Raw genomic sequence first — 60,948 nt, 5'->3', positions numbered from 1 at the left:
AGGGCTTGTGAAACACTCGTCTGGAGGCGAGTTCAAAGCACACTCTTACCCAATCCAAAACTGCTCGGGAACAGATATGAAAATTGACAAAATCGTAAACAAACATAATGGAGTCCTGATAAGATGGCGTTTATGTTGAGAGTAGCAAGTTGAGAGCACAAATGACATCAATGTGTGTTTGTTCATCGTATATTCCATCATATTTATTATAACATTAACGCTACTTAGAGAAACACATCATTGTAAAAAGATTGTACAAAGATTGAGCAACAAGCACTGCAGTCTGTATTGATCGCCATCCGTTAACCTATCTGGATTCTCTTACCTGTGCAGGGTTTGCGTGCAAAGACAATATCTATAATGTTATACCTCATCACCTTCATTGATTTGTGTAAATATGTGCTTATTCTGAATTTGCTGCAGCAACGAGTTTCAAAACAAGCTGAGACGGGACAAACGGGACAAAGACGGGGGAAAAGTTGTGGACCGATCCAAAAACAACAGGTTGGAACATTCCACAGGTAAACAGGTTCATTCATAACAGGTGATGGTTTCATGACCGGGTATGAAAGGGGCGTCCTCGAAAAGGTTCGGTCTGTCACAAGCAAGGATGGGGCGAGGTTCAACCCTTTGTGAAACACATGATTTATTACTACATGAGCTCAGGAACACTTCGTAAAACAGTCGTCTGTAAACACCAACAATGTAGCCATGAGGAAAATCTTTTTTTTTGCATATTTCCAGTGACTCTTCAAACCTCTTCACAGTCCCTTCCTGAACAAAGACATTGTGAAACACATAACAGAGAACATTACTTACAATGCTTATCTCAGTTTGGGCTTTTTAGGGTGGTATTGCCACAAGTATAGTTTTCTATCTCCCTTAAAAAAGGTGCAATATGTAAGAATTGGCCACCTGTCGAATTCATACTCCAGTAACCGCACACTGCTGATAACTGTCTACTGCTAGCTAATTAGCTCAGTTAGCAGTGCAGCGTCCTATTAGCTGGCTTGAGTCTGCCTTGGACCGGAAGCTCAGAGCGCCAGGGTAGTGCTGGTGGAGGTTTTCAGGCCTTTCAGGTCTTTGACGAAACACCAAACTTCACATTCGGTTGATAATTTCAGATTATTTTTGAATGTTTGAAACTTAACATCTGATATATTGTACCTTTAATGACACTTAATAAACGTGGTCTATTCACATGTAGCATAACACAAAAGTGTTAACAGTGTCCAAGTAATGCTAAATTAAGTCTTTTTAACCTCATTTTAAAGTTGGGTCTTGCTCATAACATTCACCAGTACTTTGACAGACCACAAACTACTAATGACTACTACTTCTATCAATAAGCAGTAATTAGGAGGTTATTGAGGGAAAAACTCTCATTTATTGGCCTAATAGTTGCAGAATGTGGTCATGCAGAAAAGGGCATTAAAAAGAGCCAATAACCTATCAATATGCATCTTAATATGCAACTATTTCCTGATTGAAAGTTTTACCAAAAGAGCAAATTCAGCTGAGGAAGGCAAAACGAATAAAAGCACACAAGCTCAACGAAGACTTCCTTTATGTTGAAAAGCATGCAATATGCTGTGCTGGCAACTCACATCCACTGGAAACATTTCTTTGTTTTTTTCTGCTTTTCACAAATTAGTGGTTCAGAAGTGTTATCGAGCCTTTGTGTGAGTTCCTGCAGCCTCCCTCTCTCAGCCACTCCTTGTGCTGTCAGCATCGCAGGGTGGAGCTGTCTGAGCTGCACATGTTTCAAGCATGCTCTGATGCTCCACTCCCTCTCTGTCTGTTTCCCTTCCCCTGAATGTGTGCACAGCCAAGGCTGAAAAAGAAAGGAGGAGGTCCCATCGCGTGCAACCAGCGATGCTTTATACCAATCACAGGGGTTTCCCCACCCTCTCCGTCTCCCTCCCTCCCTCCCTCGTAGCTCCCTCCCACTGTCTCTAGGCACACCATAGAAAAAAATAAAAAAGTGCAGGGGGAAAAAAAAGTGATAAGCAGCAAGCAGCTTCTGGGTTTTGCTTTCAAGCGCACTCCTGCTGAATCGGTGTGAGTGAGTGTGTATGTGAGTGTGCGTGTGTGTGTGTGGGGCGTTCACTCTCGATCCTGCCACAGTAGAGGCAGCGTCGGCCCCGAACAAAAGGCTAAACGCGGCAGAGCCACAGGAGGAGAAACTCAGGGATAGAAGCAGGCTGAGTGGCCCAGCGTGACTGCACCTCTCAGGGAGGAACTCAACCTGCCTTTCAGCACCTCCTGGCCCCGTCGTGGAGATAGATCCAGGCTGCCTGTCTGTCTCTCTGATCTGAGGAAAACACCCTCTTCCTCACTGTTTTGTCTTTCACTTTGTCTTTCATCCACTCACACCTCCGTCTCTGAGATTCCTACACCTGCCCTTCCACACCTGGGCATCTTTCCTCTTCAGCTGTACTTCAAGATGTCAGACGATGACTGCCGTTCGCCTATCGGCCTGGACTGCTGCAGCTGCTGCCTGGACCTGGCCAACGGCTGCGATGACTCCTTGTCCAGCAGCCCGGCACAGGGCCTCGGTACCAACGGGGGCCTGCCAGTGAGCCCCACCAGCCCCAGTGTCAGTCACTTCCGCCAGCTCCGCAACCAGCTGATGTACCAGAACCTGAACACAGACAAGCTGAACAACATCATGAGGCAGGACTCCCTGGAATCGGTGGTGAGGGACCCCTGCTTCCTGCTCAACGAGGGGATCTGCAACAGCAACAGCAACATTGACCAAACCATGCTGTCTATTCTGCTCTTCTTCCACAGGTATGTGTGTTGTTCGCTTAGCTGATGATAGGTACACGCTTATCTGATAAGGCAACCGCTGAATATAAAGGGTCTTTCATTAGGACATGAAATTTGAACTTGGACTGAAAGGGATTCTTCACCCCTCTTCAGGACATTCAGTACAAAGTCCAGCTTCTCACTTGTGGATCTGCATGTATCAGATTGGGAGGCTATGAGAGCAGCTTAGGAACCATATTTTGCTTAAATGAAACAGATGGCTAATGTTGACTAATCAGGTTTCTTGGATCAGCACTTCCTCTCAAATGGCTGACATAAGTGTTTACAGTCAAGGATTAAGTATAGGGTAGGACAGGGTTGACCAGACTTTAAAAAAAGCACATTATTACTGTCAGTTTGAATGTGGTTGTTGTTGGATAAGCGCAAATAAAACCTTGTGTTATATTACATCTGAAGCAACTGGAATGTGGATTCAAAAACACCCAAGAATGTCCAAATATTTATGCAGCACACAATGTCTATTTACATCCACACCATCCATGTCCTTCACGCAGCATATTTGATGATGGTACATAACGTGGCACCGGCGGTGACACGTCCAATGCGCTGGTTCGTATTAACATCTCAACGTGTTTTCCTTTGGCGAGGCTGTTCAGTTTGGGGACAGTCGCTGATATTTGTAAGAGAAATGTTGAGGACTTGACTTCAGAACGTCAAAACACAGCATGGAGAAAAACAGAGGTAAACAAAATCGAACCCAAAAAGAACTCCTTACAGAAACCCGAGGCTATTCTCCAACAACACTTTGCCGTCATATTGATTCAATTAAAATTATCTTTTATTGCTCGAGGTCAATTAAAACTGGCCTGACACCTTCCCCGTCGCTGCCAAAAGCTGTTTTCCAAACAGTGTCTGGCAGCTCGCCTCGGGCTGTTTGTGTGAAGGAGAAATGTCCTGCTACAAGGCTGCTGCCAGTTGGAGAGTTTGTTTGGCAGCTCCTGTCAAATGACTTCAGCCTCAAATTAACAGTTACCATCTTTCCACTCGGCTACAGGCTCTGACCGTCGTTCGACTCTTGAACCCGAGCCAGCAGTTACTGTACAGTGCTTACTCAGAAGAGGCTGCAATTACTTGTGGGCCGTCTGGTTATCAGAGCGGTAAAATGTAAAGGGTATACAGCTATCTATACACTAAAACAACAGAAGGGCGTTATCATTGTCAGAGCTACCTTTGAATCTCATATACTCTGAAGTCATTTGTGTCAGTAAAACAGAGATATGTGTTACAGGATCACAACATATATGTCAGACATATACGTCAAATGATAACACGTATCCTTTTTGTTTGGTGTCGTACAGAAGGAATCTTCATATCAGAAATAACCTTTGCCCGCACTCTAACCAATTCTTGTCTGAGGGCTGTTTTCTTGAAGTCACAGACTGACTTTTATGCAATACCACTTCTTGATGATGCTGTTTTCAATCTCAAACCCACTCATATAATACAACAACAACTCAGCTCTTGTTTCATTCACATTTTATGGCAAATATTGGATATTTAATTAATGGTTTCTGTGGTTTTCCAGCCCAATACTAGAGGGAAAACACTCAAGTAAAAGAACACTTCGAAATTGCCCTGTGGAATGGGAATAATCCTTATTTTATGAGTGACATTAATTAATAATCTCAGGTAAAACCAGATTCCCGATTAAGTCTGATAAACTATCTGCGATAATCTTTTCCCTGATAAAAAATGTGCCCGAAAGGAACATAGCAACGGTATTTGTTATCATTGATTCCTTTATTTGCAGATGTTATCATATCAGTAATGTTCCCTGGCCAAGAAGCATTATCAGCACTTTATCAAATGTCTCCAGAAGCCAAGCTGCCGCAGTGTATCCAGAGGAGTTAAATTTTAACCTGTCCTAACTCTGCAGTACACTCCAACTATTAAAGTCTGTCGTTATCTCCTGTGGTGATTATCGATACTGCACTAGTACAGACAGTACGGCTGAGGTAAAACTCTTTACTGTGCACTGATGACAGAGATGATTAGACCTCACAGCCACAGACAGTGTTTGGCTGGGAGGGTCTAATAAGGTGTAAATTCTAATCAGTGCCAAACTCTCAGGCAGTCGGAAGAAGTAACAGCTGTTATATTAATTGTTTTTAATACTTCACACACAGCAGTTCACATCCGTCTGAATAAAACATCACATATAGGCTGTTTGGGGAACTTCCACGCTCTAATTTTTCCATCTGTTACATAAGAGCTGTTTAAATGCTCATTAGTTTGACACCTTTACGGGTTGATATTGTTCTTGCTGTGGAGCTGCATTATTCAATAAAGGAACAATCTGTTTTTGATTTATTTATGATAGCGAGGGTGTGTTATTCTATGTAAGACTGACCAAGGGGGTGAAGAAACTTTGGGTTAAGGAGTCCGGCTCCAGCTTGTACTGTACTCCCTTTTGGCAACGAGTGCGAACAAAAATCAGTGAACAAATAGTCCTTCTCAAACAAGTTAAACTTGGATATGCTAAGGTGAGTTATTGTCCACTGCATTCAGTGTTCACAGTATATGAATAATGTCTGCTGAAGGTTTTTTCTGACTTAGTCACAATTCCACAGCTATATTTTTGCAGATACATGCCCGTCTTCTCTAATTCAGTCATTTGAATATCATCAGAAAATGATTCAGTCTAGAAATCTTGATCTCCTTGTCTGTTCACATGAAAAATGTATTGTATCGACAGTGTAGATGATTGAATTACACAGGACTGGCATCTTCGAGGAAGAGCGGAAAATCTGCTTATAAATGCCAATATTTTTTATATGTCTGGCTCAGAGGCGATGTGCTCACCCGTGTCATTGGCCAGTGTGGCCGTGCAACTGTGTGTGTCAGCTCGACTGTTTGCCTGACAAACAGACTCTTTAGCCAGAACACTTTGTTCCCGCACCTCTCCGTCTCAAGAGTGAATCGCAGACCCGGATCATGTGGCTTTCACGGATAAGGCTCTCTCGCAGGATTAAAACATTGATTTCAAATGTCCACCCTTGTGGTTTTTCATGCAGCAACACAAACGCGCTCATTCATTCACACATGTACTTGCAGCCTAATCCTGTCAGTTGAAACAAGAAAGCTGCCTCGCTGAGCTGAGGTTTTTGCAGAAGTTCATACATTTTTCAAGCGCTCGCTTCGAAGGGCCCCGGCTTCTGATGAAAGCCCGGCCAAGGTTTAGACTGTGACCTCACACTGGGTGGTCAATCTGCCGAGCAGCCATCACTCCCATTTGCCACTTGTTAACAGAATAAAATGTTCAGCATGGCCGGAGGATGGCTGCCAGGACATATTTTGGACTGAATATCAGTTTGAGGCAGTGGCCAGCTTGTTATGTAAATGTTTCAAGGGTCACAGAAATGTGCTGAGAGGAGAACTTGAACTCATAAGTCTTGTTTGGTGTTTGAGGCAGAGCCAGAGAGCCCTGAGGGGGGTCGGGATCTGTGATTTCCCCTGGATAAAAACCGAGAGGAGATGTGTTGATTTACTTTGAGGCTTAAAGAGCAACACTTGGCTGGAATGAGAGGGGTACTCTTGCACCTTCACCCCAGGCAGTCAGTCAGTACTTAGCAGCCACTAAACACCATCACATGCCAGGGTGAAGAGCCTGCAGCGATGACACAAACATTTATCATCGGAGTTCAGTTCTGGGACCAGTCAAAATACAAAGTGAAAAAGTGTCAGAGACTTTTTTTCTCTGCAGCAGCCACTGATGTGACCACAGAACAGGGCTGAAGAGGAGTGCGAACACGTCAGCCCACAGAGATCTATTCTAGGTTTACAGACAAAAGAAAATGTTGGTTTAAGTAATGCAGTGGCGCAGACTTCAATGTCCCTGCACAGCCCATTGCTGTAAGTGAGAATAAAGCTTTAAAATTAGCAGAGAAAGTTTGTTGGTAAAGAGTTTTAAAAGGACAAAAAGTTTAGGGAAGAAGTTGCTGGCTGAAAAAACAATTTTTCAGCCTGATCAGAACAGACAAAACATGTCTGTACAGAGGTCAGGTTCACTCACACTGTACACACTGCAAGTTTGTGCTTTGTATGATACTTCAAGTTGTACAAAAAAGACAGAGGAGCTGCAACCTCTGACCTGCTTTGATTTTCTGCTCTGACACAACTATTAGCCTTCTGTTACACTTCGGCAGCCGGGGCCTCATTATGGTGCTAAAAGTTCCTCACTTCGCCATGAGATGATCACTTGCCTTTGGCTTTTCATCCAGTTGACTACTGAACATGACCCAGCCCTCTCACAGTGGGCTGCAGACAAGATCCAGCTGTGTCAGACACCCCACTGAGCTTTAGAGTTGCACTCTGCGATCAAAATATAAACCAGTGATCTACTGTGGAGGTTATCGAAAGTGCCTCTGCCGTGTGCTACGCATCCAGGAATCCATACACCTGTATATCTAACCAAGTATTCTCATAAGGTTAATCCCTTAAATAACAAGCATTGTATTGACATATACTGACAAAAAACAAACAGGGGTACGGGTGTTATGTTTCCCCAGAGAGCAAAACCTGAAGGACAGGGGTCGCAGGTTGGGAAACTAACAAAACACTGCACAAATCACAATAAAGGTTCAGAGCAAATTGGTCCCTTGTTGTCTCAAAGGTGGTGGTGGGAATAAAACACACAGCCACGCACTGATTCTATCAAATAGATAGACGAACAAAAACTCAACTCAGCTTAATAAAAAGTGATTGAAACTGCTTAATATGTGTTGTATAGGATGGCATATCTACTGAAAGACATGTGACACGTTTAGAAACATTGAAACGTCCATGTTTTTCTTTAATTTTTCACCCTTCTTTGAAATCATATCATGAAACATAATTTTGGTTGTGCATATATGGCAAATATATTTCCGTTGCATGAGGGCCAGGCTTGTGAAACCATTCGAGAAGCTTTTTTAAAAACAGGAAAAGGTTATCTCAGTCTGCATCGTTGCGTAATGAGTTTCGTATTTTAGTTTCAGTACAGGACAGTGGATCAATTCTGTGTGCCATTCACATGCTATGTTCTAACAGAAGTAAATACCTTCTTTATCTTGTATATGGCCGTAGACTGACCTGCTGAGTCCATTTACATGCGAGTCACACCTGCAAAAATTATCTCCTACCAGTCAAATTAGAGCTGAGTACCGGGCAGTTCTGCCCGCGCCGTCTCTGAGGACAAGACATTTGCATAGAAGACCTGTTACATAGGTGATACGTCACAGTGATCCTTCATAGTGCAGCCCGGTTCATCCCTGCGTCTAGGTGTTTAAATGCTTTGCTATTGAAACATGTGTCAACAACATGTAGGAGCTTGTAAGAAGAAACTAAAGTGCTGAAATTTAAACTTGTGACACTGTGAGAGGAACAACATCTGCCTATATCCCCCCCTGTGTATTCAGTCTTGCTGTGCAGATAACATTGTGGTGGTATATGGTTGCTCACAAATCAGTCAGGAATGTAAAGATGTGAGGATAAGGTAAACAAAACAGTGTTTCCTCTGTGTTCTCTGCTTATGTAAAATTGACCCCATTTTCCAGACAAATGCTACATAATGAGAAAACATCGCCAGAGCGAAGGGCACGCTCATTACAAACAAGCAGAACCATTACAGCGCCACTGCCTATAAATTAGTACATGTAAGCCGCTACAGGCTGCAACAGGCATCGGGATCAGAGTGAAACAAGCTGCTGCAACTGTGTTGAAATTCAAATTTCACATCCCTTCCACTGCTACAAAGCAATTCCAGGGAGACAGCAGTGTAATCTGAAGTCCTGTGTAGACACAATACATCACGAGGAGGTGAAATATGCCGAGTTTCAAACTAATCTTCTCATTGCTGTTGTCTCTCCCAGTTTTGCCCACATAAAAGGCTTATACATCTCAAATACATCTATGCTGACAGCAGGACCTGTATCCAATTACATTTTTCCTTTTTGATCCAAGCTAAACAGTTTAAAGGGAAAAATACTTTGTGAAGAGAGTTACATAACTTCATGGGCTACAGGTGGCAGGAGAGACGGATGTAAACAAGAAACGGGGATTTGTGGCGAGAAGGCAGCAAAAGGGAAGGATGTCGGGGTGGAAGAACGGATTCATGGCCAGGCAAGTCTCACGAGCCAATCCCTGTTAAAACAAAGGCCACGAAGGCAACATCAGGGGAGGGAGCGCTACAGGGAGAGATAGCAAGCCAAAGAGTCAGGGTAAGACAAACAGCCAGACAGGAGGCCGAGCAAAGACAAAACATAGACAGGACCTGCTAAAAATAGTGTGCTGTTGACACTGGATATAGGTAGACAGCAGACGTCTGTGGTAAAAGTCACAACCTTTTTCTAACGCTAAAGGAAGTAATTCTCTGGAGGCGGGAGGAAGTAAAAAGCACGACAAGCTTGTTTTTTACGCTTGTTTTGACGAGTTTCCTCGGTAACACGCGCTTTGACCCCGTCTGCTGTGAAAAGAGACAGTCAGGGAGCGAGAGGCTACTTCACAATATTAGAAAACACTGTTGGTTTATACTCGGTGTGTTTGCACCACGAATTAGCCCAATGCTTGATTTTATCACAGGTGAACCAATTTACAGAAGGATGTACAGTAATGGCTTTTTAATGGACCTCTTGAGTTACTGCCTTGTTGTGTTGTGACTATGTGAATAGACTGCCCTTGGTGCCGTGCCAGTGGATGCCTGGAGCCACTGTACAATGTTGAATGGTTTCTGTGCAAGTGTGTGTGTGCACATGTGTGTGGTTGGTACTCGTCAGTACGCTACTGCAACTGATGATTATTTTCATTATCGACTATTCTGCTTTAAGGATTCCTATCATGCTTTTCCTGTCTCTTTAAGGGGGCCTTAAAGAGACAGGGGCTAAAACAGAGCGTTTCAGACAGAGGGGGAATACAGAGGGCTGTCTGCTGTCTATAAAGTTTTGATCAGGTTGATGGTGGTCTCAGTTTATTATGCACACGGTTTATCGTGCACACACTCACCTCCCGGACACTCACCATCCACTTCAGCAGACAAAGCTCAGTGTGTCTCAACTGAGAAATCCACAGACACACCCAGTGCCATGGGTTGATGCAACCTCCCGCTTACAGCCCTTTCTTTACCAACAGCGCGGCGGTTCCACGTTCAGTCTCTCCTAGCAACACGATAAACACATCGCGCTCATCAGATTGCTGTTACGCTATCTCTTTCTGTGTTTTAGTCTCTGTGCACGTTGTTTGCTGCAAAAGAGTCTGTATGCAAAAAACCTTGTAGATGTGGTTTGTATGACTCAGAAATTCTACCATTTTTCCTGTTATGAGTTATGTCACTTTGCTGCTACAATAGGCTCACCACATTTAAGACAAGTTACATAACAGTGGGTTTTTTTTCTATCCGCCAGAAAAAGATGTCTTTTTGTGATAAAGTTGGGCAATATTCAATATTTTGTCGTATTTGTATTTGTTTGAGATGATCACACACACCGTCCTAAATACTTGCTAGCATGGCAGTTCCATGGCATTCTTGTTTAAGAAACTTTTGCTTCTCGTGTTTAGAAGTTATTTAGTCTTTAAGTCTTTCAGTAGGAACAGATGGGCCTGAGACTGATAGCACAGACAGGTTGGTGAAGTCTGAACATCTTGAAGGATGGGAATTGTTGACGGTAATGAATATAAGCAGCCGATTCTGTCAGGATCGGTCCAGAGGACTCCATAATGACCCTGATGGCATGTATCTTTTTCATAAATAAGCCCTATAATCTTTTAATCAACCACTCCTCAATGGCAGCTGCAAGATTCAGGACCGAGTGATTCATCTGTCTGTCTGGAAGACAGCAGACACACTGCCTGGCAACACAAATATGTACACACTTACAGCACAGAGGGCGCAAAGGTGACCCACTGCATTATGCCTTTCTTGACACGTCACCACAGCAGAATCCAGCTAAGCTCTTTTGTCCTGAGTGACAGAGAGTGGATGTACCAGAGGTGGATTAGAAATCTCTAAGTAACACATCACCTTTCAGTCCGAGTCGAATCTTCAACATCAGAGCGGGCTGGAAACTCCTTTAAGAAGACTTACCCCATAAATCTTAAACTTTTTTATCACTATCTTATTATGGAAAAAAAGAGGCACGACATCTTTGATAAAAGTGCTTTTTTATACTGCATACAATACACTCATTGATCTCTATTAAAACCCTAATTGATTTGGCATTCAAAACAAGCTTGAAGCAAAACAAATTAACTGAGAGTGAAAATTGCGCGCTGATTGCTTCATGCCTATTTGGTGATTGTTATCGAGGTTATAAATCACAAACATCCAACATCAAACTGTCAAGGAAATACGGGCTCTCTCTGTGATGTGGTCATGGAGGGAAATTTGTCCAGAGTAATGTCGCGGTTTCTGTTGACAACTCTTTGTGCCGGTGCCCATTAGGCTCAGCCTCGCCACATAAGCATGACTTACTCGTGGAAGAATTCCTGAACCGAGTCCACGAAAAATAAGAAGTCAAAATAAATACGAGGCTCTCCGTCCCAGCCCAGAAACACCTGTGAGATGACTTTGGAAATTATGTAATATTTCAGAACAGCGGAAAGAAGGAAGCGTTAATACTTCAAAAGAGGAAAGCAGTACCACCCATCCATTAAAAAACTTCTTTCATGCGTCATATTTGTGAAACTCTCTTTGTCCTTCCCTCTTTTATTCGCCACATCTCTTCCTATCCTTGTTTTTTCCTGCCTCTCTCTTCCTCCTTCTTCTTCTTCTTCTTCTTCTTTATGTCTCCATCTCACTTGTCCTAGCTGGTAGCTGCTGGACTTATATAAGTCTGAGAGAGGGAAGGAGGAGGGGGGGGTTGCAGTGACCATGGCTTGTGCTCACTGCCTTATCTGTTTGGACCATGGCTATGGCGCCTGTTTAGATAATAAGGCAGCCTGTCAACACTTGCCATCAGACTCACTCCCACACACACACACACACACCACCCTGTGCAGGAGAGTGAGTAATAGCATCACAATATATATATATATTATAATTACAATCTTTAAATGGGAATTACACAGCAATGCCGCTTACATAACACTTGATATTAGGGGTTGGTGCACTGTGATTTGCCCTTTTTTATCAGACTCCACGATATGTTGTGCCAAAGCTGCAGTCCGGGCAATGGAAACTACTTGTATTGTCCCCTGTATAGGTCATTGTGTTCATGCAAGGAAGCTGAAGTGATGGAGTTATTAGCTGTACTCTCCCTACCACCCAAGCTGCAGGCTGGAGGGCAGTAAAAATTTCATTTTGTGCTATTTTCATTAGCATTGGGATTCCCACTCAAGTGAGAATGTGGTAACCCGCCCTGATACGAAGCGCCAAGTTAGAGTTTGGCCGAGGTGAGGAACAGTAGATCTGGAGTGGAAACAAACACTTTTCATGAGCGTACTGTGTCCTCCTGCCGGATCCATGGGGAAGGATAAATACATCCACCTGGATGTGTAAAATTGGGACTGTTTTTTTTTTACGTACAAAGCGAAAGAGTTTGTGAAATTCTGGTATCCCTTAAAAGGACTGGCATACCAGACTCATTCTGATGTTTATTCCATCTGTTTCTCTCTGGACGCCTGTTTCATAATCCCAAGTGTTGTTGTCCCACACTGACTCAGTTTTTTTTTCATTCCTCACCACAATAGGCTGCTACACAAAGCAGCCAGACAGTGCTTTTGTGGAGTGGGTCTGAGCCAGGCCTATCATTAGCCTATCTTATTCCTCCCTGGGCAATATTCACACGCAGGTTGGGTACATGATGTACCCTGGGTGCACACAAAAACACACACACACACAAATAGACACACACACACACACACAGGGAAGAGAAGAATGCAGGAAAATTATGATGCAGATGAGAGCTCACCCTTTCTCAGCTCGAAGAATACATTAATGTGTACAGCCTACACAAACACACTTACACAAACGCTCTTACGATATATTCTCCCCCGATGGGTAGTATTAGACATACTTTAGCAATGGTGTTGCCACATCTGATTACTGAGAAGTGCTCTCAGAGTCTCTGGGAAAGAAAAGTACTTTTCTTCTTCTGCAGGCCATGAAGACATGCTTTCAGAACACAGGAAAGGTTACAGCAGCAGCAGGACCAGTCACACATTCTATTTTAAGTTACTAAGTTACTGGACATCTGCAGTTTGGCAACACACCGTGTTTTTCTTTCCTGACCGAACTTCTGTGTTCTCTAGTAAACAATTTTGAGCTCTTGAGGGTGGATGTGTAATTTAGGAGCCAAACCCATACGCGACTCTCCTGTCATGCAAAATGGGCAACACCAGTAATGAGCTCCGTAATAAGAAGCATGCAAGAACACAGCTTTGGTCAGGGAGCATATGTCAAACTGAGTTTAGCACCATTAGGTTGTTTTGGCCCATTAAGCAATTATGTAATGCAGGTGTTTAAAAGTAATCGGGTAATTGGATTTATACAAGAGTCTCTGACATCTGCTTCCCTTCACACAATCATAGCCTTAATTACATCTACAGTACCTGAGTGGCGTTTTAACATTTTGTTCAATTAAAGCTTTCTGGAGTGTTTACCCCATTTTGAAAGACGTGTCACCTCACCCTCCCTCCTCTCCTGTGTTGTTCTGTCATCCGTAATTGCATCATTAAAATGGGCCCAAACAGTACAAGGATAAGGAAAATAAAGCAGCGAGAGACATCACACAGCTGTCAAGAAATGAGATGAGAGCATGTTTGGCAATCTGCTCACACCTCAGTGCAACGAGTTTGTTTCATCAGATGCATCTAACTATGTCAGAAACTTTTGCTGCATTCAGAAATCCTGGGCAGGAGCAGAGCTCGGCTCAAGTTGAATGTAATAAAACTGCCAATCTGAATTACAGTTCACAGTACACATGCTCTGAAAAGGGCCAAAGGACTGGCAAATCCACATGAACCATAATCAAACTCTGACTTTAGTGTAATGAATATGGTTTCCTGTTTGTTACTGGTGAGTCCAAATTTCCAAGCGCTCTGGCTTTATGTGTTCCTGCACAACTGGAGGCCAGTCCTGTGAGAAAGAAAGGAAGGAAAGGAACTGGAAAAAAGAAAAATAGAAAATAAATTGAAGGATCTAAACTCACAAAGCAAAAACCTCCAAACGTACTATTTGTCTTCTGCTATGACAATGCAGTTTTTCACAGTGAGTCACAGACCATGAGAAAACAAAGCTGACTATATTTGCATTTTATTGCTTACAACTGTGGCTCTTAAAGGAGACCTATTATTTGTTTTTTTCCCCTTTCCTTCAGTGTTTTATATAGGTTCTTGTGCATGATAATGCACCGACAGAAGCTCCTCTCTCCCACAGAAAACCCTGCTCCTGAAACGCCTCGTCAGTAGTCTCGCCTTTAATTCAGCGACTTTGTGACATCATACTACGTCACCATGTCACACATCTGCATAATTTCTGCCAAGTGGCTAGTTTGGCACATAAAAATTGATTTAGCACAGCTGCTCTGTTGTTGTTAGCGGTGCTGGGTCAGGCATGTGTGAGCTGACCAATCAGAGTAGACTGGGCGTTCAGGAGGAGGCCTTAAAGAGACAGGAGCTAAAACAGAGTGTTTCAGACAGAGGAGGAATTCAGCACTGGACAGTATGAGAACACTGATGTGTTTGTTTGAGCACTAAAACGTGTAAACTGATTCTAGTTTTAACCCAAAACAAGATTATGAACCTGAAAATGAGCATAATATGTCTCCTTTAAATCAAATGAGTTCTTCTTGCTACTTCACCAGAATAAAGCAGAAACTTGCAGGACCGAGGACCAGCTTGGTCTCACTGGCAGACAACAGAAAGCTGATTGAAAAGCTTGACCTGTTCTGCCAAGCTCCTTTTTTCCTCTCTCTGGATGCCTTTCTGGCAGACAAGAGCCAGCGAGAGAAAAAGGAGAAAAATGAACATGCGTATACTTGCCAAGTTTTCAGTGAGTCTGTGATTTTTTCTGGCCGTTCCCCAGCAGAGAGAAAGAGTGGGAGATAGAGAGCGAGGCAAAAAAACACAAAAACAAGATGCTTCCTGTCCAAACCTCACTTCTGTCTTTGTGTCACTGAGTTTAAGAGAGGCAGTTGTACCATGGAGCAGCCCGGGCCAGTTGTTCATGATGGGGGAATTATGCCCCACGCCCATGCCATCTAACTGTGCCATCATGAGGAGCAATTAGCAACAGCGACATTAACTGACCTCTGTCTGCATTCCTTCCAGTATGGTGTCATGGAGGAGGAATGAGTCATAGATCATCATTATGTGTGCATGCTGTGGTGTTTACACAATCTAGGATTAGGCTAAACAACGGTCCTCTGAATACGTGTGGATACTTCTGTAGTAAAGTAATAGAGCTCTGATGCTTGGCTTAGGAAGCAGCGAGGCCAATGCCAAGAAAGTGTAGCGATCTGCGAGGAATGTTGAAACTCTCTTTCCCTCACGGTCTCCCTCTCTTTTGCACACACACTCATTCCACCCAGGCTGCCATCCACGTCCCTGACACAAGTCTTTCAGCGGCCTGCAATGCACACAAAGACCTATTTATTACTAGCCTGAATGCAAGGTGTCATATAAGGGGAAGTGGAGCCTTCACCGCTCTGCCAGGGAGAGAGAAAAAGGGAGGACTTTACGTAACACTCGAGGTCACAACCCTTCAGTAGTTGTGAGCTAACGTGGGTGGAAGTCAGTTGGGGTCGGGAGGTTTTCTCCTGCATCAGTAGGGGCGTCTTGTGCTGTGAAGGAGCTCGAGCCGAGCAGGAAGACCGACAGTTGACCCCCCCCTTCACCTGAAACGTCACAGCTCAGTGCTCAGCCGAAGCAAGTCACGGGAATAGTGGTTTCTACATGAATTCCTAAAGGAAAAACATGGACGGGTTACATGTAATTTTTGATTTTAATTTTGAGTGCATGTTAAAGCACGCTGCTAAAGGCTTTACAGGAATTCAGCAGGAAATCATAGTCATCTGTGAGGACTGCTTCCTCTCCCTCTCCTACACATTTCCATCTGTGAGTTCCACACTTTCGCTGTGTCCGAGCCTAATGCTCTTTTTTTCCACCCTCTGGCTTGTTTAGCATAATTTAAGCAGCTGCTTTGCTACAGGCTCATATGCCAGGTCACGGTGTGTGGGCGGGAAAGAGCGCACGTATAGAATAATCACGTTACGAAACATGGCCTTTCCTTTCAAATGAAAATTAGTTGCTTTTTGGCGCCAGGATGTAAAGTAAAAACAACAGTTGCAGCTTATTCAGCATGTAGCAGCTTTACGATTCATTGTACGCATCTGAAGTAAATTTCTGAACTGCATGCAAAAGACATATGTAACAAATTAAAGTCAGTTTAAAGCAAATTTAGCTGCTGTTTTTTTTTTTAGGACTTGATTTTCACTTTCAAAAAGAGACTTAACTACATACATAAAACAAAGAGCAATTAAGACAACATGATTAAGTTTTATGCCACATGATGCAGAGATCAGAATGTCCATTGAGCTTTTGGCAAATTAGTGTTATGTCATTTAAAAGACATGTTCTAATAAAAATAAAATCCTTTCCACCACAGTATTTTTGATTTGACATGACATGGAACAAACCACATAACCCAACTGTCAGAATAAATAGGCTTTTCTGCAAACCAAGGATATGTTGAAACTTTACGTTTCTTTATGTTGCAACTTTACATTTCGTGAGGTTCGACTTTCAATTGTATCTCATGACAACACACTGCTTACACTCCTGTTTGTTTAGGAACAAAAAATCACTTGGTTAGGGTTAGGAATAGATCCTGTTTTACCTTCAAATACCTGTTCCAGTCGTCACAAACAAAAAATATACATTTTTTGTTGCTACTAACACGGCTTTCCAAGGTCGGCTCAAAAATATCCTGTGGAGTCACGCTTATAAATGTTTAAACGCAGTGGCCCCTCCGCAAAATATCCACTTGTGTCACCCTTACAAATGTTGAAACACAGTCTTGAACTGTGGTGACTGGCTTGCCAGCCTTCTCGCCTGTTACCCCTCCACCTCCCAATATGAAAGTCAGGTCATGAACCTATAATGTGAACGTGATATGTCAGGTTTTGTAGAAATATCAATATGGCACCTAGCACGTATCAGTGGTTTGCAGAAACGTTAACTGCCAGCATTTCATCCTGCCGACCGGGCTGAACCACACTGCCGTGTCACAAGTACGTGCATGATGGTAAATCCAGTTAACATGTGGTTGATGAAGGTCGTCTCGGGTTGGTGTGGTCAAGAGGTGAATATCTTGACATTCCAACCATGAATCATCTGCAGATCTATTGTGAGTGCTCGGTCAAATTCCAAGACAGACTTCTGTTACGTAACAAACAGACAGACCCGACAGTGTGGAAATGTTGGCAAAACACTGACGACCCCTCCATCAGAATCATCAGTTTGAACTGGAATTAATGTCCTGTTATCTGAACCATTTAGTGGTTTGAGTGAGTGTGAGTGTACCGGGGCTCTTTTTGTTCAAAAGGCCCACTTCCCAGCCCACTGGTGGGAGAGGATGCTATTGTAGCTCATATCAGTGGGAAATTCAGAGAAACACCCAGATTAAAAAAACAAAGTCTGTTGCTGTTATTCTATGACAGCCAGCAAGGGGTGGATATAAAAGAAAAGAGAGAAAAAAGAAAGACAAGCAGGATACTTCCTCCGATTCACATTCAAGAAAGCTTTCTTGAAGGAGATATCAGATTCAGACAACGCGGTACTTGTCCCCCTGTGTGTTTTCTGCTATAATATCTAGGCCATCGCACTGAATACAGCACCGCTAAGCACCTCTCCTGGGGTCTGTCGTTTTGGGAGAGTGTCTCATTTTCCCTCTCATGTTGGCATCATAACAGGCATTTGCATTTTAGTGAAACAGACGGAAACAAACGCACTGCTCCAAATTGGCTGGTCAACATGCAGGGAGCATTTTGACATCATAAACGCCATATTATCTTATTTTCCTTTTGAATTGCTCCTGTGAGCGTGGGACCAAACTCATCAGTAAATACCTTAGCATCTCAGTTACATCACATCACACATCTATTTCTTTTGTCCTTTTGTTCAAGACTGTTCAAGTTTCTACAACAGAATGCATTAATCCTAAAAACTGTTTCCCCGCAGTGATAACACCAAACAGTCCTCGGCACCTGCTGTCACAAACACAATGAGCAGGAGGACGGGTTTAAGTCTTAGATTCTGCTTATCGTCTTGATCCTGTGTTAAGAGGCTAATGCGTTTTGCAGATGTCTGCACTGTCGCTCCTGCACAACATCCTCCTGAACAACCTCTAAGATGTGTCACCTTCTAAACACAGGTGGGGTTTGATCTGGCATGCCCAGCTACTTGTCTTTCCTGGAATTATAATACAATGCTTAATAATAATAATAATAATAATAATATGTTGCAATCACATAAAGTTGGATTTCACTAGATTTTAACCATATGAAAGTTTTTGCTGATTAGGAGTCATTTTAGCATTTAGATTTAAGTCTTTGTCTCATTATGAAGACTCTATCCCTCTTTCTCTAATTGGAAAACACTAGCAAGCCCCCTTCATATCTCAAGGTAACCATGTTTTCTGACAGTTTATCTAAAGAACTGGGAGTACAGCCAAAGCCTCCTATCAGAGGAAACACTGCCTAACAACAGCTGTGAAAGCCCTCTCCTCCCTCCCTCCCTCCCCTCGTTCTCCTCCTCTCCTTTTTCTCTTCCTCATTTTTGCATTTTCCTGTTTTGCTGTTTGGTAGCTCTCTGCTCGCTCTTTGATACAAAGCAAAGAGGCTGTCCTCAGGCTGCAGGGCGCAGACACACGGTATCTGGTGAACTGATGAAAGGTGATATCGGGATTCTTGTTATTGCTCCGCGGTTCTCCACATTTGTCCTGACGTTTACTTTCCTCTACGTACAAGCAGACGGCTTTGATTGAATAGGTGAGAATTCAAAACAACAACAAAAAAACATTATGGGTAATATTCTGTAGTCTTCAGTGATGGAATGTAACTAAGTAAATTTACTTGAGTACTATACTTAAGTGCAATTTTGAGGCTACTTTATGCTTTATGGAAGTAAATATTGTATTTTTTACTCCACTAGTTGTGCTTTTTTTTTTTATTTTTTTATTTTTTAAAGATTTCATTTATGAAATTTACCTTTTCACAACACACACATTCTTCGCACAGACCCCCCACAAAACAAACAAACAAACAAACAAACATAAGCAAATAGACACAAGACAGATCACATAAAAAGTGCACATGTACTGTACATAGTGGATTGATGGTCAGTCCACTTGACCAAAACCAAGTGAGGGTAAGTAAGGTCCCAATATCATATCCGATAATCAGCCAGGCCAACCCATAATCTACAGTATATACATGTAAATATACTGTATGTATATTTCACTTTTACTTGTACTTTTAATACTGATACTGCCAGAAAATTGCTTTGACACTTAGGTACATTAAATATCAGATACTTTAAGACTTAAAGTAATATTTAACTGTTATCAAATTAATATCTTAACACGATATCTTTGCTCTTAGTCAAGTATGGCAGTAATGTTTATGGTAATGGTACATGAATTACCATGAATTCATGTGTGAAAAAACATTCATGTGGTTCTTCATGAGCTGTCACATGCCTCTTTCTTTTGCAAATGTAATTTTTCCACATATGTGATGCCTTAATAGACAGAAGGGCTGGCTGTATATGCGGGGTCACATAGATGACTGATGAATAACCGACAAATTGTCCGTACATGGGATTTCACAATCATTCCGCCAATGATCATGTTTTATTTATCAGTGTAAAAGACCGACCAGGGCACCACTTCAGTTGAAGGGCCACAAACATGATAAAGTACTGATAGTTCATGTAGTCATGCATGAATTCATGATAATTCATGTACCCCAGTACGACTTTTGGGTACTTTTTTACAACACTGGTAGCCACATATTTAGGACTCTTGTGTCTTTTCAACCAAATGGAGCAAACGTTGCTTCAGTATGTGCTGCGCTCATTGTAAAGGAAATACGCCTATCTTGCAGCACTTCCTTGACTTTTATGGGCGTGTCAGAAAGTGTAAAATCTGCCTGAACATGGGTCACTGAGGTCATGTATTTCTTATGATATATGCTCATGTGTATGTACAGGGGCTATGTCACACAAAGGGCAGTTTATTCTAAGCAGTTTGAATAGAAGAACACCTACAAGTTGCTGCACGGTGTGTTTTCCACCGAATAGATTTAACTTCAATGAAACAAATGTTTGATTTTATTTCAGGAAAAACAGGATGGGAGGACATGACCGAGCAGCCTCCCCGTGTGCTCACCATTTTTTCTTTAGGAATACAGCCTCGACTTGCAGGGTAAACACAAGAGCCTAAGTTCATTGTGCACCAGACTCAATGTTGTTTCGCTGTTACCCCTCCCATCCTGCATCCACACGCAGGTTACAGTGACATTTTCAGAGTCAGCAACACCTGTGCTGAAAATAGGTGAGCGTGTCCCAGACGGCAGCGAGGAGGAGGAATATGACGAGACAGGTCAGAGACAGGATAATTACCTTGAGTCAGGGTGAGGCCGTCCTGAAGCATGCCAGTCAGATAGGATTTACTGCTCGGAGTGAAAGAACAGGAATAACAATAGCTGTTAGAGGAGGAGGTGTTAGAGAAGACGAGAGAGGGAGTGAGGCGGCGGAGACAGCAGGACAAAGGACTGTGCACAAGGTGGCAGACAAGACACAGTTACATGAGGCTGAATCAGCCAGTCACTCAGCACTCTCTAAAAAACTATATTTTAGAAATCAATGGGCACATAGGGTTGCTTTTATGATTTGCTCAGGGGTGTCCGCGTTGTAAAGGTTGGCAGCTACTCTGCAGGCGCCACATCGGGCTCCTTCCTCTGCGGTTGGACCCTAATTACAGTCTCTCAGAGAGAGAACACCACAGTCATTAAAACTGGTGTGAAGAAGACAATCAGTCACATAGGCTGGAAAACAAAGATAATGACTTGCTGTTCTTGACTGTGTGCATTAGTGTGTGCATTCTTTATGTGTGTGTGGGTAGGTCAGGAGTTATCCAGTGGGTGTGGGAACCTGTGAAATACCCGATTTGGTTTCAGTTCCGCAACTCCCGAAATACTTCCTCAAAATTATACCTCGTATACCTTAACTGACACCAGTTTCATTTGTGATTCATCGCTTCATTTACTGTAATAACAAAGTAGGCTTCAAGTTATAAAAAATAAATCACCTATCTTTATGAGAATCTATAGAGATGACAGGAAATCTTGAACCATCACACTGAAGGGCAAAAGGATCTGTGCTGTGTTTCACCGTTGATCCCAGAAATGTGGCAATTTAAATTTCATTGGCCGCATACTTAAAAATATGACAACACAGTTGGATGGAGTGAATGATAGATACATGCTTTGCTGGCACATACCTGCTCTCATGTGCAATAATTCTGCAAGCTCGGCCTGTCATATTTACTCCTATTTCACGATGCGCCGCAGCGTGCTCGTTTGCTATTGCAGGGTCGATGCCAAAGACAACCCTGGATCAGTTCCGGTAGTGTTTGACCTCGCTGACCTCTCTCAGTCTCTTCCTCTCGCTCAGATCTTTTTCCGGATAGTTTTAATTGCTTTCCAGGGAACACATCTGAATGCTTTGTGCCGGCCTGAACTTTTCCTTCTCAACTTCACCTTGCCCTGCCGAGGCACTGACATGCCGTTTGGATCCTTTTCCCCTCACCTGAACTCTGTGATTTTGTTGTGAAGATAAGGTGACAGCTTACTGGCTCCCAAACGCTGCTTATGTCTGCCATCAGTTCATCTCCAAAACAATAAAATGCTTTTACGCACTTCTTCTCGCCCCTGGGCCAGATCTGATAAGAGTTTTTACGTCAGACTCAGAGCTCGTTCCGGAAGATCTCAAGCCATCATCTCCTTCTTGTTCTTTTATCGTGCACTTTTGAAAATGTGTGATCGGTGACATTTTCTTACGATTGAGTTTGCCATTTTTGCTCGATCGCAGCTCACAGCAGTGTAAATCCCTAAATCTCCAAGAACATTTACTCTCAAAGGTGTATTTAATCCAGCGAGAACAGCTTAGTCCTTTTAAAGGTGTCAAGTTAAGGTAAAGGAGCTCTGTATTTCAGTCTTAAGAATGTGAGCGGTCGCCTGCCAAACACTGTAAATCTACACGTCCAGACAGACAAAAACAGAGTGTGCATGGTTGCTTTCTGTCTGCAGACGTCAGAGCCTTTAAATGTGTGTGCGTGTGCATGCCCATATCTGTGCGTGCGTGTCGACGTGTCCTGTTGTGCGTTTGTCCTTTTTGCATGCATACATGGTTATGAATATCTCAGTGTTGTTACTACCCATGCTTGAGCGCACACCTTTAGTTTCATGGGAGTGTGAGTGTGTACCTGGTGTGCGCCGCTTGCGTGCAAGACAGATAACGTTCATGAGTGAACTTTGGACCTCTTGGGTACACGCTGGAGGCAGTCCAATTTAGCCTACATTGTTTACCCGAGCCTTTATACAACGACTGGGATGGCAGGTCGTGTTTACTCACTCTTCGGTGCAGCCTCGAGACCAGGAAAATGACATCTCACAAAGACAATTTGTCTTGTGTACTCTGACCGACTCCCAGTTCAAGAGTCGCTTCAAGTGGAAGTATTTCCTGTTTGTTTCTTGGGGGGACAGCCTGAACCTGAACTTTGCTTTCAGCCAATCATCTGCTGTGAAATCCTCAAATTTAAAGAGAAGAGTTTTGTTTGTGGAAATTGAAGCAGTACATAAAATGTTCCCTCTGAAACTCGTCCCAACCTCACAACCCTTTTGCAATTATTCAAATCAGTTTTGTTTTTACAAAGTAGTGACACCATTAGAGTGATTATTCAGCAACGACAGCATAACTTGCTGGCTTAATTCAAACATTTGCATTCATTACAAAGCAGCATGCTTAATGAGCTGAGAAGTGTTCTCGAGGAGAATCCCATTAGAAAAGACAAGCTCTCCCCATTTGTTTTGTCACAGTAGCATTTATTGTTCAAAGTGGCCTGAAAATTACACAGATGGAACTGTCTCTCACCGAAAGCAATGCATTGTGTTTATTTTAACAACACGAGGTGAAGATGTCACCTCACAGTGCTTTTGTCAGATTTTCTGACTTCATCAGTGTCACCAAATATCCTGGAGTCAAGTTCTTATCGACTCTGCTGCACATCCGCAAATGGACGATGACCAAAAGAAAAAAAAAAAAGAAAAAAAAAAAGGCCTCAGATGACCAATCAGTGAAGCTTATAAGACTTGCGTCTTTTTCTGAGGGGGCAGGCTTTCTGGCTTTTTGAAGGCAGGATAGGCTGGGGTTCCTGTAAACTGCCAAACAACCTCTCAGCTCAGCGCTGCACAGCGCTGGATATCACTGTGTTCCAGGTTTATTTGGATCACACAGAAACGTTTGATGCTGATCCTTCCCCTGACTGAGTCACATCCTGACAAAAGTGCACTTGTGTTACACAATAAATCCTGCTGAACTGATATCAATCATGAGCAAAAACAAGAGCGGATTCTTGAGGTCAGAAGAATATGAATAGCCTTCAAACTGGAGAGAAACAAGACATAGCTGTAAATGAGGCCATGTTAGCTACCTGCTTTTCAAATGGCGAGTGGTAATAGACGTACATTAACCAAACCAAGTGAAACATCACTTAAATATCATCAAACTGTCACTGAAAGTAAAAATATGACAAGGACACAGTGTCGTTGACACGATGCACTCTACACGTATCACCAACACAGCAGAAACGAGGCAAGTGAACCATTCTTAGTTAATCAGTAGCCATGTAAGAAACTCTGCAGTTTAATCAGACTTATATAAACTGTCAGTGAAGTCACAGAGTTTATTGTTACATATATACCACATGTACTGACCCTGCAGTTTGTTGTGTAACTGCATGTCATCAGTTACAGATTAGTTTTGTTCCGGGATGCATTAAGATTCAGGGCAGATGTAGGAATGAACCATAAAAAAACAGTGAGTGCGGAATGAGGAAAGGACAGCCATGTAGTGTTATAACATGACTAAAGATAGTGCCCACACTGACGCAGCATGACAGAAGGATGACATTTAGTTATTCTACTGATTATTGTACAAGAAAAAAGTTCATTTCTGCAGCTTTGGGGAAAACGATAATGATTTATGTGTATTTATTTATATACATTTATGCATGTACCATGTTATTACATTAACCCACGGTTGTTATTTTTTATTTATTTATTCATCTCTTTTGTTTACGAGCCGTGGGAAAATGAGCTGCCAGCTCACTCCGGTGCAATTACTTTTAATTGTGCGCTGTCCCTGTAAAATGAACAATAAAAATTAAATGAAATGATTACTGCTTCATAAGGAACATAATATAATAATACTTTTCGACATAAAAAATATATATTTTATGAACAGGAGGTTGTAAAAACTTAATTATTTTCACATCAGTGATGTCCAATGTTATGTAATGCTATGTTATTACACGAGTCAACCAATTTTAAAACGCTTAGACAGATTAAGACCTTATCAGGGATTTATCAAAACAGATAAATCGACTTCGAGGCTGTATTTACTTCTTTTACTTTTTACTTTTAGTGCATTGTACTTAACACTAATAACTCATTAACTTTCCAGAATTTAGCAGTGTGAACGATGATGCAACATGTGCATTTGTAGCCTGAACATATTTGTTTTACAGTCTTCACGCGGGTGGCCGACATCTGGATATACCTTTCAGTTTTTCTCCTTCAGGAGATGTGGCCGCCTAAATTGCTAAAATTCTCATTAACGTTTCTCAGAGCTTTCTTCTCTTAAACTGCTGCATGTTTCTCTTTAAGACTCGGCAAAACGGGGGCCCGAACATCTGGTCCCGTCCCCGTCTGTCTCGGCCTGTCCTCTGTCGGTAGGGGATCCTCACCACGCAGACAGGCTGAGGAAACATTCTGTACACCATGTTCTCTCCGTCCTCAGCCCTCCTCTCTGTTTCCAAAGTGCACCTCCGAGGGACTGCGCAGTCCTATTGTCCCTGTGGTTTTTTTAAGACTCCAAAATTGAATATTTAGAAGTGGTGAGTTATATGAGGCGCAGAATATATGTGAAATCTCTGTTGCACCACTTCGCAGCTGCACTTTGAGTTATATCTGGTCCCCCTTTTGAGAAGGGGACAGTAAAGGCGGTCTGTGAATGGTTTTAACACAATCTATAGGCTCGGCTAAATTTATGTTCATATTTACATATGAAAACAACGTGGCTGGAGGTCCAGCTGCAAGGATGCTGTGCCTGCACTCAGTCCAAGTTTTGAATAGTGTAGCCCCAAGTTAAAACACAAAGATCCCTGCAGGAACATTAACGATCTGGACAGTACATTCAGTCCCAAGAAGAAGTGGTCTGTGTCCTGTTTCCATTCAAAGTCCTATTTCTGCTTTGAACACTTTTGAATAGCACCGTTGTCGCTTATAGACGTTCTCTACTATATATTCTCACGTTGCCAGTATCTGTATACATTTCAGTTTCTACCCCCAAGTAGTTCATTTGCATGTTATTCTATCATCACTGTTTATATTTACAGCGCTATGGCTTTAGTCAGCGCATGCTGTGTGGAGAGCTGATTGAATTATGATCATTCCTGTGGTCTTGTAGAAAGAGAACAATATGATTTGCTTGGCTTGTAGAGATCAGTAGATGGCAGGCTGATGAAACTTCCTCAGGCTAATGTGAGAACTGAGTAGACATGCATCTGTGGTCACTGCTATCTATGAGGCCACAGACTTTATAAGAAGGGGATTTTACAAGTGGTTTTACAAGGAAAAGACTGATATATTTGAAGCAAGAGTTCACCGGCGTGATTTATCGTAAGACTTAATAATAATGATAATACCAAGTCTTGGGGATGCCAGGCACCTCAGGGCAGGAGGTGATCGACAGATGGCACGAGAAAACACAAAATGTATGAAACAAATAAAACATGTCAAGTCAATTCTAAGCTTTAATCCAACAAAAGGTATTGCATTAATGATTTATACTTCTACTAGTACATCTTTGTTGAAATATCTGCTTGTCTTGTCATAGGAGGGAACATTTAATGCTCATTCTTGTAGCTGTTAATGCACTTTCCCTCAGCAATGACCGCCAATGACTTGTCTCAATTTGTCCGTGGGAAATTAGTCATTGCTCCATCGTCATCTCGCAGGTGACAAAGGATTGGCTTTAATGCTCAGCGGAGGAGCCTGCAGGAGTCTGTGGGAACGACTCAGTGTTTGGATGACACTGACAGCGAGCGTTAGCAGGGTGCTTATCATCCAGTTAAATCCAGATCGCGCTGACGAGGCCAGACGTGCGTGAGCAAGCACGTATGCAAGCGTGCGGCCAACCGCATGCATCAACATACACACGGGCGAACAAAAACACGAGCGAGCACACAAACACGCGCCGGGGGACGGCTCGTCGAGGGCCTGGTTCCCTCCAGTGTTGTCCCAGTTGCTGGTGACTTGGGTCACACAGCTGCAAGCTGTGGAAAAAGATGAGGGAAAGTGGGGAGATGGGAAGAGGGAGGAACAGATTGAAAGGTGGTGGTAATGACAGAGCGAGGGATACTTTGGAGGAGAAAGAAAAGGGGAAATTATATGTGGGCGAGGGGAAGAAGGTGAGAAAGGAAAATATAATTATGCTGTTTCTGTCGTCAGTGAATCACTGAAAATACTTATTAGTTTTTATGAAGATACTCTTGCCTCTTCTCATCCCTCACTGAAAGATAGATGCAGAGTTTGAAACAGTGGACAGATCCTCCGGATCTGAGAAGTGAAGCCTATGCAAAAGTACCTTAAACCTGCATACTTTCTCATGTCCAGCAGGGGGTGACTCCACTGGTTGCAAAAAGAAGTCTGATTGTATGTAAGACTATGAGAAAATGACCCCGCTTCTCATTGATTTGTTACCTCAGTAATCGATTTAATAATGAGTTTATGGTCTCAAGTCTTCTTCAGTTCAGCATGTTGTCCATTCAGTTAATTAAAGTTGACGATAATGCAGGGTATGCTTTGGGTTGTGGCCCTCTTTACGTACGGAAATACAGACATGCGCCTCAAATGACGTTATTGCAACTATGCTTGTCGGTGGCCACCCCAAGATTTTCAGTGGCCCCTCCTGGCCCGCGTATGAAAAATTCCTGGGGGCGCCCCGTCCTCTCTATATGACGCTGAGCATAACTGTGCCTTAAAGATGCTTAGCCATCACTTGGCAGCATCTATTTACTAACAGCACAGATGCTGCCAACCTCCTCACTGCCAGCCTTTTTTTGCCTTTGATAAACAAACCATTTTTTTTATAATGACTTATTGATGTTAAGAACCCACATGCAGCACGTTGTAGCCCGACAGAGGACTCAGAGCTGATTTCAAGGCACAGCCCTTTACTTTGCCTCGGAGAACAATTCTATATTAGTATCAATTTGCTTGACAGCGCATACGACTTCCATATCTCAGTGTCGCGACAGTCTTGAGATGGATTTCGGTGCAGTATGTACTGTATCCGTTCGTCCAATGTCAGCATTCTCCTGCTGAAGGAAACTCAGATGAGACATAGATACACACAACCGCACCATCTACAACAGCTGAGGTACACTGTACGCTACAGTAATATAGACAGATGAATAAAGACAGATGGCACTGAACTCTGTAACCTTTTGTTCTGGGACGTGATCCAGCCAACAGTGTATTTATCACAGGTGCCACCCAAACTGGCAGCCATCCAGCCTTTTGAGTACTACTATGAAAACTTTGGAGCAAGTAAACATGGCACGTTTTATAAGAAGGAGCTTTAACCCACTTTTCTAGTTTGAAAAACACACACTCACAGATTTTACAATAGATACGCACATAGATTTTTGGTGCACACAACACTGGAAGGAAAAAATAATGAGCAATCCGACAGCTCAGTCGCAAAGGTCTGTGGTAAACCAGGCGACCCGAAACAAGTCGAAGGGCTTTGACACGGCTAATAACAAAGTTCACTGCTATTTAACACTGCACAGTCAGTTGAGTCCCTCACCTCCGACCTTTTGTGGCGCATCCACGGAGCCATTAGCGAGATCACTTAACTGCATCTACACCGGCAGACTCTAATCCCTTATCTTCCAGTGCACACAGTCTTGTGTGTGCGTCTTATGTGTACACATGCTTGCACTAAAACACAGATGGGAATCCTATGGCCTAGAACATACTGTTATTTCTTTCTAGGGGATGTGGGGTTGGGGGGGATGGATGTGGCATGTCAAAAGGGTTCGCCATACTGCGACACACACACACACACACTCCTCTGGGTCCTCACTCTACTTCAGTGTTTTCACGGTAAATTTAGCCAGGACATTCTCCCCGTTATAGCACAAGGTAAATCTTTACATTATGGCCTGAGGCTGTCTGATTTCTGCTGAATCACAGCCTGGTGCCAGATGCTGCAAGGTCCCCAAGCTTGTTAACTGTAATGTACTGCACGCAGCACCATTTGCTATAGTACTGTTTGTCCTGCCGTAAACTGCTATTAGTGTCAGCAAAGGCCAATGTAAATGAACTGATTATCATTTTATATGAACGGAAATTAGGTGCATTAATTTGTGGTAGGCAAAGCATGAAAGTGGGTCTTCGTGTTGGCTCAAGAAATGGAATTAAATTGTCTCTTCTTGGTGGGTGATTGCACAGAATTTAACATGTCACCCAGGCAGATGTTACATAACAAAGGAGATATTAAGGGACTAAATACAGATGCTGAAAAGTGCAGATGTGAGCAAACACACACATACACACACCTGCCCGTGTTGTCCTCTGGTTGTGTAAAAGCTGCCTTTAGGGATGTAGAGAGGAAGGAATGATTTCTATGTTTCCTACCATGCAAATCATAATTAAACCCTTTCTGTAGCTAAGTACAGCCTATTAAAAAGTTGGTCCTTTGGCGCCTGTAACCAACATTTAGCCAAACTGCTTAACGCAGCAGCTCAGACTCATAGTAATACTGCGTTCATGACATAATGTAGTAGCTTTTAAAGCCTTAAAGTAACATATAATCAGGCTTGGAACCTGGTTTTACTGTAATTTCATACATACAGGATGTGTGAAATTACAGCTATCATGAACAGCACAGGTCACATTCATTTTTCTCTTTACTCGCATTATTTGCACCCTTTCACCGATTCAAGGAAATAAATTGCCTTGTCAAACACTCTTACTATTCTCCTCTGAGAAGTGCGTGTGTTCCCTCCTGTGTTTTTGTTGTACAGACAATACTGGTCATGTGTGGGAGAAGATAATTGTCTGTTGATGTGTAATTATGTGTCACCACTTGTGTGGCAGAAGAACAAAAACAAGAATGGTTTGCAGAAGACGGGTATACAGAATCTATAATGTGAGCCCTTGTTTTCATCAGAGGGAAGGTTTCAGCTCCTCTTGTCCCTTGCTCGAGGCAAAAAATTGTAAAAGTACTTGTACACGTCTGGATATCTAAAGATAAGTACTACATTAAGAAGAAGAATGACTATAATATAAATAATTCACATAACTGGCTCGATGTCTTTGAAAAAGCAATGAAAAAACCTCTTTGAAATTGGAGACAGAGGCCAAAAAAAGAAAAAAAAAGAATTTAAAAACCTTCCACCTGAGTCTGAATGACTAAGCTTAATACAATAGGATTAAATGTTCTCGGTTCGAAACATATCGCTCCTGACATGATGGGTGTAAACATGCCCAATACAAGACATCCATTCCCTGCGCCCATTCAGAGGCAGCTGAACTGCTGTGAAAAGGAAAATAACCTGAATAATCATTGTGAGCAGTGTTTGTGAGAAACTGAACTGGGTGAACCTGAAATGAGGAAATAAAAACGGCATATTGTTGACTTAAAAAGATGTGTGGCAATATTCACTTCAGGGAATGATCTGTAGGGCAGAACGGGGTAAGATGAGCCACTTTTCGCATTTGATTATTTGACTGCGAAACCAAAGTGTATTCGTTTCAAAAAATAGTAACTATTTATACCTCAGGATGTTGTCTACCCATGGGAGTTAAAACAAGTTATCTAACTACGATGTTTCAGAGCAATGAGCAATCATAAAAAAGTAGTCCTATGGCACAACGTGCCTCAATGTGGAGGTAAAATGAGGCCTCCAGGGGTAAACAGCCATCATCAGATACTGATATAAAAATGACATAAAATAAAACAATTTTGAGATTATTTCGAATTTTTGAAGAAAACCATGTTTGTGTGCGCTTGTTAAACATGCTAATTTAAGATTTTCAGTGAAGATTAACAATCGACAGTACTCTTCCTTTTGTTTTTGCTCTGGTTTGCTTACCACTCGTGCACTTCCTTAATTTGTGGTCACTTGACTACTTTAGTTTATGTTACCCAGATGTTAATCTCATCATCTTACATAATATTCTTATTTTTCTAAAGTTATACTGTAGACTCTGATTGTTGTTTATATTCAGGGCAGCCCTGATTGACATTTAATTAATCCTACTTTCGTCCTCCGAAGTTCTTCTTTAATCATAACAAGAGATTATAGTATTAAATGTCATCTTAAGATAAATGCCAATATGCAAATGTCACAAATCAAAGAATACTTCTTTGCAAAACAACATGCAGAAACTGGTTTTACACAAATGTTTGTCATGTAACACCACCAGCCTGTCTTTGTATACAGTATCAAATGTCAAAAACCTCAAATGGATTAAAATGCAGACAGAGGTGTGAGACATTTAGGCATAACTGTCAGAACTAGAAAGCAGCTTGCAATTAATCGTGACGGGAGTGGCTCAGCTCTCCAAACATTAACACATTAATTACGCTCCTGCTGACAAACACGGCTTACTGAAACTGACAAACCCACTTAATCGTAGTTTTAAAGTGTTTAGGGGATTTGTGAACGACCCGCGCATAATCTGAATGTTACATAAGAAACCACTGAGCTAATTCATCTGCCTCAGCTTGCTTTTACATATAAATTAAGAGCAATAGTGTTACGATTTCTCTGTGGCGAAGGGCTCCGACACAATACAAGACATCATATAAGTGAGCAGTACAATACTATGATGCTTGCCCTTGTTTGGCTGCTGTGGAAAGTCTATTGCGATATATGGAGAGTTTTTTGTTGCGCATCATGGAAGAATGGCCCAACTGAGTTGTTTTACTACACAAATACCACTGGTTAATGAGATGCGGTGATAGGCATGATGATTGTTCCCTTCAGGTATGCTTAGAGAAAGATGTTGTGCTTTGACAGCCTGAAAGCGACACTCACACAGCCGTGCTGAAATGAAACAACTGGCTCCCTTTCAGGAAACTATCACTTTTTCATTGTGACTCTGAGCTATTGTGTTCCCTTGGATTGGAGACGCATCATACAAGTGCCAGTCTGAGCATGGCACTCACAGTTATGGCTGCATATCCAGAGGTGCTCGCCAGTGCTCCATTGTCTCTTTGTGCTCTGAGAACACAGTTGTTGAGAACAAACAACAGCAGAGCACTGAGCAAACAGTCAAAGGGCTCCTGCCTCTTCAACAGCCCCTTCATTTGGAAGCCAAGATGGGACAGTCGCAGACGCGTCCCACTGAAATTCCTCATTTTGGGGTTATGCCACCCTCTCCCAGGACGGTGTGCGCCCTCCGCCTGGCCGAGCCGCCCCACAGGTTCTGCTGTCACTACCAGCACTTCAGCTTTCCTGAGAGAGCAATGAGCTACTCGCCCCCTTACTCACCGAGTCTGTTCAAGAGGCCGGATCGGCGGTAAGTGGGGGGATAGTCAGAGAGTTTGTCTTGTGTTTGAACGGATGTTTTGCATTACAGCTTGACAAATCAAGAAAAAGATGGATGATATCGGCAGTGTATTGTTAGGGTTAGGGTTTTGGATGCAGTGTTTGTCATGTAATAGCTTTGATTATAGTTCATGTGTATGGCCACACTAAGAGAAGCAGTACTGTGAACTTTCATAATTTTCAGTCTTTGCCAAGTAGAGAACAAAACAGACCAAGAAATGAAGAAACAATTCTCTAGATCCAATGTGTTAAAAGTCATGTTACGTCATAGTAACACATCATTTTTCTGATGTAAACCTTCAAGATTATGATGTCGAAAGTCATCTTTTATCCAATTTCCACTAATGATGAATTCATCAAACAGATAAGTACATTGTTGCGCGCACAGTGTCGAAGGCAGGCGAAGTGATGTCTCTACCCGCCCGTGGATAACAATGTCAGCCCTGTCATCATCTTGTGCATGCACTGCATGTTTGATGTAGCCTGTCACATAAAGTAATATTACATGCAATCCAAGGGCAGAAATTGACATCCTGTTAAATTTATTGAAAAACCTCATGAGCGAGACCAAGGCCATATGTCTTGTTTCTATTCATGGCTCAGGAGACTCATAGGTGATGTGATAATGATGACTGCCGCTGGGTGTCCTGGTGTATGCAGAGTGTTCAGTATTCATTGGTTGTAACCAGTCGTGTTGCCCACACTGACAGCTTCCTCTGAGACAGCCTCTGGCTGCAGCCCATGGCAGGGCTGTGTGTTCTCAGTCCACACTCTCACACACGCCATGCATTCCTAATTGTGTGAGTGCGGATGGGAAACAGCAAAAAGAAGAGAAAAGGCCTCTTTCTGACCCAGAGGTTATCTCAAATGAGTTGTTTTTATTTCGCTGTGGACTTCTTCGTCTTCTTATTGGGCTGTATTGTGTACATCTTGAATTCTGCGCATCAAAACCACAGAATAACAAAAGGATGTTGGCGGCGTGTCTCGACCTCATTCTATTCTTCAGCCATTGGTGCAGATGAATCACAGAATTATATAACGCGGTTGGCTCTTGCACAAGGGACATCTGATGGAAACCGTGGCCCATCGCCTAGCTTTAGAGTGACTCACTGGATTTGGCAAACGCCAAACATGGTCAGGCAATAAGAGTTCCTGAGAAATATGGGGGACATCATGACTTTAAAAAAGCAGCATGCAGTGGGTCAACGCCTGTGGCACTTAAACTGTTTGGATCCATTTTTAACTACAGTTGCCTTTTTTTGTGTGTATTTCACTAAGATTTGTGTTTAAGCAGTCATTCAACTGTGATTAAAGCAGGCAACTCATGAAGGTCATAGGCATCCTATTTTTCACTGTCCTCTTCTTACTGCATGTGGCTCATTAGGTGTATTTAGCTTGAGCCCAGCACGGCGGCCCCCCGCTGTTTGTAGTTTCTATCTGTGCATCTGAGCCGAGCCACAGGCAATCGCTGTGACTCGCCCCTCCTAAATGGGACCGCTATCACAGCGGGGCAAGGTAATTCACCAGCCCCTCATCACCAGAACAGGGCCTGATATTAAACCTGGCAGCTGTACGGTCACAGCACGAAATCTGAGACGACAGCCACTATGGGCCCTAATACCCAGTCAGTGTGCTTTCTGCTTAGCCCTGTTAGGCCTACAGAAAGTCAGCCTTTCCACTTTAATTGTGTTGTTATGTAACAGAAGTCCTTTTTCTCCAAAAAACGTGGCCGACCTTAGTTTACTGTGCAAAGATCAGAACGTTGAGGGCCCTATACGCAAGTTTTCTTTTCCTGTGCAGTGCGATCTTTCAGGAGAAAAACCAAGGCGCTCTTTTTCCAAACATTATTCATACTAATTTACAGTGCACAATATGGATATCATGGGATATATATGAACCAAATGCAATGGCTTCTAGTGCCGGACCCACTCAGGAGAGAATTTCCATAAAAGTTATCATGACTAGCTGGTAATGCTCAAACAAGGCGTTGGTGTTTTGGAAGGAAAATTACGATGCAAAAGAGGCTCGCTAATAGAAATTTAATTGGCTTATAGTCAGTATTGAATCAGATAATTGCAACAACAAAAGGGAACATAATGTGACAGCTGAGAGGCGCTGAGCAATTACAATAGCGCTATTAAAACCTGCACGGGCGCCTCAGTGAAAACAAGGTCTGTTGCTCAATAACAGCCGCAGTCAGTGCAGAAAATGCTGCGTGTGGGGGGAGAAAACATAAAGATAACAGCAAGTATGTTTTTGTTCTCTGTAGACTGTGGTCGGCTCCTACCACAAACTGTTTACTACACTTTTGCAGGAGCCTCGGTCACACGTTGTAAAGAGTAAGTTCAAAAGACCATCTGAAGTGCAAGAGGTGATACGCCAGAGAACAGTGCTTTCAGCTCTTGGCCCATGCCCTTCCAATGAGCGGATATGAGACAGTCTGCGTTGCCTTAAAATATCTTTGCTCTTATTAAGTCCACACACGAGGGTGAACTTCAAAACTAAAGAGAAGAAGAAAATAAAGAAAGCAAGAATGGCATGTGAGCTGTGTTAAATGAATATAAATAATTCATAATGTGTTAGAGTAGTTTATAGAATAGAATAGATATACTTTATTGATCCCAAGCTGGGAAATTAAGGTAAGGTTTAAACATGAGGTTTAAACATGAATGTGAGTGTCCTTGAGAATTTTCCATATGTTTCCCAAGCGGGAAAAACAACCTGGAATCATTGATCTATGGATCCAGGAAGAAGTGCAGGGAAAATTCCATAGTAAACATTGTGTCCGTGAACAAAGCCATGGCCATAAATAATGTCCCTGTGGGCCGGTGTATTCTACAGTTTCACCACTAGAGGCCGATAGAGTTCAGACATAGACTGAGGGGAAATTTACCGGGAGTGAAGATGGAAAAATACATTTGTGCAGAGTAGATATGCACATGTGCAAATAGTACAGGACATGCAGTTAAACAGCAAACTGTAACAAACAATAATTAAGTGATGGGAACAAAATGTTATTGACATGAAAACTTCAGGGAGAGTTTGTGGAATTATTGAACTTTGAGTCCTGAAAGTTTACACTCGGCATATAATTTAATTTAGGCTTTATACATTCAACGAAACAGGAACACGAAAACCAGTCTTAATAAACAAGTTCAGTGATTCACGTGAAAATCAGATGACACAGATCCTCACGACATGCGACCTTTCTGTGGCCAAATCGAGTTTGTTTTTTTTGTTTTTGTTTTTTTTTATTGATGAGCAACACGAGTGACTTGTCTGTGCAGGCCTCCGATTGTTCAGTTGGTTGTTGTGATGTAGAGACTGTTGCAATGAGTGCGGATTTCGGTCTGTGGGTTAACTGCAGAAGGCAGCAGCAGCAGCAGAGAAGTTCAGGAGGAGGGCAGACGAAGCGCCGCGTTCAAGCGCTTCTAATAAAATCGTTTTTTTCGTCTCGCGCTTTTTGTTTACTACTAATGAACTATAATGCGAGCAAAACATTCCCAGTTTTTGCTGACTTTTGTTTTGTTTTGTAAATTATTTTTTTGATTAGATCCATCATTCTGACTGTAACAATCACATGATAACAATCAGAAATCAGTGCGAAAGTCTTTCATGCCATCAAAAAAAGATGGGATTACTTCCCGATAGCCCATCTAAAACCCTCAAAACGTTTATTTTAATGCTAATTAAAGTACATTTAAATGCATTTATTTACATCAGTGACAAAAGGTTCTGAGATTACATTTAAATCCTAGTGAAAGTAGCCTAAAATGTCATTATCAAGCAGTAGTGTCATTCATTCTTCAAAATGCATGAATCTAGTATGAGGCATTTTGTAATGTAGTTGTGGTTTGCACACTCTATTGCGTCATATTTAACGGCTTATCTTGTACTCTGCACAATCGCATCAAAACACAGGAGGGAACAAACGACAACAACAACAACAACACCAACAACATCCCTCTGAGTAAATCTAGGTGCTGTATCTGAGCAGTAGTGTAAGTCTTGCAAAACTAAAGCCAGCCTGCAGAACAACTGAGTGCGTGACCAAGTTTGACATGTACCCTTCATGTGTATTATGTAAAAAAAAAAAAAAAAAACACATCGAAGTGTTTTTGATCAAAATCTCGCACGGTCCATATCCAAAAACCGGTTTCTTTCCAGATGTACCAGAACGCAGCACAAAATCTGACCCGCCGACTCATTTGACTAATGTATGCGCGCGTCAGATGACGTCAGGAGGCAAGCCATTCAAATAGCGGCCAGTGGCAGAAATAGCATCAGACAGTCGCTTGTAAAAACCGGCGAAGCTCAAACATCGACACAGCACCTCAGCAGCAGCAGCGGCAGCAGCAGCAGCGAGTCAGTGCATCGTTACTTAAGGACCAAACAAATCCGGATACTCAGTCAGCTGAACCACCCGGTCGCAAACGTGGCGAGAAACATAATCCAAACGAGTCTGGTACTCAACATGAGCACGGAGATGTTCGCGAAAACACCCATGGAGGTGGCCGTCTACCAGTTGCATAACTTCTCCATCTCTTTCTTCTCCTCGCTACTCGGAGGAGATGTCGTTTCGGTCAAACTTGACAACAGGTAAATATCCGACACAGAAATGGCACATTTGAAGTATACATTTCGACAATGTTGCGTTTTTTTTTTGGTCGGTCGTAAACCGAAGCACGAGCCTCGTCTACTTCTAATGCAGGCCTTCACACAACCTGACTGTATCTATATAAACGCTTTATCGGCTCAGAGTGTTTTCTTTTCAATTAGTCTTTATTTAATTAATGTGCATTTATTTTGAAAATTTGCGAATTGCGAACTAAAATAAATGGTCACCTACTCTTCAGTATTACAAAATAAAAGCACATTTAAAAATGCATCATGCTCGTAGTAATTACCAAAATCTAGCCAAAGGCTGTGTACCCAGCTGTGTTTCTTTTTCTCTCTGCTGTTGTCGTTTATTTGGACTTTGAGCACATATCTGAGCTGCTCTGCCACTTCCTCGTACACTCTGTACTCATGAAACCACAGGCTACATAACAGCCTATCCTACACTCAGAGCAATCAACTGGATTTTACTTGTAAAAAAAACAAACCAGATAACAGCAGAGTGAACAGTTTTCCTTTCTGTTGTGCAAGCTTTCTGTTTCATTGTCCTGAACCGACGAATCCAGGAAGCCCTGAAGTGTTAGATGTGGTCATAGTCTGGGACTGAGTTGACTGTGAAGTCTGTGAACTGTTAATTTACGGCCTGTTTTTCCCTCTCTTCCTGCAGTGCCTCTGGTGCTAGCGTTGTGGCCATCGACAACAAGATCGAACAGGCGATGGTAAGCTGAGAAAACAAACACCTGACACAGACATGGACATAGTTTGCACCATAGAGATACAGCTTGCAATTTACAGTACACATTTTGCATTTAACTATGACCTGATGAGGCTATTCAAAGCAAGTTATAATGGCTTACCAGTAGATCCACATTGGCTCTGACTTGCATCAACCTGCAAGCTTTCAGATGGTCTCTTTTACCTTAAGAGTTTGCCCTGAAAGAAACATCATAACCCACTGATCTCCCCCAAAATGCAGTTTTCCCAATGCATTCTGCACAAAACCAGCTCTCTATGAATGCTCTGGGAAGTCCCTGTTATGTTAAGGCAGCGCAGGCCAGTGCATGCTTTATTAATGTGACAATGTAGAGAACAAGTGCAAGAGGATGGCAGGAAGTCCATAAAGCAGCGGCTGATAACGTTTTTGCCACACAGAATTATTTAAAACACCCTTGAGTCAAACTTGTAAAATGTATACCCCGATGGCAAAATTCACAACAGCCTGAGTCTGAACATTTCTGTTTTGTTTTGTTTTGTTTTTTTTCATCAAAACTGATCCATCTCTTCTCCTTTCTCATGACAGGACCTTGTCAAGAACCACCTGATGTACGCAGTTCGTGAGGAGGTGGAGATCCTCAAGGAGCAGATCAAAGAGCTGGCGGAGAAGAACAACCAGCTCGAGAGGGAGAACTACCTGCTGAAGAACCTGGCCAGTCCGGAGCAGCTGGAGAAGTTCCAGTCCCGCATCCCTACGGACGTGCTGTTGGACAATCAGAGCGGCCAGGTGACCCCAGACCAGCAGCAGACCTTCATCCACAGCACTGGCTCTGCTGTGTAAGTGGCTCTGCCTTGGGGCGGGCAGAGCCACTGTCTCCTAACAGTAATGGACCTCCATTTTGAATGAAGTGTTACAAAATCGCAGTCGCCGAGAACCCCTTCGAAACTTCAACGAAGGTGAAGCATCGGGGCTGTAAATGATCGATGGGACACAAAAGAACTGTTGACTCTGATAAGCACAAACCAGAACTTGAGACGCTCTGACCTGTGCGGTGTCAGGCCCGTCCTCTGATACCGTCCAACTCTTTGTCGTAGTCTCCGTGTAGACAAAAGCGCTGAGAAATATAGAGAGCGGCTGACTAGACACCGATGAGCGCTTGCTTTCAGACAGTTGGGGGGGCTTTCCCTGCCTAGCCGAACCCTTCCAACAAAACACCCTTTGCTCCAGAGATGGGTGTGAGGAGGTGTCGACCGGGCTGGCCCTGCAGGCGCTAACCTGGAAAGTGTGTGTGTGTGTGGGGGGGGGGCGGGGGCGGGTTGCTCCCTGCTCACCCAGGGGAGGCCTATCCGAGACGGTCCTCCATGTCTCAACAAGAAGAGCCCCATCATGTGGATTTGTCCGATCTCAAAGTACAAGTTTCAAGGACTCTCCCAGCCGCACATTTCAGCCACATATCGAGGACTTTCCTGTACCTACAATGTATTGCTCACGTGTTCATGTACATTTAAGCATAACAAGAATAATCAACAGGATAAGCTAAAAGGCAACAGAGGTGGAGGTAAACGCAGCGTAGCCTACTAGAGCTGGTGGATCGCTGTAGTAGACTGATGTAATAGTAATCTTGTATTTTCTGCAGATGGGGCTTGCTGCTTATGGGGGAAGTTAATCCTGCTATATCTCCTGTTTTTTGTTTATGATTCTGAACAAAAATCAGTTTGTAAAATAGGAGTATTGTACAGTGGTCTTAAAAGAGTCTGTTTTGTAATCTGTTGTGGGGGGGGGGGGGCGGACATATCTGCCCACCTTGTTTGCCTAGCTCCTCACAGTAAACTACAATGTACATAAGAGTTGTAACATCCTGAAGCGGTGGAGATGGCGAGCAAAGCAAGACGGCGGCATTTTCGTCGCTGCAGATGCACTCCTGATTTTTTTTTTTAGCAGCGTCGTCCAGTATCTGGTCCAGTTCTTGCTCAAGATGCCAACTTGAAAACGATGGCATGACACCAGTGCCTGTCCGTAGTAAGGAGGAAAACATTTCCTCCCACTGTGCTCTGTTGTTGTTGTTGTTGTTGTTGTTTGTTTTCTAGCTACCAAAGACTTTGCCTTTTTGTTTTTGTTTTTTTTTGTTTTTTACTGACACAACAACAGAAGCCGAGCAAACCAGGACCATGTGTAACAGTTCACAGGGAGAAGCTAGTGCTAAAGTTTCTATGTGTTTTTGTAAAGATAACGGTATTGTTGCTGTAAAGTATCCTGGAAACAAGTTGTTCACTATGGTGTTTGGATACGACTGCACATTTGCAATAAACCTTATGTTTACATAATACGACACGCTGACACACTGTCTTTTGTTCACTTTCTCCCACGTGTTCCATTTGTTATTTGACACTATCACAGACTTAAATCTAACACTGACTATGTTCACATGCACACTAGTTATCCATTATTATTGAGAACATGACTGTATTCTGTGTTTAATATGGGTCACGTAAACAGACTCATTAAGACATGGCATATACTGATATTTGGGTGTTAGGAGCATTCTTTGGACATGTATGCGTACGTGTGTCAGTCAGGGGTTTTACCACAGTTTGCAACACACATCCTCTTTCTGTTTATGATCAGCTCTGTGTGTCGCCGAGGCAACAGTTTGCAAGGCTGGGGTAGAGATGCATGCACAAAAGAAAAGCCCGCTTTTCTAATCAGAAAGGGAAATACGCTAATTTTGAAAGACTTAAAAACCAACGGCAACCTTCAATTAAGTGGTTGACCAAATGAAAGAGCCTCCCTCTTTCATCGTCCATATAATATGCACAGATGCATGTAAACAGGAATATTTATGGAATAGTCATTTTAATTTGCCCTGTAAACAGCTTAGTAGGAATGTGGTATTGTTTGGAATATTATGGAAATACAACATTTATTTTTTACAGCGGGTGTTCTGAATGCTAGGTGTAGCCATATCTAATGCCTTATGCACTGTAATACACTGTAGTAATAGGGGAACACTAACATTAGACTTCTCCCTCATGGGAGTGTTTTGGAGGTTGCATATTCTCGGCAATGGAGAAATTTATTCACTAGAAATCCAGTCATCGCAGACAGATGAAATGCTGTAAAACCACCAAGGATGATTTCATTTTCTGCCGCTGGAAAGCAGTCCAAGACTCCTCATTTGAATTTCAGAGAAAACAACACATCGCCTGTTCACAAAACTAACCTCGCATTCTCGGAATTTGGAGCCGCTCCACCACAACATCTTTGAGAATACGCTGGTGTCTGTTGATCGCCGGACGCCTTGTTTTGTGTTTACAAGGTCAGTCTGACGAGCAGCATGTGATCTGTAAAATTCAACGCAATGTTGCAGCGAGCCACGAGGCTCCTACGTCAGACAGAGGGGCTTTATAATTCAGCACGATGGCTCCTCACGCACTGAGAATCAATATTAGTAGCAACACAAATGTTTTCCTTTTTTTTCCCCCAAAGTCAAAAACAGTGCGACCACTAATGATAGTGAAGTAATAATAGCTGGTTGCCAGTGGAATTGGAATCTGTAAAAAAAAAAAACAGTTTGTCCTAGTAGCATTTTCCTTCAGACGGATTGGCAGCCAGTCAGCGCAGCCAGTGTGTAACTAGATATGTTGTGGCTTCCCTGCTGCGTAGAGCAGGCTCTCATCCATCCACCGCTCAGAGCAGAGAAACTCAGCTCGGGCCCAGAATCACCACCACAGATCAAAAAGCACCAGAGTAAACACAGAGTCTTCCCCGTTGCTCACTTTTTACACATGAAACTGCAGCCTCTGTTCAAAACAACCGAGCCTATGCGAATGGTGTGGTGGCGGTCCTGATCAATACGGGCTGCTCTGCGATGTGTTCTGCTATTGATTAGTGTCAGGCGGCGGGATGTGCCGCGTATTGACTGAGGAGGAAGTTTGTTTAATGTAGCAAAGAGAAGAGGGACAGCCGTTGATTGGCTCTTTTGCACGACATAATTAGAGTCAGACTCCGCTTCCTAACCTGATACCTGAAGACCTCGTGCATGCCAGTGCAGTTTAATCATACTGTGCTAATGGCTAATGCATCCTCTTAAGCGGAAAAATTCATCTGGCTGTACAGCTAGTGTGCATGCCACAGGCTCAAAAAAAAAAAGTCTGAAGACAATTAGAACTATTTTTGCTTAACACGGATTCTGGCTTTCTGTTTTGGGAGTGTTAAGTAACAGTGTATCCTAGAATGATCTTAGTGCTTGTGGCTTTTTATTGAAACCGATTTACCATAAAAAATCTTCGGTCATGGTTTGCATCTGAAGCCCAATCAGGAAATAGTTCTCTATGCCAACACCATGTTTCCTGTTTAGAGTTTTCCTTTGGCTTTGGCTTGTTTTTTTTGTTCATCTGCTCCCTTCAATTACCTCTACAGTGTCCATGACTCGGTTGTACTATTCTTACCTCCTTGTAACACATCTGTGCAGATGTAAAAAAGTGTCTGAGTGGAGTTATCCATTTCAACACTCCTAACCAAGATGTTCTAATTCGCATAACCCCATTTTAACCGGCATGTTTACTCTTTTACAATCATTTATCAAACATTGATCTCACTCCCTCAGTTAAAAGCTCACTAGCGGATGTGCAGGACATGTTCACCTACATTCATTCATTTGTTAATGACTGAAGACTTGCGCCCACTTCTGGCTTCCCGCCGGATTTCGATGAAGTCGAAAACGCAGAAGATCCGAGTCAAAGAGTCAGTGATTCCACATAACTTCTCCTAAAGTACAGTTAAATATTAAAAGTTTGGGAAGAGCCTTGGGTGTGGAATTAAGCTTTAGACGGGAGCTTGCTTGAAACCAAGCAGGCAGGAGGAGAGTTTGTGTTGGATTACTAGTGTTATGCAATGAAAAAAAAAAAAAAAGAACATCTGTTTCGGATGGAAATTCAGGGGTTGTGCTGGGATAAGTCAGCCCTGCCTCAGTGTGGTTGAGTTCGCATGCAGGGGAATAATTTGGGCTGACTGCTTTTCATGCAGACATATACAACTTGTGTGTCCTCTGAATGTCAGCAATCCATCTTGTCAAACATTAAAGCCCGAGCTGCATGAAACAAATGTCAGACTTTAGCTGTATGTCACACTGTTAGACGGTGTCGTGCACATTTCCTGTAATGTGAACAGGGAGTTGCTTTGCTTTTTTCCAATGAGCGGTTGCTAATTGTTGGTGATAGATGGTTACATAAGATGAAAAATGTGCCACAGTTGCTCTCTCATTTAAGAAAACTGTTTATAGCTTTACGCCACTTAAAAGCATGACTTCATTGATATCTTCCCTCACACCACTTATGCCATGTGTCGACAGGGCAATGTGACCTCGTTAATGTGGACCTCTAAAGGAGAGATTCAGAGAGCAAAAAACAAGACACAAGTTCAGGTCGGTTACAACCTGTCTCAGCCCGAGTGGTTTATTGCTGCCCTAGTGCACTATTGATAATGTGTAACTCTTTATGTATTTTCAGTTCGTGTCTCCATAACTATCACACAAGTTCTTGGTCGGATTTATTTATTATTGTTGAAAGGTCATTAGTGTGTCAGTTACTGATTTACCTGTCTTGCCTCTGTTAGCTCCTCGGGCAGATGCTGGTTACGCCTCGAATCACACATAATCAAATAAATCCTTAGCTAAGCCTTTGTATATCTAATGTAGCTGCGTTGACTGTCACACATTGCTTTCTATTTTTGCCCACACACTGTACAACATGGTGGACCTCTAAGATGCGGTCAGTGGGTTGACGTGATTGGGTTCTCTTGCAGATATCATCTCGGACACAAACAACTGCCCGTCATGCTCTGTCGACAATATATTTGAACATGCTGAAATGAAATGTTGCAAAATGATTTGTTAAAACGTTTGTTTTGGATTTGAAAGGGCACAACTGACACCCTGTTTGGAAGTTAATAAGGAGTGTTGCTAATGTCATTTTAGAGGTTGAACTGTGTTAATGGGGTCTGTCGGTCAAGGGTTAAGGGTCTGAGGTTTGTCATGTTCCAAAAAACAAGACATTAAATTGAAAATGTTTATGACTCCTGGGGCTGTTGGAGAGCCTGACCTTAAAGGGGCACTATGTAGTTTTGGTGAGGAAATTCAAATTCAGAATTTAATATTTACATTATTAATTAGATAATAAGACAAACTCAGAAATTATTTTTTTTCCGTAACTGAATAAACAAACTGTTCCCAGAGGGAAATAAGGTCACCAGACACCAGAACACTTTATGAAGCTAGAAAGGTGGCAGGGTCCGCCACATATAAACAAAGTAAAACAGTATGGCATTGTGTCAGTTTGTTTATTCACGAACAGAGTTTGTCTATTTAGTTTGTTTAGGCGTAAAAGATCAGTCACTGAAGATCTTTCACCTCTGATTGAAACGTCTTCCCCAAAACAACATAGTGCACCTTTAATCCATTTATTATATCAACTAAATCTATTTTTTGGTAAATTAAAACACAAACAAGCCATTCCTGAAAACAATGCTTTTGTTCTGAACAGTTGATTCCATCACTAACAAATTCTGTGTTGCCATTTTACCACGACCACATGAAAAAAGCATTTTAAATCCAATTTGCTTGTTTTTCCGAAAAACTGAACATAATTGAGCGATATTAAAACAACATGTACAGCTAGCATGCTAGTGGCTTGAGTCTTGCGAGTGATCACTTCGAGAACATCTTGTTTTTCTTCATGATGGTGTCAGCTGTGTTTACATCCCAGCTGATCAAAGCTACTTTAGGAATGCTGCCAGCTTAGGACATCTTATTCATGAAGACAAAAGGTCATGAGCCAACGGTTTCGGATTTACGGTGACTGCCCCGTTCATGGCACCAGTGCACAGCGAGAGCCTGCACATAACTTAAAGCCCTGCAGACCCCTCACCCTAACATGTGACACATGCAGGGTTAAAGGGGAGATGGTTGCATAACCTGCACAATACCTCCTTCACAACAGTGGTCACCAATCACAAGACTTCAAGTCCTCTTTGACTTTGAACATATTGAGACAACAACTGAAAAGAGAACTTCTGTCGTAGCGCTAATTGAATTTAATTAAAAAGTCCGTGATTTTCTATTTACAAAATCTAAAAAGGGGGCTTTGTGGTTTGGTTTTTCGGGTAGCTGAAAATGAAAAACCAATCGAGTGCAAGATTAATTTCTTTTATGGGTGCTGGGTGTGGCCCCTCATATTTCTCAGTTCATTTAAAAGCTCAGAGGGGCCACATTGTTGTTTCGTAAGCATGCCTCTTGATCTATATTTAGCATCTTGTATACGTGACGTAAGCAATAAGAATGCGAGTGAAACAAGCAACTAATGACAGAGGTTTTGTGTGGTTTTTTTGTATATACTAAAGATGAGGGTGGTTGCTGAGACTTCAGTAAAAAGACATACGAAGGCATCAAGGCGGTTTACAGTGTTTATGGAACACTTTACTGCAGCATGTTTATGCTTATATTACTTTTTACCGCAAATATGGGTTCAACAGTTATTAAGTTTTTTCGGGGATTATGCAACTCTCCCTCTTCTATTGTGGTCTTTTTGTGTGACCGTGCCCTTCGTGTGGTAAACATCCCCCATCCTCCGCTCCAGTTTTGGCCCATGCGAAGAGAGTCGTCAGGAAGTTTAAGACATAAACAGGCCAGGAAATGAACCCTAGACAACCTTGGGAATATGTTTGTGTTTTAAAAAGCCCGGAGATGGTTTCCCGTTGGGCCAATCGAATGATAAACAATATTAGCTTGTTAATAACACGATGCATTTTTGACTATAAAGAGATCATAGAAAAACGATCCAAAATTTTGATCCTGGTATGGTAAAAAGACTTTCAAGATATGACAGCATCAATTGAGAAATGTGATACATGTTAATGTGTAGGCTTTAGTGGGATCGCTTCCCTCCTGTGTGAGCCATTCTACCGCCTTGACATCAACACAATGTTCCCAGATCCTTGCCTAGTCTGTTTTTATTACATGCTGTAGGGTGGAGTTGACTGGGTGGCACAGCAGCAAGTTATGTCAGGACCGAGGCACGCATATCGGAATAAGAAAACAGATGATTATAATAAACTTCACACTGCAACTGCTCTATTCATGATCACACAGAGGGCTGGGAAAAACCTTCCTTTGCTGTGACATGCATGGCAGGTAAAACCCAAACAAGCGGGAGCGAAAAAGGCAATTCAATGCAAAATAGCAGGTGTTACAGATGCTGCTGTGACCATGTGTGACATTTACCCTCTTAACACTGTTGGTCGCTTGCCAAAATATGTTTTCGGGGATGAAACTCTTCAAGTTCAATTTCAAGTGTAACTTTACTTGTCCCCCAGGTGGTTTTGCAGCATAGAGTACAACAAACAAACAAACAAACAAACAAACAAGCAGCATAATCAGAATCATGGAGCAGAAAGTATGAATAGCATAGCTTTGCAATCAAAGTACAACTTGTAAAGGTGTTTGAATCAGTGCAAAATGTTCAGTTACACATGTTTGCTTTGCAAGTCAAATTCTTCTTTATTACATGAATTTACGAAACAAAAATAAAAGGTAATAAAAGTGAAGTATTAAGTAGTACCGTACTTGTTTTAAATTGCAATCAGCCTTTTTTATCGCAGACAGTTTGACTTGTCAAGCACAGGTGTTGGGTGTTTTTCCAGAAATGGCAGAGACACAGTACACTGCAGGGCAGTCAGTCCTGACCTTTTGACATTTGGGTTTGTCATAGCAGGAGAAGCACAGGTGCTAATTTGAATTTATGAATTTGAATGTTTACAGCTGTGCTTCTCCCGCTCTGACAAGTCAGATGTCTTCCGTGAAAAAGGCAATTTTAGGAAAAATGTGGGCAACAGTAAACTTTTTTTTTTTAAAAAAGAGTAACTTTGTGATATTTGTTGTTGCTTCTGTGAAGGCTATAGGTGTCCTAGCGGTTTGGTGAGGTGTTTATCCTGAAATGACAAAGATACAATCTTCTGGCATTGCATACATTCTAATGAATGAAATGTAGTAAAGTTTATTGACCTCTTCTAATCTTTTTTTTTTCTAGCAGTTTGATATGTATTTTATGAGGTAATGTACACACTTGTACTGTTATATATTCGTGGTATCCTATGCAACTGTATACATTCTGTATCTTCTGAAGTATTGGGGCATGATCAGCCAGACTTTGTTTTCAATTTTTGGATCTCGTTATCCTTTGTAAATATATGTTTACAGTTTTGCACAGTGGAATGTGTGGATCCTCCACCGATCCGAACCCGATTATTAAAGAAACATCTGTTGGCAGTTAAGCACAGAGCAAATCTGATGAAGCAGCATGAGAAACGCTTAGTTCACTCTGTTGTTTTTAATGTAATTGCTAATAAAAAGGTGTCAATGCAATCCTGGATTGTGCTGGAATATTGTTTTTTGGTCAACAAAACTTTTGAAAGTTTTATTATAGCATGAAAAGAAACAGGTGTAACTAACACCACATAAATGGCTCCATTCCTTCAATTGTCAGTGAGCCATGAACAATACCAGGGCCCTAAAGCTGCCTGAGTGATGTTACTAATTAAACCTGTGCTTTTCCAGCTACGACTTGTCCAATGTTTGCCACATGAAATGTGGTCGATTGAGGAGGATGCTCGCGATGTCAAAATGGCAGCGATTTATTAAATACAGTACCAAAAACGTGCAGGCTAACAAATTATCAGCAGGTTTCCACGAAACATCTTGTTTGCCGGACGTCGTGCACTTCAACTGACTGAGTTTTTGCTGAACAGAATTTACAGTTATAGATAAGATTTCTGTCTCGTGACTGTTTGCGCTCAGTCTGGAACAATAGTGTCTCAGGCTCTAGTGTTTTTAAAAAACACAATCAATCATTGTTCAGTCTGAGACAGGTGGGAGTAGGAGAGTGATTGTTGTCACAGCCACATTTGTCACTTTTTCCTTGTTGGTGCAAGGAAAACAATACGAAATTAATATGTTTTCCAGTGAATTTCTCTAAAGTTTAATAAGAAAACAGCTTTCAGACATCTGCTCAGCGTGTCACATGATCTGCAGGTCCCTTCTCTCCCATGGGTTGACAGCGTCTGAGCAGAGTCCTCTCAGACGGCAGTCTTGTGAGCACTTACAGTTTCCACATTCATTTCTTGGAAACTCACAAGGGACATGTTGCGGACAGAAGCACAGGCTGACTCAGCAGAAGTGTTTTTCCCAGCGCTTTCCAGTTTCTCAACTCATCTTGCTCAAATAAGTTTCAAAACGGGAAATAATAAAAAAGAATGCGTGACCTGCTCCTGTTTGTTGCAGTATCATAGCTGTGTGAGGCAGACAGAAAGCGGCCCAACAGGCTGAGGACGCAGACAGTATCAAAACAAGTCAGCAAGGCGAGTCCGACAGCTGAACTCGAGGTGACTTGCATGTCAAACAGGTGATGCCAAAACCTTACGTAACATCGAGTCTGGCACCTTCTCAAACTATCTTGGAAAAATAAAAGACTTTTACCAATGATCTCATTTATTCGGTCACACGTTTAATTCGATTTCATTTTTTAATTATAGCTAAAACACACATCATATTCCAGTAGTTTCACCAGAGGAATAAAAATAAATCAGTATCTGTTTACACTCTGCCACACGCTGAGTGTTGAAAAAACACAAATGGGAACACATAATTGAATCCTATGACCAAACACATATAATTAAATCTCATAATTGCATGCAGGGCAACAAAGTGAGTTTGAGGTATTCTCAAAGTTCACACCTGTCCAGTCCTGCTTCCATATCGGGAGCCCGCCTCCTTCGAGCTCATTTTGGATGGCAGAACAGCATGTTCTCTGATGGTTTATTGCCTTCCTGCGGTTTTCCGGGGTTGTGAACTTTATGAGGGTTGCTTTACAGCCGTTGAACCTGTCTCCAGCTGTGTGGCGCTATTGTGGATCAGAGAGGATTGTTTGCTAGTGGGCCAAATCTTTATTTTCCTATATTGGCGGTTGAAGCTATTATGTTTTTTTTAAATTACAAGTTAGGCCGCCCCTGTTTTTTTTTTCTTAGCTTACTTTATACCGCTGTTGCGTAACGAGGGCTCGTCCCAGATGCAGCTTCTTTGAGGGATAACTACAAGTCTGTACTTTTATGTAACATTCACCCAACCATCCAAATTAAAAGTTTCTTGATTGTCAGGAACCCGGCCGGTCATCTCTTTACTTTGCACTTCACACTTCAGAAGTCACATTTGAGGAAAACACAATCCTCTTCGTTTTAAATACTGTAAGCTCTTTTGAAATTTTAACAGATATATTTTAATTATTTTTTATTGTAAAATTCTGTTTACAATTTGTTCATTGTGACGGCTGAGCACCAAAATACCAAAGCAAACTTCTTGTATGTGAGAGCCTTCGTAATAGTAATGAAATCTGTTTGTGATTCTGAATGCTGAGTTCTAATCTTATTAAGCAAATCAAATTAAAAACAAATATATCGCTATGAAATACTGGCCTGATGCTGATTAATATGTTAGGTAACGTTTGCATAATTCACATATTCTTATGTAAGATTTTTTCTAATTTCTTTTTCTTTTTAGCCTTTGTATTGACATCATCAACACAACTCAATAATGTCTGATCATCAATCATGGAAGCAGAACATTATGACAGCTGTCTCTTTGTTTCCCCTTTGGGATGAAGCGCTAACTGTATCGTTATGCCTTTAAGCTACTTTTGACATCTCTACTTCTCACTTCTGAATGTGATTTTTAACATTCAATCCCACGAGTGCCGCCACCTCCTACTAATGTGGCGAAGACCAAAGTGAACCTGATATGGTGCGAGACGAATGGTGAGGTGAGTCAGCGTACAAAATGAATTTCATTAGAGACAATGTGCGTTTTGGGAGAAATGTGTCATGGCTTTCATGTAATTGTTATGAAAGTTGGACCTGTAGAGACATGAAGGACATTAATAACACTTAATAAGAATTTTCATTTAGTAATAGTGTCAAACCGTAACACTACCACACATCCATCTACAATTAAATCGGTCTAGTATTCGTAATAATTTAGTCATAGCTTAATGAAGTTTCGAAAAAGTAACAAACTTGCCCTAACTGGAGCTCACAGGTGAAGTCAGTGTGTTTCAGCAGAGCAGTTCACACTTTGCGTTTATTACATAACACGTTTTATTGCCTGCCACACAAATTAACACACATTCTGAAGTGCTCCGAAGTGTAAAAGTTCATGTAAACTGTTTGACTCACACGCAATTAAACTGATATTCTACTGGCAAACACAACACCTGCTTAGCTCCTACTGACACTGAAAATAACATAATTACATCAGTTCATCTGCATACTGAAGGTAGTTCAACTGAAGGTAACGACATCAGAGACACGCAGATGTGCAGTTTTTAAAAAAAAAAAAAATTCTCAGTTGCTGGATTAAAATGTTGGCATTTTATGTTCCCTCAAACCGTAGAATATGTTCAAATTTGTCTATTATGTCTATTATATCTATATACATTTATATCTTTGTAGTATTCTTTGTGTTTTAGTCATAATAACCTACACTTAGCATAATAGAGTTTCGAAAAAGTGATAAACTTGTCCTAACTGGATTTCGTACAGGTAAAGTAAATGTGTTTCAGCAGAGCAGTTCACACTTTTATTACATAACGCATTTTATTGCCCGCCACACACATTAACACACATTCTGAAGAGCAGGTAAGCGTAAAAGATTGTGCAAACACACCTGAGACTATTTGTCTCACACGCTACTTTCGAGCAGTTACACTGATATTTTACTGGCAAACACAAAACCTGCTGAGCGCTTACAGGCACATTGAAAATTACATAATTATGTGAGTTCATAAGGCGAGAACCTCTGCAGTCTAAAGGTCGCTCGGGGATGTGGCGGGGATGATTTGCAGCCCATATTTATTCTGATGATTGGGTTGTTTTTCAGTCATGCTCCATACATGCTGCAATAATCAAATTTTCATCAAAAATAGTCATGAGAGAAAGACCATGAGTATATGTTTTAGTGTTTCTGCATATAAAGCAATTTAAAGAATGTGTTCTATCCAAATACACAAACAAAATGACCTAAAATAATTATAAAGAATTGCATGGCAACTACGGCAAAAATGAACCAGTGCCATTAAAAACCATTCAGCTTTCTAACAGTGAGAACAAGAACAGAAATTATCAGATTCGTCAAAGTAATCTATACCGATATTTATCGCTCCAGAGGTTTAATAGCGATGTGGACTGTGCTATTTATCAGTCATAAACATGTGCATGTCCACAGCCTCTTCGATCCATAAATCATTTGTCATCAAGTGGCGTCGGCGAGCTTTGAGGCTGCGAGGTGTCGATTCTGCAGAGGAGGCACATCATCACACAACATTCCCAGCTGCCCGGGTTCAGGTGACTGACAGCCGGAGAGAAAGAAGGCCAGACAGATAACAACCCGTTAGCGAAGCGGAGTGTGAGATGCTCACAGCGCCAGCGTGATGGGTTTGACAGGTTTCCAGGGAGGAAACTCACGCAAGAAGCACATTTTGTACATACCCCAAATAAAATGAAACGCACACCCCTGCGCTGCAAAACAAAACCTGTCACTGGGTCAAAGATGAGACGAACCTGAAAATCTATTCACACTGAGCTATCAATGTGTGGTGTTGGGGGAATGTACAGAAACGGCAACAATATGTCTGTTATAGCAATAATGTCTATAAGCCCATGGTATTATTAACTCTGCCTGATTTAGTGTCATTGTCTATTTAGGTGATGTTGTGGTCATCCCATACCCTCCCAGTTGAAGGAGTGCAGAACATTGTGATCTAATTCTTGGCATCAGTGGAGCCACAGTTGCAGACGAAAAGGTTAAGAGTATACACATATCTCGGCCTGGATTCAAGTGTGCCGTCCTGCTGTGTCGCCCTGCAGAGATATACGGGAAAGCAGGCGGCAGCAATGGCATGGAAATCAAGGGGAGCACTCAGGCAGTCAGTGAAAATAAACTTTAAAGTGTTTTTCTGCACATGCATTCAACTCAAACGCACCACATGCAAACCGCATATAAGCAAACACAAACAAACAAAACTCTGCTGGGGGACATTCTCTTGGGCACTCACGCTGAGGCTTATGCAACGGAAAGGTCACCGACACACAGCTCGTTTTCTGTGGTGTCAAGGTTTGACCTTCACCTTTGGTCATTAGTCTTGACTGTGAGAAGGAACTCACTCCCCTGCACATGAGAATGTGCAGAAGTATACTGTCTGTCTCATTGAGTAACTAGCTTAACTTTTGTTCCTCTGATTTTAATTGAGATTAAAGCTGAGATGAGAATGAGAATTGAGAATGAGAATGATAATTTCAGTGTCCTCTTACATACTAAATAGAACTGTTCACTTCCCAGAAAAAAAAAGGAAATGCGTCTTTGATAACCTCACAGAACGCTTTAAGACTTCATCCGAAATGTATGAAGGGCGCCAGAATGCGCTTCAAGGAAGACTCACTTATGAAACTAGAACTGCCAAAAAAAAAAAAAAAAAAAAATCCTGAATGGTCTGGCTGTTCAAATGCATATGAAACGCAAACCCACTGACACACACACGTATGCCCTTTAGGCTTTTTGCGAGCGTTACATAAATGTGTAAGATAATTCCCCGCGGCACATTCTTCACACCTTTAGTACACTTGAAGATGCTCCTTATCTTGATGAGGTAGATGTCTCCTGGATGCTACATACTGCAATGTGTGTGTGTGTGCATGCCATGTTGTCCGCCTGTCAAGACAAAGCGCCATACTGCGCATACTGTTGCTTTTTGTTTTGTGTCAAGTGGTTATTAGGCACAGTGAAAGAACACAACATGTAAAAGTAAACCATTTAAACTGACAACCTGTTTTCATTGTGCTTTCAAGTGGTGGTATGAGATTAAGTCTGACAGAATGGGTGTCATCTATCGTTCTGTTAGTTTGCCGGCTAATGCATTTAAAGACAGCTTCGGTGTGACTGGGGTCATGTCTTGCAGTCATTTACTGAAAACAGTTTGCCACTGTTTTTGCTTTAATTTCTGTTTTCAGCTGTTTTCATTCAATTGTTGAGATCCAATTAATATCCACGTAGATGTATGTGGTACTGTTGTTTTGGGTTGCACTTTACATTAAGGTCCTTGTAATACGTGTTAGTTCAAAGGTAATAAGGCCCTTATAAAATGCTTGTTAACTTTATTAAGACTATATAACGATAACAATAGCATCGTTGTTAGTTGAATAATCAATTATTAATACGTGCATAATAACGGATGTACTCACCATAACGAGACACTGGTCTCGCTTTAGATGCTGTGGGTGCAAAAAGCATAGTTAACTCTCAATAAGTGCTTAGTTAACTGATAATAAATGCATAATACAGTATTATTAGTCTCAATAAAGCAACAGAATAGTTTAGAAAAAGTTTAATAATCACATAATTTGTTTGTAATGCTATTATAAACCTTTTATTAATGTCTTATATGTCTTATATTCTAACAATAAGCATGTTTATTATGCTGTTTTTAACACATAAATAGACTTATTAATGTTAATAAGTACCCAATCAAAAATCACAATCAGATTTTTAAATCACTCAAAAAGCTATAAAAATGCTATATGGGTTTTACAGTCAGGAAATAATACAACAGCCTCTTTCCTGAGAGACCTTAGATACAAAAACAACTCAAAGCAGCCTGAGATGTTTGTACGAACGAACAAAACTCAAATCACACCGGAATTGCAGAAGGCCTCGTTGATTAATTATAAATGACGCATTGTGTATTCTAAATCATACGACGATGCAGATGCTAAATTATTTATAAAAAGTAACTTCTGCCTCACTCTCAAATTAAAAGTTTGAAACCAAGTCCATATTTAGCGTGTCAATATTGCCACTTTGACACATACGTAACCGAGTTTAACCGGAGCACAGTATTTCTAAAGGTTAAAAGGAATCGGTAAGGCTTACAGATTATTAAAAGTAAAACAATTTTAACAGTGAATTTTAATGATTCTTTACAGTCCCTGCAAAAAAGCTATTTGAGCTGTGGCTGACCTTATTAATGTTCTGTTGTTGTGTAGGTCTTAATGCAGGCGACATTGGCAGGTCAGACCTTGTTCTCTATTTTTAGGTTGAGTGTTCCTGAGGGGGAAAAACAAACAAAAAAACAGGCTGTTCAGAGCAAACAATACTCATAATGTACACACACAGCTGACCAGTCATGCACGTACGGAGGCTCGTGAGTCAGCATGCGCTGCAAGGAAAAAAATAAGTGCACCCACAGGAACATGCATACCTACACATATTCCTGACTCCTCCGTCGGCTTGCTATCTCTCTCCTGGGTCCCTAATAACTCACTGCACACCTTATACACCGTTTGATAACACGGTGCAAAGTTATTATTCATTTATCTTGTCACCTCGTAAATAAATACACAGATATAACCTCGGGGCCCCACACATGAATTGGACTATTCTAGCCTGGGGCATAAAAGTGACAGCTGAGTGTGAGAATATGATATATGCTATATGTTGCCTGAGAAGGTCCTGAGTGTTCCAGCACTCGATGTACGTACCGAACACGTTGGGCACAGACGGCGCTTTGTGTTTGGCAAAAGTCACACAGCATGTTTGCTTTTCTATATAATCACTGAACCTTTTTAACCCAGAACTCTTATTTAACCTCTTTAGGCGTGCCAAGTGCCACTTCAGCAGGTTGAACGGCTGAAAGGATTATGTATGATTTTCAAAAGTAAAGCATGTAAACAGTTGTGACAAAGAAAAAGTCCAGTTCTAAAAAAATCTGCACAAAATATTCAATTTTTCCTCGCATAAGGGCTTTTGGACAAATTCTTTTTGTTGGGGTTTTTACTAATTAAAGGCACAGTATGTAATTTCACAATCAAATCTAGACAAAAAGACGTAAGTAGAATGGAATCATGGGAGTCACTGTCCTCCAACATCCACATCCATTGCTGATGGAAATCTCTCTACGTGACTCAGTCAGAAATTTTCACCGACAAGCTTATTTTTTAAAAGTTTTATTCATGTTCTGTTTTGTCACCATTGCCGACTTCCTCCCTCCCTCACTCTCTGAAGTATCATAAGTATCTGATGTTTCCCTGGAAGTTATAACGACACGCGACTAAAGGAAACTCGCCATTACTTTGAGTAAACTTCTGGATTTCTATGGGTTTGAACATTGTTGGAAACATTTGGGATCATGTAAGTACACAATTTGACATCTTTTATTTCAAAGGTATAACTTTAAATGTCAATTTTGAAATGTCTTATTAAACCAAAAGCAAAATACCACTGTATGATACAAGTAAAACATTACTATGCATCATATTAACCCTGATATTAAAACCACATTTATTTTTTTTTTGACAATTTATGATACACAATTTTTCAAGTTATCAGGAAAGAGCTCCAGATAGATTAACAGCAGTTCACTGAATGGCCTTGTAATTCTTAAGCGCTGAGAATCAATACGTGATCCAGTTTCTAAGAACGTAGCCTCGATAGCGCAGACAACCTGTACTGGGAGTGATGCCAAGCAGGTCGCTGCCCTCAGACTTTATCATGTACAGCTATGTTTGGCATCAAGCATAGATGCCCTGACAACTGGTGCTGTGTTTGTTTTAAACGTTGACTCACCTCTGGACCACAGAGAGATGGAAAGTGACAGGGTTTTTCATCTGATTCATTGTGCCACTTTCTCTCCCTCGCGCTGAAAAGGCCAAGCCGGGCTGTTTAATGCCACGGAGGGACACTGACATGTTGACCATTAGAAGGACAGCAGGTCAGGGACGACGGAGGCAGAGATGTTGCGAGGTCACATTCGTCTCTGCTTCTCATGCCTGTCAGCAGAACCGATGTGTTTGTTTCCGTGGCAACATCACCCAATGATAAAAGATAGTGGAAGTGCAAGGTGAAGCGATCTGCTGACACAGTTGATGTTTGGTTATACAACACTTGTGGTTGTGGTGATTGAGCAGAGGGAGAAAAACAACTGAGAAATTCATGTGCAGGTGCCAAGATACAAGCAAGAACTAAAGACTTCCTCATGCTGTTCTATAACAAATATGCGGTTAGTGTAACATTAGTGTGCGTGAGTCCGAGCACTTTGGAGTGAAACTGTAGTGAAGGGTGTGGCTTCTCTCCTCCTTAATGAACAGCACTTGACATGGGTGTGTGTTGTTTTCCTCTCTTGTTTTAAAAGTGCACCCGAATCGTGTCTCACCATGCTAAACAGAATTAGAATCAGAAGATGAAATATTACAGCTTATGAGAGAAGCTTCGCAGAAAAACAGTCAGTCATCTCTCCAAGATTCATCGCACGAATTCTGAGAGACATCGTGTCTGCATCACAAAATAACATTCTCCAAGCGTGTTTGTCTTGCTTGCTGTCTTTGTCAGGGGAAATGCAGCGTGAAATAGCCGGTGCAGATATTTTCATCTCCGGTGGTCCGTGTTGTTTATAAGCTGTAACGAGAATGAGATTTTCATTTTAATGGTTACATAGTCGAGGACATTGCTGAGGCTTTGGGCTTAGCTTTGTTCACTCTATATTTGGTCCTGGATGAAGGGGGTCAAACAGAAAAAAAAAGAATGTCTTTCCCATGCATCTCATAGCAGGAATAAGTGGAATTCAGATTCTTACGTAAGGCAGCTTTTTCATTTTTTCACCAGTCACGCTTTGGAAGTACCCTCCCATATTTGATTACACTAGTGAAACGAGACCCCAGAGGAGGTTAGGTTTGTTGATTCAACTTCATGCTTCCCCTCCTTATTCCCTTCTATCAGTTCACTCGGTTCACTCTCTCCCATAACAGTTTAGAAATATTTTTTTTTGCCTAAGATCTCCTTGCCAAATAAAGAAGAAAATTAAGCCTTCAGAGAGATCTTTTTTTTTTTCAGTGCTGTGGATGTTCTGAAATGAAGTACAGTAGTTCATTCCAAGCAGCTCTGCTCTCAGTCTGTTGAACTCCAGACAGAAACCGTTTCGGGGGAAGGATATTCAAATCGCACAGTTCCCTGAAGCCAATCAGAAGGTAACGTGTGGTGTGGCCGAGCCTATCTTGCATAACCTCTGAGGCAGACAGCGTAGAGCTGGGTCTGTCTACCAGTGCAGACTCAACAACCTTCACACGCAACACTCCCTAAGCAGAGGGTTTTGTGTGTGCATACAGCATATGTGTGTGCTTAAGTCTCATTTACTTTGCTTTGTTCGCTCTGCTCTTGCTCCCTGACCTGCACCACAGCATAATCCTATAATAATGTCTTTTATGTGGCCATTATATAGGTCAGTGCAATATAAATGTGTCGAAGTCACATTAATATGTTTTAAGATTTTATGTGCCAGTGATAATGAGAACATATAAAACCAAAGAGGTTAAAGGATGAGAGAGGACAGATGAAACTACTTTTAGACTGACCACATTCATAACATGTTCTATTATTTGAGTGTGATAACCTTGTGAAGTAATTACATAAAATGATGGAAAACATAGGAAATAAATAACAATAACTATTCTCATATAATTTTGGCCAGAAAATACAAAACACTTCAACTAATCAGAAATTGTAACATTTTTGCACAGATCCCTCAAACAATAGGCCAAAGGTTGTAGACTCAGTGGGTTACCAAACTAAAATACAAAATTAATATATATATATATGTCAGTTACATACCTTTGAAGCATGCAGATGTTTTTCTAATTGATTCTTCTAGCTAAATACATTATATATGATACAGATCAGCAAGTGTAGCCACAAATCAAACACACATACACAGGATGTGCTTCATTTTTCTGTTGGTCAGGATATAGAGCCATTAGATTCAGCATATCTGTAATTCATTATTTATACTAAAAGCCCTGATGTTCCCTACAGTGATTGCTGGGTCAGGATCCAGCTCCCTGTGACTAAAATGAATAAGCAGATAAAGACATGGAATGAATAAGTATGCTGTATATGTAACACTGACACATAAGATGCACTTTGACACCATATGGAAAACATGATCTGATTCTGCGGCCTCCAGCTGAAGAGATAAGAGAGACAATTTAAAACCATTTGCTGTCATGATCTAAGTAGTGCACTTACACAAATGTACATACACAAACACACTGTAACCAATATACTGAGTGTAAGAAGTTATTACCTTTGTTTTCAGACTTGCTGCTGTATGCTGTTAACATTCACTTTAAATGAGCATTACATAAAAATTGGCCACTTGTCAAATTCATAATCAAAACAATTAGGGCACAGCATTTCGCCAGAATAACTGCTAACTGCTGCTAACCTTAGCTGCCCTTAGCTTTTTAGCTGAGGTAGCTGAGCAGCCAGGTCTGGGAGCTCAGGGACAAGGGAAGTGTTAGCATTTACCCCTGCTAGCACAGTAGCTTTGGACCAGGATGAGCCAGGCCAGCTCGTTGGCATACTAACTTCATCAGATATCTGTGCAATATAATACATCGGCATTAATGTCAAACCATCTATTTACTTATATTCTGTTGATAATTTGAGTTTTTTTTTTAATTCTTACATATTGCCCCTTTAAAACTATATACATGTGGATTAATCCTTATTCCTAAAAGGTAAGGGAATGAACATTCACATTAATTCAGTTACCGGTGCTGACATTTTCATTGGAGGAGTCAGTGTGTGGGATCTTGTCTTTATCATTTACCGGAGGTGTCTGTGGAAGTGAAAACACTGGACGGCCGCCAGCTGGAATTCAGACCACAGTGTGAAGCATCGTATGACAGAACTCCAGGTTTTGTGTTCCCTGTGGGTCTGAGCGGAGGCTTTCACACAGAAATAGACCAAAGGAAAGTCATGTTTGTTTGTTAAGCATTAAAAAGAAAACAGCGGAAACGATTGGGGGCGCAGTAAAAAACTTGGAATGGAAAAATACAATGGCTGGTGATATTCCCCAAAGAGCAGGTTTTGTCTGTGCTGGAGTCAAACAAGGTCAAGGAAATGTTAATGGCTCCACTTGTTTGTCTTGGTGGCCCACACTTCTTCCACATCATAGTGGTGGTAGTAAACAAGTTAAACAATATGTATTTTTATGTAGATGTAATTGATTAACTGATTTTAGGGATTCATGTGCGTGTGCGTTAAATAGCCAACATGAGTGCCCTCCGTCAGCAGGCTTGTTACGGTGTGAGGAAACTGTCGAGGCTGTGGTATAAATAAAAGACTATTTTAAACCAGAACACTTTGTAGCAAATATTAAACCCATGACTGAGAGCTCAGCGCCAGATGATTACGTTTCAATTGCTCGATTCCGGTTATTTCCTGCTATCTGAGCTATCTATTAACAATAGGTTCTCACAGTATCACAGAGATGAAAATAAACTGAGGAAAGATTTGAAATCCTCCTGCCTTTTCCTGGTGCTGCCTCAGCTGCAGTGTGGGACTCACAAAGCACTATTCAGGTCTGACTGTGCGTTTTCAAGGAGTTTCCTGAGGGAAAGCTATTCTGGCTCACTGACAAGACTAACATGCTCTCTCTCTCCCTTTTCTGCCACAGGGACTTGTGGGCCTGTAAATTGGACAGGAAGGATCAGCAGCCTACTTCAGAGTCATTTCCTCTCAGCTGTCAAAGCAGCAGTCAGCCACTGAAGAGTGGGTTAACTCCTTTTATAATGTGGAGGTAGAGCTGTGCTAGCTTACGGCCCAGCTGCTTCCTGTGTCTGCTAAAGGACAGGGCCTGTGCATCCGAGCACGATGCCATCGCTCCTCAAAAGATATGTGGATTCTTAGTGATGTAGAGCTAGCATTCGAACAATTAAGGAAACAAACAAATATTTTTTTTGCTCAAGCCCTTATGGCTTCATGGATTGAAGACAGGACTCTCACTCAGGAAATGGTCAGATTTTGGTAAGAAAATTACTTGGTCAAGTTTAGGCAGCAAAAGTACTCAGTTAGGTTTAGGCAACAATTACTTGGTCAGATTAAGGCAACACAAATACACAGTTAGGTCTAGGCAACAACAATACTTGGTTAGGTTTAGGCAACACAAATACCTGGTTAGGTTTAGGCAACACAAATACACGGTTAGGTTTAGGCATCAATTACTTGGTTAACTTTAGGCAACAAAACTACTTGGTTAGGTTTAGACAACACACATACTTGGTCAGGTTTAGGCAACAAAAATACTTGGTTAGGTTAAGGCAACACGAATACATAGTTAGGTTTAGACAACACACATACTTGGTCAGGTTTAGGCAACACAAATACTTGGATAGGTTTAGGAAAAGATGGCTTGGGTTATCTTGCTCTCATTTAGCTGCAGTTATGTGACATTGTCTACATCAGTGACATTGTGATTTGATACATGTGAACTATATACTGTAGCTGTAAATGTGTTAATTCTGGATAAACTTTTACCCCTCCCCTTAAAGTTATGGCATGTGACCGTCTGTATAGTTGGATCGACTGACCTACATTCATTCACATGTTAACCTCACACTAATCTCTGGCTCCGCTGGTTTGTTTTCAGGTCATGTGGACCACAGATGAGAGAACATTCCTGCTGACCGTCATTAGGTTAAATGTGCTTGAAGGGTGCCGATGCAGTGTGGATGGGGGGAGTGTATTTCTTCTGTACAGCACAGATACAATAGACAGATTAGGGTCATGGTTTCATAACTTGCTCTTTTTTATCCTCTTCAGTGACCCTGCATTACTTCCTCACCCCATTGCTCTGGTCAAACTTTATCAGTAGTTGGAGTTAGAAGTGGTGCTTTCCCAGAATTAGCCTCCAGACTTTAATAATCCATTTACCAGAAGAGAGATCAGTTTCTCTCTTTATGTGTGAAAACAAAAGTGTGTGTATATAGTTCTCTTGTTCTTGACTAATAAATGATGATGAAACAATTCTATGTCTCATCAAACTTACTGGATATGACACACTTTAAGTCCTTTTATATCTGATCTGCTCTACTCTGCAGCCACTTTTTTCTGTCAATAAAATACATACATGGGGATGGATAATGTATTTTGCTATATATATATTATACTGTACTGTACTTATAGTGAATATTGCTTCCTGTAAGAGTTCACTCACTCCAGATCTCTGCCAGGCTTACAGTCAAGATGGTGAAGATAACAAATACTGGGGATGTATTCATCACGCATTATGCCTGCTTAAGTGGATTATAACATATCAGGTGTGGAATATTAATTTTTTGAGCCACGACAAAGATAATACAAGCCTTGTTTTTTCAGCCTGGCCGATTGCCAGAGATGCCATTTGCTATGTTGTAATGCATATAGTAAAATGGCGAATACGGCCAAAAAGAAGAAAGTCTTTTAACAATTTTTATTTGAATTCACAACACAACCTGTTTTCAAGATATTTAAATTTGGCAAAGGTTAGTACGCGGTAGTGCTGAAGGAAATCTGTTGGTGCCCTTAAAAGTAATGAAAATAAGATTCCAGTCTGAAGAAGCTGCTGATCACTTGAGGAGTGAGGAGTCAGCAATTAATGGCGGTTGAGACAATAAAAAAAAAAGTTAGTCATCGCAACCACGACTGGTCCTTGAGCACACAGTCATAAATGTGCACCAAAAATAGGCCGATGGGTCGAGCAGTATGCAGACAGACACACGCGCACAACCCAGTGCGTGACTTGGCTGAGATAATTATACTTTATGTTGACTTTCAGTGATCCAGATCAGGCTTTTAGAAAAGAATTACTCCGTAAAACTAATCAAGTTCATTTGATAAGCAAGGCAAACATTTTGACTACTTCATAGGATGTAAAGCAGCTGATATGGATTTGAGCTTCCCTGCTGCTGGGGGGCAGTAATTACATGCTGGCTCATGGGAGTT

General features: G+C 41.7%; 1 protein-coding gene across 2 annotated transcripts; it reads left to right on the top strand.

Moving 5' to 3' along the window:
- The first annotated feature begins 2,007 nt into the window (after positions 1–2,007).
- Positions 2,008–39,369, top strand: tsc22d3 (TSC22 domain family, member 3). 2 transcript variants are annotated; one of them, XM_073486595.1, is made up of 3 exons: positions 2,008–2,793; positions 36,996–37,047; positions 37,629–39,369. In XM_073486595.1, exons 1-3 carry the CDS (start codon positions 2,447–2,449, stop codon positions 37,881–37,883), a joined length of 654 nt encoding a protein of 217 aa, XP_073342696.1. In that variant the 5' UTR covers positions 2,008–2,446; the 3' UTR covers positions 37,884–39,369. The 2 variants fall into 2 exon arrangements, with proteins under 2 accessions (XP_073342696.1, XP_073342695.1); XM_073486594.1 differs by lacking the exon at positions 2,008–2,793 and adding an exon at positions 35,874–36,310.
- Positions 39,370–60,948: the final 21,579 nt, after the last annotated feature.

Source organism: Pagrus major, chromosome 18, assembly GCF_040436345.1.
Source record: "Pagrus major chromosome 18, Pma_NU_1.0".
NCBI classification, from domain to species: domain Eukaryota; kingdom Metazoa; phylum Chordata; class Actinopteri; order Spariformes; family Sparidae; genus Pagrus; species Pagrus major.
This window is presented reverse-complemented; position numbering and strand designations above follow the sequence as displayed.

Bases quoted from the DNA above. Each gene is read 5' to 3' on its own strand.
- tsc22d3 (XM_073486594.1), top strand. From the start codon at position 35,931: ATGCGCGCGTCAGATGACGTCAGGAGGCAAGCCATTCAAATAGCGGCC. The intron at 36,311-36,995 runs GTAAATATCCGA...CTCTTCCTGCAG, and splicing joins TCGGTCAAACTTGACAACAG to TGCCTCTGGTGCTAGCGTTG. The intron at 37,048-37,628 runs GTAAGCTGAGAA...TTCTCATGACAG, and splicing joins ACAAGATCGAACAGGCGATG to GACCTTGTCAAGAACCACCT.